Source organism: Triticum urartu, chromosome 2A (genome assembly GCF_056163025.1).
Source record: "Triticum urartu cultivar PI428250 chromosome 2A, HENAU_Tu73, whole genome shotgun sequence".
Taxonomy (NCBI): Eukaryota; Viridiplantae; Streptophyta; class Magnoliopsida; order Poales; family Poaceae; genus Triticum; species Triticum urartu.
In genome coordinates, this window is record NC_141874.1 from 197,179,223 (window position 1) to 197,246,581 (window position 67,359).

Here is a 67,359-nt window from a genome sequence, read left to right on the forward strand (position 1 = left end):
TGCCACATCAGAAGGTATTTAGGCTATGGGTGAGTTAGGGGCCATGGAGCGAGCCGATAGGAGGGTCGAGTATGGTGCATACATGTCAACGTTGGTAGTCAGAACTTGATGCTGAGTGCGGATGGGAATGATGGGGTGAGGATGGGCATGCTTTAGTCCAGCAATTTATCATTGCCAAATGGTTCAATCCCGGTGATGTCATTGCTGGATATGCAAGGTCTCATTGGGCAAGGTATTCGAAGTTCTTAAGTGCCTAGGAACCTCGCTGTGCTTTTGTATTGACGTGATTAGCAAGTGTATTTACCGAAGCATAGATGTAATGTGGGTTATGTGTAGCACCGAATCTGAGATGGCTGCAATCTAGTCGGTTCTGGCATTGGAGAGTTAAGAGTGAATCAGACTTAATCAGATGGCATCAACACTGTTAATCATTGGAAGGTCTGCCGAGCGTTTGAGACGAGAAGCATGGTGCCAATACATACTTTTGGTTCTTAACCCAGATGATCTCATTTAAAGTTGTTGGCGTTTGTTATAATCATTCTTGATGAGCTGCACAACGCTTCATGTATTGCACTACTAATGTGTTTATTTGGTGGTCAAACTCCTGTTCCACTCCTATATAGATGCTATGAAAATAATTTGTTTTGTTTACTGAAATCTGAATATAAGTGAATCTATCTTAAATGAGTACAATGATTATAATTTGTCTTATGTTAACACGATGATTATAATTTTGAAGTGTCGGTGTGACAGGGTTGAGGAATTGTGAGTCGGATGTGCCATTAATGGCAGCATGCTTGGATTGGGGAGTGGAGATAGTAAGGAAAAATCAGAAATCATGATATATGTTTGACATGATTAGTGTATTATGCACCGTTGCAACGCACGGACAAGGAGCACATGAAAGTAGATGTTTTGCTGAAATGCATGGTTGGTGGAGAAACATATTTAGAGGAAAGCGGAAGATTGACAAGAACTATTTGTCACAATATAGCGCTAAGCATGTGACCGCATGGGACATGTGGTCAGCAAAATCAAAATCCATATAGTGCTAAGCATGTGATGTACACATTGCATACAATTATTTTTTGATATATGTTCCCATAGAAAAGTTTGTTGTTCCATAGCAATGGAAGGGCATTTAGCCAGATTTAGCTTTCTTGGATCAGGAATAGATCAAGAAGGTGACATGGTCGGGGTTTTTTGTACCGTTTTAGACAACAAAACAATTGACAAGGTGATGGATTGAGAGGATGAATGATGTATAGACAGAGAAGGTGATGTATGATTAATTCAGAGGAAAAGAGCAGTTATAGAGTGTGTGGCGTTTGTAAGAGAGAAGATGCATGCGTAATTGGGGGGATTTATTTGTTGGCCCGTGGCAACGCACGGGCAATCTACTAGTGTACAACATAAGGGGTGTACACGCACGGGCAGTCTACTAGTGTATAACATAAGGGGTGTATAGACAATATTAGGTTCAAAGAATTGTTAGCCTCAAACTGTCAGGCATGACTATAAGAGGATTATACGAATTGTAAGATGGATCTACATGTATAAATGATATTGTGGAATTTGAGAGTACAATGGGCACAAGTTTGCATAAATTATCAGTATAAACAACTTTGGAGAGATCCATTTTCACTTGGTTGAATAATTAAGAGAAGTATAAGTTAAATTCAATCTCTAAAAATCCGGAATGTAGCCAGTTCCTTATACGAAAAACCATGGATTCTCGAGACACAACAAAAAAGGAAAATCATGGTGTTTTAAATTATTTTGTAACATCTCGGTTGAATTTTTATGACGATGCTCCTTAATTATTTACATTGATTGACGTACAACAATATGAGTGCTTCCCTCTAGAGGAACATCAAGCTATAACACTATGCGCAAGATCGAGAGCATCAACACCTGAAGGAGAAATGGAGGAAGAGATATATGTATTATCCCCGTTACAACGCATGGGCTCTTTTGCTCCAAAGTTATTAAATTCTCAAATAATATGCTCCAAAGTCGAAGGCACCTGGTGTCGAACTCCTCAGGACGCCCATCCCACTCCACCCATAGCATTCCCATCATCTGCTAAATGGACCAAATTAAATGAAGTCCGGAATTGCTTGCTTGCTGCTATAATTGTTATTCTAGGCTGGTTTGCTTGCTTCTGCTATTACTTAAGATTATTGATATTGGTAATTTTTTCAGTTCAGGAACATAAATTTACTCAGAATCATACCTCCCCCATACCATCAACTCACGTTGCAATCCTTAGATAATCCATCTTTTTTCTCATGAGCGACCTTGTCCCATGACACAATTTCTCAACTCAGACAACCGTGGTTCATAGGAATTGGTATTTTCTTCCGTTGCAACGCAATGGCATTTGTGCTAGCTAATTTCCTAAAAAAAATTGCTATTGTTTTTTATTTATAGCTAAAAAATTGCTACTATTTTTTATTTATAGCTATTTTATCTTTCTCTTTCCCTATCCCTATATATATATATATATATATATATACATACATATATATATATATATATATATATTAGTGTTACTATTCATCATCCAGGATGCAGAATAAATTATTCTTCACCCGAGGTAATCTTACGATCACTTCCTAAATAAATTACGTTTACAATATAAATAGTTACATGTATATTGATTCAATATGTAAATTTTGGTATAAAAAATAAAAAAATAGATTATAAGACCAGAAAAATCACATTTTATGTACGTTTTACACTATATTCTTACATTCGTAATTTTACTTGGTATAAAATATTTTTACGGCGAGTACATATTTTCTTACGTTCTCTTTTTATGTATGAAATAAGACAAAATTTACAAAACGTAAAAATACGTTGCATTGATATCAAATTAGAGAGGGGGGTGAAGAATAAATATTCCTCACCCAGGGTGCAGAATAAATTATTCTTCACCCGAGGTAATCTTACGATCATTTGATAATTAAATTACGTTTGGAATTTAAATAGTTATATTTCTATTGATTCACTATGTAAAATTTGGCATAAGAAAATAAAAATATAGGTCATAAGACAAGAAAAATTGCAATTTATGTGTATTTTGCACTATGTTTTTATGTTTATAATTTTACATAACATAAAATATTTTTTACGACGACTATATATTTTCTTACGGTCTCTTTTCACGTCGGAAATAAGACAAAACTTACGGAACGTAAAATTATGGTACATTGATGATAATATAGAGGAGGTGAAGAATAATTATTCCTCACCCAGGGTGACAAATAGTCAATCCCTATATAATAATAATAATAATAATAATAATAATAATAATAATAATAATAATAATAATAATAATAATAATAATAATCTCTCCCTAATAATAAAGCACAGATTGAGTCTCTGGATTCACCGTCGTGGAGTTTTTATAAAAAAAAAGTCCCTTTGCTTTTCAAAATTAGAACCCGCAATCCATCACTAATCTGATAGAAAAATGATTCGCTGGAAAAAAATATCACGTCCGCATCTGGCTCCTCGCCTCGACCCTGGCCAGGCCAGCCAAATCCCGCCGGCTGCCCCGCGCTCAGGATGAGATATGGGTCTTTATCACCAATTGAAAATGCTGAAGCAGACGACCCCTACTCGGGAGGTGAAGCTCACGAACGAAAAATCAAAGCTCCTCTGCAGAGGGGAGGACCGTCATGGCCGGGGGAGTGAGGGGGGGATTCACGGCGTGGGGGAGCAGCGGAGATCCGGCGGTGTCGCGGGGGGAGGGGATCCCGCCGGTGGCGCTATGGTCCGGGGTGGAGCGGCAGGAGGGGGGATCCCGGTGGTGCAGAGATCAGGCGGCGGCGCCTGGTGAGGGGATCCCGGCGGCAGTGGGCGCGCAGCGGCAGTGGTGGTGTGTCCAAGGAGAAAGCTCGGATGTGGATAAACTTGCGAGAGAGAAAAAGAGAGCGGCGTTGCGGAAGAAAAACTTGAGGAAAGCTGCAGGTGCGACCGGCGGATGAGTCCATACGGGGCTGGAGGAACTTGCGACGCGTCTTCTAGACCAGCCAGCATGCTAACATTCTTAGTTTCAAAAAAAATCATGCTAACATTCTTTTTTGTGACACACACGTGTTGCTGGCTAGCGTGCACGCATGTTGTTGGTTTTTTTCGTTTGCATGCACGCACGTTGACAGGTTCTTCTTTTTCTGTTTTCAATAGTTTGTATTTATTTTGTGACATTAATTCTTTTTTTGCGGGATTAATTGCTTGGATCCTTCACGCATCAATAAAAATCTTCAAGTCGATAACATATTCATATATTGGGGTTTGTTTTAAGGTTGAATTTGACTCATCTCGAAAAGAAAAAAGTTAAATTTGACTATATTTATGTCAGTGACGAACACCACACATACATGTGTGCACACTACAAGGACGAGAAATCTGAAAAGGAAATAAACACCATACATACATAGACAAGGATTAGGTAATGTTGGATTACCATATATACACAGATTATTATGCATTTCTATGGTATATGTTCATTCATATGCAGGTTAATCTAAACATGTCGTTCAGTATCCCATTACTCATGTTGAGGATTTATACCGTTATGTTTCACCTTTGGTTTATACTGAAGAGGTGGAGTAATGGACTGATTTTTTTTCACTCACTTCATAAGGCAGCATTACAGTAGAGATATGTTGTACTTCTCAGCATTATGTTTTTCCCTTAGTCTAAATAGTTACTGTTACTAATTATTATGTTCTTTCCTCAGTCTAATTAGTTAGTGTTAGTTGCCTAAATTAGAAGGGCCGCGGTAGCAAATTTTTACTTACTAAGCAAATATATTCTCTGGGTTTTTGGTCATTTTAAATTTGCTAATGCATTTTTTTATCCACTCAATTTTGGTGGTTTCTCGAACCCGTTGCAACGCACGGGCTCTTTTGCTAGTAGTAGTAATAATAATAATCTATCTATCCCTCATAATAAAGCACAGATTGACTCCGTGGGTTCACCGTCACAATACGCTTTCTTTCCGTGAATTTACGCTTTTAATTTGAATTTAAAACATATATGTGAGATGGTACTATTCCCTTAAAGTTCGGTTCGGGTCCATCCACATAAACTTCGAGCCTTTCGGCCCAAACCTCCCGCCGCACAGATTGCTAGCCCAACAGCACGTCATACGCATCCGCCCCCTCTGCTCGATCTCACCCTGTGCGTTCGGTTTATTCGGTTTACATGGTTCAATTTATACGGTTTTTCAGTTTGTACGGTATTAATACTTCGGTAAATATGGTATGAAACTAAAATACGGTTCGGTTTCAATATATACCAAATTATTTCGGTATGGTTTCGGTATATACCATAAAAACCAAAGTTGACGCGAATTTGGAAATGACGTAATAATAATTAGCAAATTTATGACTCAAAACACATACTACTATTCTACACAAATAGTATATGACTATATATATAAGTATATATGCGTGCATTGATTCATCTGTTGATGGTTATGGACGTGCTTATCATTTTAAAAATAGAAAAATGACTATGTTACAAGAAAAAATTACGTGCTTAGTAGTGCATTTGACTCATGTACTTGTTCATCTTAAGAAATATAAATTTATTTTTTACTTCGGTTTATTCGGTTAACCGTTCGGTTTTCCGGTATATACCATAAAAAACCAAGTTCAAATCGGTATGAAAAGTTCATACCATACCGAAACTAGAAACCATAAAAATCATAAAATTGGTTCGGTTCGGTTTATTTTCGGTATGGTTTTTCGGTTCGGTTTTTAAATGCACAGATTGAGCTCGATCCCCGTGTGCGCCGCCAGGGAGATGGTTGCACATACGCCCATCTGGTCTCCTCCTCTTCTCACTACCGACCCCTGTTCTTCCTACTCCTCCTCCTCCTCCTCCTCCTCCTCTCTCTCTCTATGCTCGATCTCGATCCCCACAAGGGAGAGATGCGCGGGAGCTCGAGGGCGAGAGGAAGACGGAGACGGCGCGGGGCAGCGGCCTGCAGGTGGGGAGAGCTGGAGGTACGCTGGCCCAGGCATGCTCAACACGAGGCGAGCGAGCTGCTCTGCTCGTTACTTAAGAATAGACGCAGCAGCAGGTCCATGGCGATGTAGAAGACGGTGAAACAAGAGGTTCTGGCGACGGGGCGGCGGGAACCAGACGTAACGGGGTGGATCCAGTCGGCCAGCGTCGGTTACGGGCAACGGCGGCGGTGGACGAAGCTCGGGCGCGGGGCTCAGCCATCCATGGTGTACTGCCTGTGGTGTAGAGAGAGAGAGAGAGAGAGAAAGAGAGAGAGAGAGGGGGGGGACACAGGCTTCGATCCAATCTATCCCCATACGGTAAGATTCTCAGTCATCAATTCCTGCTGAGGACCAACTAATTGTTGATGAGATGCATGTGCAAGGCGTGAACTGTAGCACCACGGTATATATTTTCTTAAGTATATGTGATTTGTGCATAATACAATGAGTTTATATGTACTTGGAAGCAGTGTCTTCTTTTTTCGTCAACGGTACAGTACACTGCATGTGCAACAATAGTGGCCGAGAGGGTTATTTGCATTGTTGGTCCTCGTGGAATCAATAGACCACATCTCTTTATTTGTATACTCTCCTGCTTTTTGTAGTGTGTTATTGGTTGCTAGACACAAAGGCATACACAAATCTTTGCTCGTGCCATTATTTATTTAGGAAGCACCTAGCAGTGTAATCTCATGTATCAAGTAAGATACTGCTATTTGATGCAAAGAGTTGTCTGATATGTTTCCTCTTTTTTTGACATAATTATCCAGTGGTATATTTCCCCTTCGATATTTTTATTGGATGTTTATTATTTTTGACATAAGTATACTCTCTTTTGGCCTAATTAGACTATGGTGTCAATTTTTAATGACAATGCTAGGAGTGAATATGGACTCTGGACTTCTTGCGCTTTTAGTGTGTTTGTTCTTCCCTAGCCTAGGTAGAGTAAGAAGAAGGTTTGTATTCCCTAGTTAAGGAATCTTTGTTTGGCAAAAAAATCCCTTAATTTCGGGCTGTTTTTTCATCTCTTGCGCGTTCAATTATTGTTTGGGTGATCTTTTCTACCTGGTTGCGAAATTTATTCGTGGTTGACGAATGTCGTGCAGGTCGAAGGGGGTTGTCTGAACCCGGCGTTAGCATTAAAAATCACCTCATCTCCACTGGCGAACCTAGGCGCAACACATCCTCCACATCACTGGTGGTGTATCATTCCCTTGTGTCTCAACAGTTTTTTAGATATCCGACAATGTGTGCCTTTTAGTTATCCGACGTCGATGTTATATCATTCAAACTCAAAGTTCAGCTTGCAAGCTCTTATGTTATTATCTTACCAGTGTTTTGTTTCAAATGCTTTGCCTTAATTCAGACCTTTGATGCTACGATCATATCATGGAGATAGTCTTTGTTAGTTTTTATTGTAATACTGCTCGGATGGTTGACAACTTTCTTTATGGGATGATAAATGTTCTTTAATCTTTTGTTTTGTCAGTCCTGTTTGAGTGGTAAATTATTCTTCAAGTTTTTAAGAACAAATTTATGGAGCACAATATCAACCATATGAAATCGTGGCCCATGCTTATTTTATTAAGCTAGGGAATTCAACTTTTATCTTCCGTTGCAACACACGGGCATGTGAGTTTGTCTACAACTGCTTGATTTTTCTTTTCGGTTCCTTCTTATTGCATAAGAAGTTACTGAATAACTGGCTCTTCTTTCAATCTCCTTAGCTTACATGCCAGATCACACGCAAGCCAATACACGATGGAACATCCAGTGGAGAAGAAGGTGGTGATCAGTTGGTTTTGTGGAGCAACTCTTCATGTTCAGTTCCTCAATAAATTTTCTACAGTGATCTAGGGACCATTGTGTCAGCGGACAGCATGGGCCAGTGATTCTCCAGGGCTTGGCGATGCCTCTCACCTGTTCATCTCCATAGTCATGCCCAATCCTCTAGCTGTCAGTCACCAGGCTCTTCATCGACCACGGTATGACCCCATGAACTACCAGCATAGATAACCAATCTAACTTCCAAGATAACATGTCTACGTGTTATTAGTTAGTCTTCTCTATAATATGCACACGTGTCTACTTTAAGGTTTTTGTTTTCTCGAAATTTGGTTGTTCTAGGACAGGTTTGATCCTTTGTTAACCATTTAACATATACGAGCAAGGCTTATCTTAGTTTTTTCGAAGAACAAAATTACTTTACTTAATTACTTGGTTGAATACCAACAACATGTGCAGATATGTTTGAGCAGACTCATGTACGTGTGTTCCTGGTCTGCAGGTGAAAGGTTTGAGTCATTTCCTGCTTCTAGGAAATATTGCTTTCTAGAAGTGTACGGTGTAATCTAAGCAAATACAAGTATCCATAACCTGGCATGTACAAGGCATTGAATCCAAATGAATATGTTATATGCTGACATATTGTAGTTTAGGATGTAACGGTTTGGCATAGGACTTTCTCAGTTTTGGTTTTATGTAGTTGTGTTAACGGGTTTTGCACAGACATAATGGCTTAGCTCTGAATTTGGGTCCTCGGGATCAAAATATTACTGTTATAAACAGTCTAATCATTTTCCTTCTACGAGTAAGGTTCTTTGGTTATCATCAGTAGAAGTGGAGTTGGATTCGTTGATAGATGTTAAATGCTGGTCAAGGATTGTTCTCTCTTAATGATGGTTGATTGATCTTGCGGTGGCCGTTCTATCGTGCTTCACATGGATGCATCTTACAAGTTTTGCCGCCTCACTCTGTAGCCTTCAAGTTGCGGTTGTATGAAGGATGATCATGTATCTCATTTTTGGAAGGCAAACATGTCTCATTTCCTTGCTTTGTGTCACATTGCAGTAATAATTTAATTATTGGAAAAAAAATAATATATGTTAAAATTATTCATCTCTGACATCAAGCAAAAACTTTCTTGAAATCGTTTGAAGGCTACATGAAATAGCTTCAGAGTGGTCATAATAAACATGTACCTATTTGGAGATCTTATATTAAGAAGTAGTCCTACTCGATATATTCAGTGGTGTGTTTGCAAAATCATTTGGTATGTCATGCTATGTTACATCTACTTCTCATGATTTTTGGCTTACATAATTATTACTCCCTCTGTCCCAAATTAAGTGGCTCAGCTTTGTACTATGCTAAGAAGCAGCAAACACCATATATATTGCCATTTGAGAAAAATATAACACCACAATATTTAACTGCTCATTTTTTTTACTTGTATAAAGGAACTATCTTAGATACATATATGATCCATAAAGTTCAAAATAAGATTAGTATGAAGTCGAGTAGGACTAAACATCGTCTCATATTTGCACGATATATGATGTTTTCTCCTGTTGCAACGCACGGGCCCTTTTGCTAGTTTATTTCTATCCCTAATCTTTTTTTCTAATCTAATCTAATAATAAAGCACGGATTGACTCCTTGCATTCACCATCACAATACGTTTCTTCCCATAAATTTACGCTTTCAGTTTTAATTTAAAACATATATGCAAGGTGGTACTAAAGTTTCGCTCCCGGACTTCGGACTTGGGCCTGCAGGCTGTCCGTTCACCTCGCCCGCCAGTTTGGTCCGGCTTCCTACCTCGTCACATGGGCCAGAATTTGCTCCTTATGCATTAATAGTCCCACCTTGCTCCTTAAAATCAAATCCTACCATGTTACGTTCGTTTGCAAGAATCAAACAGCCAAGGCAACAACCAAAAAAGGACGAGATATGTGCCCAGCTCGGAAGAAAGAACGAACCGAGGAAGGAAACCGAAAGAAAGACCCTGTGAGGCCCCATTCATCCTCTACGCCCTGGATGAAGGAGTAGAGAGTTCGGACAGAGAGAGCCCGAGGTAGTATCAACACCCACATGACGACACTGCAGGGCAGGAGGTGGGCTAGAAGGGCTAAGCGGCAGGCGATCCGGCCGCAGGGCGGATAGATCACAGATCGAGGCGGCGGAGGAGCACACAAGCGCTTGGTGGTCTGGGCGGCGGACCCGGGCTTCTCCGACGTGGATCCGGCGGCAGGTCGGACAGATCGAGGCGGAGGAGCATGAGGCCCACAGATAGGTGGCCGGAGGCGGCGAGCTATAAGATGGGGTGTCGCGGTTGTCTGTTTCCATGGAGCTAGACTGGAGCGAGTGGAGGATGTGGGTGGTGGGGGTGGGGTTCATGGAGATAAAACAGAGACACATAAGAGATAACATAAATATAAATTGCGGTTGAGGCCACGTAGTACTCGGTCTTGAATCTTCACATTTTTGACTGACCGTAATTTCTAGATAGATAGACAGTACCAAGGAGGTGAAAACTTAACCCGTCCCCATCTTTAGAAACGCATCGCTTCCTACCAGGTCCTGTGGATGGATTACCTTGCTTTGGCTGCTTAATAGTAGATTTTCTATATTGGCCGAGCGGAAGTACTTCTCGTGGAAACAAATCCTGCCGACTGAGTTTCAGACTTCGGAGTTCAAATATTTGAGTAAAATGATCCACTGATGATGACCCGATGATGTCTGAAACTCTGAATGCTGTCCTATAGACGTGCACTCGTGTTGCTTAGTCACATTTTGTTCTGCTCGTAGCATCTATCAGTCGGACATGGCAAATCCGGCTTCCTGTACGTCCGCGGACAGTTCCCGTCGGTCCCTCATATATTATGTTGCACATCCATATACTTCAAATGCCGATCCTCAAATCCATGCATGTGGATCATACGATATAGATTCTGTGAATTCAACAGTTCGAAACAAAGCAAAGCAAATCATAGTTCAACAAACCGAATATGCCAAAATAAAAATCAATGTCCGAGCGTGATGGATGGCGCGCTTGTCGGATCACTAGCCGGGCGCCATTGCTCCAAGCCCAGGCGGACTGCGTCCTGCTCTGCCTTGCAAGACGGATCCAAGGAAGGGACGTCGAGGGATGAGGCGGACTGCGTCATTCGCGGCGGTCTGAAATGGGCTGGACGACACTGCAGGGCAGGAGATGGACGGCCCCTTCGCGGGGGAGAAGGACCGGTTGTGATGATGGGGAGCAAAAGTGGCGGACGACGAGGGCTCGGGCACGGAAAAAGTTGGAGGGCGACGGGAGAGAAGGGATATCGAGTCCGTGTGTCTCCTTTTTTTTAAAGTACATAGAGGGAGAGAGAGAGTACATGTCGTCTCTATTTGTGTCGGTCAATCCTTCTGCTTGGGGCCAGCTTTTTGAATATGTTCTAAAAATTTAAAAAAACACATTTTCAAAATTTATCCGTATTTTCGTGAAGAAGAAAAAAATAAAATAGATTAAAAGACTATTACATGCACAACTACTCTTTCATCAGATGAAAGTGTGGAGCTCAATTGGGTCTTGACAAACATCATTAGGGTGGCTTCTTCACATCTCTGTTCAAAATGCTATGCCGGTGTAAACTTATTTCATAAGTGTTGTGTAATTTCTGGAGCATGTTCAAATTTTTTCACCCGTTGCAACGCACGGACATTTGTACTAGTCTATCCCTAATAATAAAACACGGATTGACTCCGTCGGTTTACCGTCACAATACGCTTTCTTTCCGTGAATTTACGCTTTCAATTTGAATTTAAAACATATATGCGAGGTGGTACTATTCCCTTAAAGTTCGTTTCGGGTCCATCCACATAAACTTTGAGCCTTTCGGCCCAAACCTCCCGCCACACAGATTGCTAGCCCAACAGCACGTCATACGCATCCGCCCCCTCTGCTCGATCCCCGTGTGCGCCGCCAGGGAGATGGTTGCACATACGCCCATCTGGTCTCCTCCTCTTCTCACTACCGACCCATGTTCCTCCTACTCCTCCTCCTCTCTCTCTCTCTATGCTCGATCTCGATCCCCACAAGGGGGAGATGCGCGGGAGCTCGAGGGCGAGAGGAAGACGGAGACGGCGCGGGGCAGCGGCCTGCAGGTGGGGAGAGCTGGAGGTGCGCTGGCCCAGGCGTGCTCAACACGAGGCGAGCGAGCTGCTCTGCTCGTTACTTAAGAATAGACGCAGCAGCAGGTCCATGGCGATGTAGAAGACGGTGAAACAAGAGGTTCTGGCGACGGGGCGGCGGGAACCAGACGAAACGGGGTGGTTCCAGTCCGCCAGCGTCGGTTACGGGCAACGGCGGCGGTGGATGGAGCTCGGGCGCGGGGCTCAGCCATCCACGGTGTATGCCTGTGGTGTAGAGAGAGAGAGGGGTTAGAGAGAGGGGGGAAAACACAGGCTTCGATCCAATCTATCCCCGTACGGTAAGATTCTCAGTCATCAATTCCTGCTGAGGACCAACTAATTGTTGATGAGATGCATGTGCAAGGCGTGAACTGTAGCACCACGGCATATATCTTCTTAAGTATAAGTGATTTATGCATAACACAATGAGTTTATATGTACTTGGAAGCAGTGTATTCTTTTTTCGTCAACGGTACAGTACACTGCATGTACAACAATAGTGGCCGAGAGGGTTATTTGCATTGTTGGTCCTCGTGGAATCAATAGACCGCAGCTCTTTATTTGTATACTCTCCTGCTTTTTGTAGTGTGTTATTGGTTGCTAGACACAAAGGCATACACAAATCTTTGCTCGTGCCATTATTTATTTAGGAAGCACCTAGCAGTGTAATCTCATGTATCAAGTAAGATCCTGCTATTTGATGCAAAGAGTTGTCTGATATGTTTCCTCTTTTTTTGACATAATTATCCAGTGATATATTTCCCCTTCGATATTTTTATTGGATGTTTATTATTTTTGACATAAGTATACTCTCTTTTGGCCTAATTAGACTATGGTGTTAATTTTTAATGACAATGCTAGGAGTGAATATGGACTCTGGACTTCTTGCGCTTTTAGTGTGTTTGTTCTTCCCTAGCCTAGGTAGAGTAAGAAGAAGGTTTGTATTCCCCAGTTAAGGAATCTTTGTTTGGCAAAAAAATCCCTTAATTTCGGGCTGTTTTTTCATCTCTTGCGCGTTCAATTATTGTTTGGGTGATCTTTTCTACCTGGTTGCGAAATTTATTCGTGGTTGACGAATGTCGTGCAGGTCGAAGGGGGTTGTCTGAACCCGGCGTTAGCATTAAAAATCACCTCATCTCCACTGGCGAACCTAGGCGCAACACATCCTTCACATCACTGGTGGTGTATCATTCCCCTGTGTCTCAACAGTTTTTTAGATATCCGACAAAGTGTGCCTTTTAGTTATCCGACGTCGATGTTATATCATTCAAACTCAAAGTTCAGGTTGCAAGCTCTTATGTTATTATCTTACCAGTGTTTTGTTTCAAATGCTTTGCCTTAATTCAGACCTTTGATGCTACAATCATATCATGGAGATAGTCTTTGTTAGTTTTTATTGTAATACTGCTCGGATGGTTGACAACTTTCTTTATGGGATGATAAATGTTCTTTAATCTTTTGTTTTGTCAGTCCTGTTTGAGTGGTAAATTATTCTTCAAGTTTGTAAGAACAAATTTATGGAGCACAATATCAACCATATGAAATCGTGGCCCATGCTTATTTTATTAAGCTAGGGAATTCAACTTTTATCTTCCGTTGCAACACACGGGCATGTGAGTTTGTCTACAACTGCTTGATTTTTCTTTTCGGTTCCTTCTTATTGCATAAGAAGTTACTGAATAACTGGCTCTTCTTTCAATCTCCTTAGCTTACATGCCAGATCACACGCAAGCCAATACACGATGGAACATCCAGTGGAGAAGAAGGTGGTGATCAGTTGGTTTTGTGGAGCAACTCTTCATGTTCAGTTCCTCAATACAGTTTCTACAGTGATCTAGGGACCATTGTGTCAGCGGACAGCATGGGCCAGTGATTCTCCAGGGCTTGGCGATGCCTCTCACCTGTTCATCTCCATAGTCATGCCCAATCCTCTAGCTGTCAGTCACCAGGCTCTTCATCGACCACGGTATGACCCCATGAACTACCAGCATAGATAACCAATCTAACTTCCAAGATAACATGTCTATGTGTTATTAGTTAGTCTTCTCTATAATATGCACGCGTGTCTTCTTTAAGGTTTTTGTTTTCTCGAAATTTGGTCGTTCTAGGACAGGTTTGATCCTCTGTTAACCATTTAACATATACGAGCAAAGCTTATCTTAGTTTTTTCGAAGAACAAAATTACTTTACTTAATTACTTGGTTGAATACCAACAACATGTGTAGATATGTTTGAGCAGAGTCATGTATGTGTGTTCCTGGTCTGCAGGTGAAAGGTTTGAGTCATTTCCTGCTTCTAGGAAATATTGCTTTCTAGAAGTGTACGGCGTAATCTAAGCAAATACAAGTATCCATAACCTGGCATGTACAAGGCATTGAATCCAAATGAATATGTTATATGCTGACATATTGTAGTTTAGGATGTAACGGTGGCATAGGACTTTCTCAGTTTTAGTTTTATGTTGTTGTGTTAATGGGTTTTGCACAAACATAATGGCTTAGCTCTGAATTTGGGTCCTCGGGATCAAAATATTACTGTTATAAACAGTCTAATCATTTTCCTTCTACGAATAAGGTTCTTTGGTTATCATTAGTAGAAGTGGAGTTGGATTCGTTGATAGATGTTAAATGCTGGTCAAGGATTGTTCTCTCTCAATGATGGTTGATTGATCTTGCGGTGGCCGTTCTATCGTGCTTCACATGGATGCATCTTACAAGTTTTGCCGCCTCACTCTGTAGCCTTCAAGTTGCGGTTGTATGAAGGATGAACATGTATCTCATTTTTGGAAGGCAAACATGTCTCATTTCCTTGCTTTGTGTCACATTGCAGTAATAATTTAATTATTGGAAAAAATAATATATGTTAAAATTATTCATCTCTGACATGAAGCAAAAACTTTCTTGAAATCCTTTGAAGGCTACATGAAATAGCTTCAGAGTGTTCATAATAAACATGTACCTATTTGGAGATCTTATATTAAGAAGTAGTCCTACTTGATATATTCAGTGGTGTGTTTGCAAAATCATTTGGTATGTCATGCTATGCTACATCTACTTCCCATGATTTTCGGCTTACATAGTTATTACTCCCTCTGTCTCAAATTAAGTGGCTCAGCTTTGTACTATGCTGAGAAGCAGCAAACACCATATATATTGCCATTTGAGAAAAATATAACACCACAATATTTAACTGCTCATTTCTTTTTTACTTGTATAAAGGAACTATCTTAGATACATATATGATCCATAAAGTTCAAAATAAGATTAGTATGAAGTCGAGTAGGACTAAACATCGTCTCATATTTGCACGATAACTGATGTTTTCTCCCGTTGCAACGCACGGACCCTTTTGCTAGTAATAATAATAATAACAATAATAATAATAATAATAATAATCTAACCTAATAATAAAGCACGAATTGACTCCGTGGGTTCACCGTCACAATACGCTTCTTCCCGTGATTTTACGCTTTTAGTTTGAATTTTAAACATACTAGCAAAATTGCCCGTGCGTTGCAACGGGTAAAAAAATGTCCCTAATGTCACGGGAGCAAAAACCTGCACCCTGTACTAAAGGGCACAATGTGTAAATGTGAGTCGGACACTGCGTCTTAATGAGACTCATTCATGGGTCAATGCTAATGTGTGTTTCCAAGCACTTGCTGAGAGGCACGATCTTTACATCATAACATGTTTGATAACATAGAAGAGGTCAATGCTAGTATTAAATACGGGGAAAACTTTTTTAAGGATTCTTTTTGTGTTTATAGGAATTAGCAATATATGAAATAAACGGTACACATGTAAATTATCTCCAAACATATCAATATATCACATCGAGATAAAAAGGGCTATTGTTGTGAAAAATGTTTGGAAAACTAAAAAAATGATAGTCACGAGAACTTGCATAGTTAGACACATAATATTTCATCACTCACTTGAGGCACTGATAACTTGTAAAGTTTTTGGATGTACCAAACTCAACCTAATTCAACATTGTAAATGGTATAGTTGATTCTAAACCACCATCATACCACCAATAATTATGTTCCCATATTTTTTTGGAACAACATATTATAAAATATATGTATTGACCGAGAAAATAATAAAAATTAAGGTAAATAGTTTAGTCCATATATATATATGCATGCAAATTTGTGGGGGAAATGTAGTTGTCATTACCCATGCATAACAACAGGAGTCATTTACTATCATGGGTCTTGATTAACATTCAAAATGCATGGAAAATAAATGGGCACAACAGTTAGGCTACAATTTTCCTTGAAAGGAAAGCTAGTGTGGCAGAGAACATTTAGATCAGTGGTCATGTGATGATGTAAAGCAAAAAAAAACATCCACTTAACTATCCTACTATAACAGTTGTTTGACAGCAAATTCCAGGGATACACCGTACAAATAAAAACTTCACATGGCGCTCCTCCGCAAGGTGATGTGAAGCTTGCTCACCATGGTGGAGACCGACGCGAGGCGCCTCTGGTGGAAGAATGCGAAGGCGCTCCGCCTCGGGATCAAGGCTTCGGAGCGCCTCGCGAGGGAGACGAAGAGCGCCAAGGCGAAGGCGGCACACCACACCCAGGAGCAGCAAAGCCGCGCCATCCGCCTTCTGACAGGTTACATCTCCTCCACATCGGAGAACGGCACCACCAACTCGGACGACGATCCTCCAATTTGTTTGTCCGAATCTATCAATATTTGTTTGCCCGATGATCTTGTTTGTGATGTTGGTCTACATGTTTCGTTGTTGCATGGCTTTGATAGATTTGGGTGCGGAGATATGTGTACGACGGTTGCAGACATAGATATATTGGTACTACGCGCGATCAATACCACGCGTGCCCAGACACGTCTGCGGGCGAGTGTTTTCGGATGTGTAGGTGGGATGTACCAAATATTGTAGATGCTCTTAAAAAAATAAACCAGCTGGTAAAAGGGGCGAGCGATCGGCACGTATCCATCGCCTACGACACTGCTCATCCATTCGCCTCCACCGTTTAAAATCTTAAATCCGTTCGGTTCTACCGATATGCATGTTGTATTCTTCTCTCTCTTCATCTTCTCCACCAATATCGTTCTCAATCTCCGTTTCCACACCAGTCTTGATTGCAATTGCGGCATCACAGGTTGATGCCCCGGGTTGTCTGCACGTCCAAGCCCACAATCATGTCCAGCCGAGGAACGCCATGCATGTAGTACAGCCGTCCGTTTATTTAGCCCCTCTGCCAATGGATTCCCTTATGTATCCTCTGTTTGTGTGGCCAACTTGTTGATATTTCAGGCAAGTTACAAGCGTTTATAAATTGGTGGAAATTAGTATAAGAAAGCAAGGTGGGACAATTCAACAAAAAATATGCATGCATCATTATTTTATAAAATAAAATCTGAAACGTGGCTTGTAGCCTATAAGAGGCCCAGTAGTGCATCGTGCCAGGAGAAGGCCTCATACACATTACGTCTGAGAGGCCAGCTTGCGTACGTAATTGAGCACGTACGAAAATAGATTTGCGACGGTCTGGACGAAAATCATATAATGCGTTTGCTGCAGCCTAGCTTGGGCAGACGTACACGCCGGCTGATGGCCCATAAATAAAAGTGAACGATCGTGAGCCTGCGTAAAAAAATAATACCATTTCGGACAAATCATATAAAACACACTGAAAGCATAAAATCACGAGAAGAAGCGTATTGTGACGGTGAACCCACGTAGTCCATCTATACTTTATTATTAGAGAAAGATACGCGAGGTGGTACTAATATTTACCCAGTGCCTCCCGTAAGTAAAAAAAGACCTAACGAGTCTGATCCCCATCTCCCTTTCTCCCTTCTGTCCCCATCGCACCACCAGGCGCACCCACCCACAACCCACCATGGATCCCGCATCCCTTCGGCGCTCCTCTCGTTGACCACCATCGTCGCCTCCCCCAAGGCCACCGGCGCTGATATTCAAACCATGGTCCTTTTTAGTGGAGAGGCGTTGAGGAGATGGCAGTCTCCGTCGCCCTGTCGCGGATCGTCACGGCCGCCAACGCCCAGCACCGCCTCCCTCGCCGCTGATCAACGCCGCCACCATGCCACGCACTGCCACCACCATGCCACGCACTGCCGCCACCCCGCCGTCCTCTCCCTGTGTCAACTTCCGCCACCACCGCGCAGAAACCAATCGCCATCACGCCCCCTCCCCATTTACGCCCAGCCTCCCTCGCCACACGCGGCCTCCTGTGTAGCCAGCATCATGCCCAGCGTCGCCTCCCTCGCCGGCGCGCCTGCAGCCTCCACCATATTATGGAGTCACCGCCGCTGCCACCGCCTTTCCAGGTCGTGCTTCCTGATTGCAACAGTAAAGGGGGATTGAAGCGGCCGTGAGGTCAAGGAGAGGGGAGGTCCAGGCATTGGAGAGGAGGAAGAAGGTGGTGAAGGTTGTTCTGTTGCTGCTGATCCTCCCCAGGCCAGACACGGCCATGTTCTGTTGATACTGATCCTGTATCACAGTGCCCACAATATGTTTGAGGTAATGCCCACCAGGTTGCTTTTTGATTAATTAGTTCAATTATTACATGGACATGTGAAGATACTTTAGTTTGATCGAGTCTAGATAACTGAGTTCAATCGAGTCAAATGTGGAGGAGTAACATCTACGTATAGAAATTTTTTTTTTGACTGTGAATCTACGTATAGAAATTGATAATAAGTAATCCAATGCCCGATTCAGTTCTTAGTTCTTACGTCTACATATGCATGCAATGACTGAATATTATGACGACCAGTTCAGGATTCAGAGGTAGAGGAATAGCCTGCAAGTGTGCACCGTTTCTGATGCTTGCACGGCGAGTGCTCTTCCTGGCCACCGCCTCGGGCACCACCAATGGCATCGGGAAGTATTCATCCGCCAAACCAGCTGTGCAGGCACCCTCCTCCGAAACACTCTCAGCGAGCCCCCTCACCCAATCCAGGATTCCCGGCCATGTACTCCCTCTTCCTCTTCAACCCCCTCCCGTTGGGTCAGGCCTTCCTTCAATTCGGTGGACATTGAGTCGCCGCCTCGGCTCTAGACTCACTGGCGAGTGGACTGGCGAGGGAAGATGACGGGATGGAGATTGATCACTATACGCAAAAGGTGGACCTACTTTGTTTTGTTATTAGTATTACCAACACTAAACTGCATGCATGGGAACTGGGAGTTTGAGACGGGCTTGCAGTAAGTTGTAAGCCGCGACCATACAATTTCAGTATCTATTCATGTGTACGTCGGACCTAGACAAGGTTGGAGGGCAGGTAGAGGACCGGTGGTGCGTTAGGCATGCAGCGTGTGTAACAACAGTCGACCACAGGTGGGCAGCACACTGTCACTAGGGAAGGAGATGGTGGCAGTGTGTTTTGATTAGCAGCAGGTGGCTCCATGGTGGCCAGTGCAGCAGCGAGCTAGCGTGTTGCTGTGGGAAGAGGCAGAAAAATTAATCTGTTTGTGGTTGGACGATGGATTCCCGTTCCCTGGTAGGCAGCTAGCTCTTGAAATAATTTCAGCAAGAACAACATCCTCAATTTGGAGTGGTCTTATTCGCTACTGCATATCTTGGACATTTTCAAATGTAGATCAGATTAACTATATAGTAGACACTGTGCTGTTGGTGTTTAACTGCTCGTGAGATACGCGTCAATATTGCAATCAACTCTGACTGCAATTGTATAGTCTCAAGGGCCTGCATTCTATATTGAAGGTTCAACATTGAAGCTGCTTGCATTGATCCGCAATAGACCTTGACTTCAGCGGAAAAATGAGGTATATTGAGCTTAATGACACATGGTTACATACAGATAGAAGAACCGGTTGTACTATATATGTTTTTGTCCTGAAGTACCGTTTCTACTTCTGATTCATGTAATGAATATTCAGTGTATATAGTTCATTCTCTACACCTTTTTTGAAGAAAACACCTATTTCTTTGTGTTTATATTTAAAACCTATGTTTTTATTTTAAAGAACACATATGAATTTTTGTTGGACATGAAATGAGCTACCATAACTACTATAATCTATGCATATGGTTTCCGTAGATTTTTTTGGTGAAGAGTTGGAATCCCAAAAGACAAGAATGCACTAGATGTCCTTGATTATAGTTATACTTTGTGTAGGTTTCTATATGTTGAATTTCACATGGAGCAACTTGGTCCGCGAGTTCTGTACACACTATTTTCATCAGCTTGTGTGGTAGCAACAATATTTGTGCCACGACATGTAGTCGAAACATAGGGAAAAACTTTGTGGAGAGAGAAGTTTCACTGTTGAAAACACAATAAAGGCACCCTCTACTCTTTCCTCTGACATAAACCATTTCAGATCATCTTTGTCTACCAGTCAGCATCTATAAATAGCACTGGTGATATTATAAGTTGGCAGTATTATATATATTCTTAGTTGAGAACTTGGTAGTTAGGGCATGTGGATTACAAGTACCACACCGAGAATACTTACATGCTCTTGTCATTGCAGGTTTCATGGTGGCAGTGCCTTCTTCTACATGATGGGAATTCAACGGCATTTTTTTTTGTTAAATACTAGCTGGGTGTGTCGTCTATTCACAGATCGTGTAATTTGACCATCTCTTGCAGACAAAACACTCGGGGAAAGTTCCCAGCCGTGCACCTGTGACCGCTGGAGAGGCATACTGTTTTAGGAATGCATGACAGACTGGTAGTGAGGTTTGTGTCTATAGGATGGAATTACTTGATGTGTCAAAATGGTGGTCTTTATTATGCAATTTAAGTGATCTCTTGTTGAACCCCTCCTTTTCAGAAAACTACTCATAATGTTTTGGGATTATTTGATTTTAGTAAGGTGACTTATACACCTAGACGGCAGGAGTATTAATTAATCTTTCAAGTTTGATCTTCTGTCTGCATAGTTTTAATGATATTGAATGCATCAGTTCAAAGCATTTTGTGGTGAAAATCTAGGTCAACAACCATATACTAAATGAACATGCTACTGACTGCATTTCCTGTTAACAGAATTTATTGTTTGATATTTGGGATCCTCAGTTTCTAACAATAATTCAACCTGTGGCAACACACCCGCATATGCACCTTATAGAGATGAAGGCAACCTTATTTGGTTGTCAGACTTGAATATAAGTCGAGCATAGTGGCACGTGAAGCTGGTTTAGTCGATTTTTAAGCCCGTTGCAACGCACGGGTGTTTTTCGGATTAAATGGAAGTGCGGAGCTAAAATAGGTAATGATGAACATTGTTAGGGTCCCTCAAATTTCATCTTAAAAAGAAATACTCAGTTTAACCTTATTTCTGACGTTTACAAAAATTGGTTTATAAAAATATTGCATAATGGCACATGGAGCATGTTATATTTTATTTTTCGCCCAGTGCAACGCACGGGCATTATGAGAGAGTGAAGCATATTTGCTTGAGATTTGAATTATTTTTTGATGTCAGGTTTGTACGCTATACTGTTTGATTAATGAAAACTGATAAGAGTAGTGGCAAACACTTGATTGAGTAAGCTACTGGATTTTACGAGTAATACACAGTAGTTTCTTGCAATATTATCTGCATGACAAGAAACACCCATATTTGATTTTGCTCTGTGATTGGTTCAAATATCACTTTTTGGGCTAAAGCTGATTGGATACGAGTAGTAGTGTCAACAGTAATAACTTGAAACATGATTTTATCATGGCTCTAAATTTTATTGCTGATGATTTCTTTCAGGATATTTGTAGAGGCTATTTGCACCGTAGTTCAAGGCAGATGATAGAGTACAGGCGAGGCAACTCACTTATATTGGTACTCGTTTAAATGGTTATCTATTCTGCCGGCATAGTTACATGCCATATTAATTTCAGAAGAACAATTTCTAATTTAGTGTTGTGCTTGCATGCATTGTTATGTCTAAAAAGAAAATTCCAAACAAAAGCAAATATAAAGTCACAGTTTGTCTTTACACACTGGATAATGAATGTTTCAATCACGCTAAATTGAACCAAGGCTTTTAGAATAAATTGTGACCTCTAAGCTTGTGTGTAGTCAATTACTAAATGTGTAATATTAGCACATATTAGCATGACTATTTCTTAAGTGCAGCCAGCCACCAATTCCATTTGATTTGAATTAATATATTACTTATATACTCATTTAGATATTTATTTATGTCCTCGATGGATTGATTTGAACGCCACAATTTTATTACCCCGTTGCAACGCAGGGGCCCTTTTGCTAGTCTATCCCTAATTATTATATATATATATATATATATATATATATATATATATATATATATATCCCTAATAATAATAAAGCACGGATTGACTCCGTGGGTTCACCGTCACAATACGCTTTCTTTCTGTAAATTTACGCTTTCAGTTTGAATTTAAAACATATATACGAGGTGGTACTAATGTTGCCATTGGTATAGATTTGACAAATTATGATTTTTATCCGTCACGGGCTTTGCCTCACATGGGCCGAGATTGTGAGCTGCGACTTTGCCCTTGCATATGGGCCGAGATTGTAGAGGAGCGGAGCAAAAATTAGTTGATTTTCATGGGAGTCGAACTCAAGACCTGCCATTTAATCTCAACGTGCACAACCAACTGGCTAAAGCCAGGCACGCGTTAGCTTATGAATTTCCTGGGAAATAAGCAGAGCTGCCCCGAGAGTCTAAGAAATAAATGATTTTCTGCAATTAGAAAGACAAGAAAGGAAGGAATAACGCCAAGAAAAAAAAGGCAAATGAAGAAGTTGACTCCACGGGAAGGCAATGATTTAATTAGTGCAGCTTGATTGCTTTCCTACTTAAAAGCGGAGATGCAGATTAAAAAAAGCAAGATGCATGCTGGATAATTATTGTCGCTGATTGCTTTTCTATTTAAAAAGCGGGCATATATATGCATATCATGAAATTAATTAGTAGGAAATCCAACATTAAATTAAATTATTTTATATTTTAACTTTCTGTTATTAATCTGATTTTTAGATAAAATCAAGCTTTTTAATTGTACAATTTTGAACAAAAGTTTCTAAGTTTCATAATTTTCTTCCTTGGTTCCTAATTTTAGCTAATTTTTCCTTTTTTTCCCTTTTAGTAAAACTCTGGCAGACATGACAAGAATTACATTATGTTTAGACTATCAAGAACAATCATTAGAGAGGAAAGTAACCTTTTTTGGTGGGGTGAGTAACCATATTTGTGACTTTTTTAAGATATAGAGTGCACTAGATTTTTTTTCAAATTTTTTTACCTTCTCTATCAATATAGATATAGAATTTGTCACAATTTGGCAGAAGAAGGGGTGCTTTGTGTCGATTTTAAGCAATACCCGGGGTGTGTTGACAATTGAGGAACATTGTTGTGAACCATAGAGTTTGACATTTTGTTTGAAATCTAGGAAGTGCTTTCGACTAAGAAAATATTTTTTAAGGTATGCGCATTGGATCAAAGATAATCAGTTATATTTTTAATTGCATATGATGTGGAAGTATAGGTTTATTTTATAACACATTCAAGTGCAAGTGCAACCGATATATAAGTTATTTTGTGACAATGTGCGTCCATAGATCTTTGTAAACATTAAATTGTTCATGAGCCGTTATATTTTGTCCATAAAATTCTAATTACATTTGAATACATATTGATTTTGTCTTCCGGTGCAACGCACGGGTATATGTGCTAGTAATAATTATAAAGCACGGATTGACTCCATGGGTTCACCGTCACAATACGCTTTCTTTTCCTGACATAATACGCTTTTACGATTTGTATAGACAAAATCGTAATATAAACGAGGTGGTACTAATTTGAGCCCCCACTTTGTTTTTACAAAAAAAACCTCTATTAAACCAAAACTACCAAACGAATCCTCCGCCTCCTCCCCTGCTCTCGCCATCGCCCGCAGAGCTCCACCCAATCCCTCGCTCGCTCGGTGAGATCCAAGGCGGCCGCGTCGGCTGGGAGCGGACCCACGCGGGAGGAGGAGTTCGGCGAGCATGAGCTGGAGGTGGCAGCCATTCTCGCGGACCTGTCGTCCATCGTGCGGGCCAGCAGCAGGAGCAGGCGCGGCCGGAGATCCCCTCGTGGAGCCGGCGCCGGCCGAGGAAGGCCCTAGCGGCTCCGCCGGCCAAGAAGCCCGCGGCCGATAGCCCGGACACCCCGCTCGCCTTCCTCGACGACGACGAGGCGGCGGCAGCGCAGGACAAGGTGAGCCGCCGGGCGCGAGATCTGCACCCGCCCGCCTCCCTCCGCCAATTCGGCCTGCTTCGATTACAATTTCTTGCTGCTCGTTGACGTGTTCCTCCTCTCCCTCTGCCTCCGCTCAGTCGGCGCAGGAGCAGCGCGGCGATTTTGACGAGTAGGAGATGGAGCGCGTCACAAGCACCTTGGCTGCACCCTGAGGTTATCCATCAGGCAAACTGTCATCTCACTGTCGTTCACGATGCTGCTCCCAAGCCTCCCGACGAGATTGTGCGAGTTGCAACTTACATGACGCAGATTCTTTTGCTATACTTCGGAAGCCGGCAATAGCAGCGGCAACGTCGACGCATCCACGGGCTGGACAAAACTTGATTAGCTTATTACTGCATCAATAATTTGTGCCTGTAGGACTCTTTCACAAATCATGTCAATGAGACTAGCAATTTGAAGAGGCTGCTGCACATGATATGAAGATATTGGCATATACAGTCCCAAACATAAGTTTCAAAATAGCAGGTCCGTTGTAGCAGTGAATTTTCCTAATGTACTGTAACCTCATTTGCATCTACCTAACCTTTCATCTTCAATTTTTGTATGCATCCGAGCCCAAGTAGTTAAATAGTACATTAGTGTAGACAAAGAAGAGTTGAGCTTCCAGTACGCCATTATAACCACCTTTCCTAACTAGCTCTCTCTGGTTGGTTGAAGGTGTGGAGTTTAGCCCTGTTCCGCTGTATGGAAAGCCATGACCTACACACAGATGATGCAAGAGGAAACAAGCTAGACTCACAACTTTGGTTTTCAGGCATCTTCACCAACAAATATTACCCTGGTACTGACAGGTTGTTAGTATTATATAAGTATACTTGTTCAGCCTTTCCATGTGCTGGTCTGAATATCTAAACAAGGAAGCAGGCTCAGTTGCTCACCAACCTACTATTGCTGCCAACAAGTAGCCAGAAGCCCATAGAAGACATTTGCATTGATCACAGAAAAATGAAGTATTGAATTTGTAGGACATTGTCATCCTAATCTGGTTCCCACATATTCAAGATGTGAAGATTAGATCTTTGCTCCAACAAAGCCATGACCTTCAATTTTGTTGTTAATTTAACAGCTGTTTTGATTGTGCCGATCGATCGGCTTATAAGAGCCAATTTGGTTTCTTGTGAACTAGAGCATCCTATTTTTCATGATTATATTAAGAGCTTCCTATTTTTCATGATTATATTAAGAACTCACAGATCTCCTTCACAGCCACACCTAACCTGCACATCATCTAGATTCAAGAGAGCCCTACTACTGCATCCAACCTAAAATCAATGTAAAAACAAGGGAAGTTCTAACCCGATATCTCCGTCTCCTGTGAACAAATTTTAAGCCCGATTGATGGCAAGTGCATTGCATGTGTAAGTAATCTGGGTTGAACGTACTTGAGGTCTTCCATCACTTTTATTACTTGAATAGAAATTGTGCACATTGCACGAACTACCCATTAATGGGCAGCTGATATATATGATGCTTGGTTCATAATAGCTACTTCAGGTTATCCCTTCTGCTATATTTTTCATACTCCCTACTTTTGTGAGATCTGAATTGGTAGAGAAAACAGACCGGGATATTCGGTTCCTACCTAGAGATGCAGTGAGGACTTACTGTATTGATTAGTCATTTGAAGAGTTAACTAGAAAGCATTTAGTATGTCTTCAGTTATGTTGTCGTGGGGCTGTGCACACGATTCACAGACAAAAAAACAGCACCGTGCATTGTTTTTTTACATGCATGCAGCATGTGCAACAAATTTGCTACTATGGACTAAAAACAATCACCAACTAGCTAAATCAACGGACACTCTATGGGAAGGAGAACAAGCATACTAAATAACACGAAGCAGAGTAATTCCAAGATATTTTGAGAATTCATTGCAGTGGACTGTGTTGTGTTTCGATTTTTCTTAACCTTGATAATATTGTCTTGGATTTGAAATGATGGTATACATTTATTCTTCTTCTTTTGTATAGTTGTGAAGACCAAACTTAGAAAATTGTACCGGTTGTGATTTCAATCGAGTTTGAGGCTTCTGTCAAATATAATTATGTTCCCTGCTGATTATAATTTTGTTCATGTAGATGCATGAAGTTTCTTGTTCGTTTTATTTGGAAATAATCTCGATTTATTCTACTGTCTTGATCGTAAAGCGACATTTTTCTCCTGACACTGTTCACTGGTCACTGTGGTGAACCGAACAGCAAATCAAGGACTTTAGAGCCCGGCCGCAGACCTCACGGAGCACCAACGATAGCCTCAAGGTGATTCAGCAGAGCAAGGTGATGAGTACTCAGCTGGCTGGCCATATCAATGATCTTATCGGCCGGCAAAGCGGAGACGGACGACCACGGTCCCGACCTTGCCAGCAGGCGGTGAGTCTTCTCCCTCTAAAACCTGATCGTGAATGCCCGACTAAGTCCGCTGAAACCTTTTTTCACTTTGTTGCCGTGGATAGGAGACAATAAATGGGATCAAGGGAAGTTGGTCGGGCTCCAGCGGCACATGCTTACCACTGCTGACTGTTGCCGGGAAAGGTATGTTGGTTTGATTCTTTCAAGATCCCAAACTAAAACAAGTCACCTGTGACATTTGAATGATGCAAAGGTTTGTTGTCTCTTCCCAAGAAATTGTGTGCAGAGAAGCTACCTTGATTTTACATGCTGAACCTATTTTTGCATAATCAAACACTGACGATAAGAGAGATGAATGTGCAGTATGCTAAATTTGGGTATCCAATTGCAAAAGAATTGGATTATTATTTACATTAGAAGCCAGGTTATCACTATGTATTTTAAATTGATCGCTCATGGACCGCTCAATTGGCCATAAACACAACATAATTCGATCCCTCCCTTCAAATTGGCAACTAAAGGGAAGGTGAGTTAAAATGTCTCAGCCCCTGTGACCTGGCTGGTTATGTTTATATTACATCCAATATTATGTGTACTCATTTGATCTAAGGTTATTTTTAATAACTTGTTTTTTTGTCACGAACAAATCGATGAACCGGCGGTCCAACCGGTGACAGACACAACGGTTCAGTTGCCCGTTCGGTTTTAAAAAATATAGTCCGATGGTCATGGTGGAAGAACATGACATGAAGTGCTTTGTATCCCAAGAACGACGAGGAGACATGAGCAGCCGGTGGCAGTGCTTCGCACTTCGAGCAGTAGGGATACTTGATCATAGGGAAAGGGAAGGGAGATGAGTTCGTGCTTGCATGATTTTTAGGGAAAGAGCGTGTGTATTGTACTTCTGTGTGCATGAAGTGTTTTGTTTGGGCCAAGCCCAAATAATGAAAATAAAACACTATCTCTAAAACTATTCAAATCCTTTTGCATTTATTATCTTCTGCAAATTCTAAATAAAATTTTGGTTTAGTTATTAAGCTTTTAAATTGTATACAACAATTTCACCGTTTGTATATACCACTTAGAACACATCCATCACTTCTCTTCCACCCGGTGATAGTGATAAGTCGAAGGAGGTGCCATAGAAGGACATGACTGACTTTCTCAACTCTATACTACATGGTCCAAACATCAACTATTCTTTTTTTTTACCCGATGATAGTGATAAGTCGAAGGAGGTGACATCGAAGGACATGACTATGACTTTCTCAACTCTATACTACATGGTCCAAACACCAACAATTCTTTTTTTTACTGCAGACACAGAGCGTGTATTTTTTTAAGAGAAAGGTTGTATCAAATTGGCTTTTATTTCAAAAAATGTGAACATTTTTAAATATGTTCATCATTTTTATATTCAATATTTCCTAAAAATGTACCAATTTTTTAAAAAATGTTGCATTTAAAAATATTTTCAAAAATTAAATAAATCAAAATTATTTCTAAATGTGTAACAAATGTGAATTGTAAAAAATCCCATTTAAAAATGATTAAAAAATTCAAAAATGTTACTTTTAAAATAAATAAATATTCATGTTCTCTCGAAAAGTAAAAAAACGATTGACAAATTATTCCATGCACAACTACTCTTTAATCAGATGAAGGATGTTAAGGTGGCTTCTTTAAATCCATACTTCATACTCCGAAAAAAAAAATTGAACATAAGAAATGTTGCGCAATCGCACACACAAAGCAAATTTTGCTATTTTTTGACCCGTTGCAACGCACGGACGACAGTGGTGGCAAGCAAGAGAAGTGGAATCATAGACTAGGACGAGTAAGGATTTATTTCTCCCGTTGCAACACACGGGCCCCTTTGCTAGTCTATCCCTAATAATAATAATAATAATAATAATAATAATAATAATAATAATAATAATAAAATATAACAATATAATAATAATAATAATATAATAATAATATATAATTCCTATTAATAATAAAGTACGGATTGACTCCGTGGGTTCATCGTCACAATACGCTTTCTTCATGTGAATTTATGCTTTCAGTTTGGATTCTAAGTTTCTAACCAAGGTGGTACTAATTTTCTGTACTAACTTCTTCAAACCTATTAAAATATTTGTACATAAAGTGGCATCATTACGCTCACCCATCCCGGCTGGGCCATATCAAGCAGCCCATCCGCACTCCAAAATAGGCCCATGCAAGCCTCACATGCTTTGAATCCTACAGGCCCGGTTGTAATACAAAGGAAACGAGGTAAAAAACATGCAGGTTACCAGAGTTCGAACTCAGGACCTGCAGTTTGATAAATATTGTAGCGACCAACCCATCCAGCACACCTTGCATGTTCAATCCAAAGTTTACTTTCCTACTAAATAGTACCGCCTCGCTGCTTTACATCCAACTCACCCAATTTAAATATGTCTTTGAGTTTCTTGGGTATTAGGAAGCAGTGAATCATGAGAAAGATATTACAAAGGAAAGAGAGGCTAATTATTATTGCACGCCCATTTAAAAGAGGATTTCCAACGTGATCAAAATAAGGAAGGAAAAAGTAGCTCAGGGAATAAGGAAGGAAAGAGAGACTAATTGGCATTCTATATATGTGATGGGCTATATTATAAACGAGAAAGAAAATAGAGCCTAATTCGCATTCTATATATGTGGTCGACTATAAACGGATCCAAGGAAACATGCAAAAAAGAAATCAAAGGCATCCACCAGGGCCAACCTTTTACACTCATCCGGCCGTGCTCTTAATAATAGATCGCACACACCAATAGGTAGGGAAATAAAAAAAAGTTGGCATTCCTAAGGAAACGAGCGGCAGGCACTTCTAAAACATAATACTATAAAACAGTAGACATAAAACATATTTTTGTGGGGAATTAATATGCAAATATAGGTACAAGATAATATAGACACTTGATGCATTGCATCTGAAGTTATATCATGTGTTAATTATTTATTTTATAGCCTCTGTAATCATGAAATGAGCCTTGGCAAGCTAGCTGCTGAGACTGCATGCACGCGAGACGGACCCCATCCAAATTCCAGGGGTGCCAAAATCAGAGATTGATATTACTAGGTCAAGACATATTGTTCAAAGAAAAACAACTACTGGTCAAGTGATTAGGTGCTAATGGGCTTTTAAGAGCTAAATAAATGAAAAGGACTCGCCCTAAAATACAGGCCAACCTCACGTCTCTCTCTCTCTCCCTGTATTTTTGTTTCTCATTCACTGCATGGTTCTTAGTAGAGCGACCCCATCCCATGTGATGCCTGCCATTCATGGTCTCCAACCTTTCACCCCTCTAAAGTTTCTACTGTCATAATTTTTGTTCTTTCTGATACATCATTAATTTGGGTAGATTTAAATTTTAAGATAAAATGTGAACTCCCTGAAAAAATATGTAGCACCGCAATAATTTATACAGATATTTTAATTTATATTTTTTAAATATAGGGCCTAATTTTGATTTTGCACAAGACCCCGAATTTTGAAGGTACGACCATTCAGAAGAAAAGTTAGTACATGTCTCCAAACTCCATCGTATGGCAATGTCTTCACTGGACTTTGTTTCAGTTTACAAAAATATATATTTATGAGGTAAAATACCATGTTATTTTTTATAAGCACAAATATAATAAGTGGAGCTTATGGCTACACCGGTGCCAAAAAATTGGTCACTCGCAAAGATTAAAAGATAATGCATTGCCAGTTAAAGTAAATAATTAACACATGCACTTTGATTAATAAATATGGAAAAAATGTACAGTGGATTAAAATTAGTAACAGTAATTCAGCTATATAATAGAAAAATCCAAATGCTCATGTAATGATTTGATTCTTTACTGAGGAAATTTATTAATTTTCTTAATAATCTTAAAGTGATTTTGTTAGCTAGCCTAATTTGTTAGTTACATTAAAAGGTCATAAATTTGATGGTATGTACTATTAATAATCTTTGTGCTTATTTATTAATGATAGGAAGTTATGTTAATAAACATATGGCTAGCAGTATTTGCTTTGCTCTGTACCAAAGCACGGGTGTAGTCTCGGGCACTGTAATCATTGTCGGTGACAGTGGGAAGGAGGACGTCCATTGTCACGGATGGGCGTTATGTTGAGAAAAGGATTTGACCTATGGGGTCTTGAAACAGGAGCGTGCAATTTTTTCTCTCCCGTTGCAACGCACGGGCATTTTTGCTAGTAATAATAAAGCACGGATTGACTCCGTGGGTTCATCGTCATAATACGCTTTCTCCCTGTGATTTTACGCTTTTAGTTTAAATTTAAAACATATTCGAGGTGGTACTAAAGCGTTATTACTAATAAAGAGGTTATTGGTTTTCGTCTGTATAAGTCGCTAAGTTTCTTCCGTCCGGCCCGCTTGACTGGGCCGTGTTGATCGTTCCCTGTCAACCGCGTGATGACTGAACTGGGCCTGGTCAACACTTCCCCTCCTACGCCAGAGAGCTTTCCCCCGCGGGCCGCGCAGGCAACTCCTCCTCCTCCTCTACCTCCGCCTCCCTGCGTCGCTCGCCGGGCCGGAGGACGACGACGAGCCCTTACTGGAAGAGGAGGAGGAGGGCACCGTCGAGCTCGTGCAGCTCGGCGCCAGCCACGGCAAGAACGTCCTCATCCTCACGAGCGACACCGGCGGGGGTCACCGCGCCTCCTCCGAAGCCATCAAGGACGCCTTCGGCGACGACTACCGGTAAGCGAATCATTCCTCTGCGCCGCGAATCATTTCTCTCCTTCTGTCTGTTAATAGATAAACAAATTGTTGGAATCTCCCCCAATCTGTCTGTCAATCCAAGTGGCTGAGCCTGCGCTGATGATGGTTTCGATTTGGGCATGGCAGATCTTCGTCAAGGATCTCTGCAAGGACCACGCCGGCGGGCCGCTCAACAACATGGGGGGCTCTTACAAGTTCATGGTGAAGCACGTACAACTCTGGAAGCTGCCCTTCCACGGCACATCGCCAAGATGGTCTGATTCCGATTATACAGCACTGCGATGCTACCTCTACTGAACACACGTGTAACTACAGTTGAAGGATCACAAATATATGGTCCAGCAATGCACGGTAAATCTGTATCCAGGCAGATTCAGTCCACCTCTTCACCACCGTGACCCACACCTACGACCTGGCTTGGTTGTGGTGCTAATTCAGCAATGCAAGTCTGATCCCTTCAACTCTCAGGTGTCTTATTCCACTACTTCATGATGATGCTTGGGTGCGTACTTGGATGGTTATACTATGTGATTAGATTGATTTTTTAGGATCCCCGACTCCCCGTACATACATTGTTCACCATACAAAGCTAAAATACAACACTTTCAGATGTTGTACAGACTGTACAACACAAGCATGGCAACAAGTGTATTAAGAATAGAGAAATCATTGCAAATTATCTGCTTGATTTTTTTGGATTCCAGCGTGACGGTGTGGCCGTCTGACTGGAATTGAAAATGTTGGTGTTGTTCTGAATTCTGATAATGTTGATTAGCAGGGAGTGGGTTCAGAGTAGGGATGGCGGGAGCGTTTGAGTTGTACTGGCAGTCCGCCATCGGCAGGGCCGTCATGGAGACGCTGGACGAGATGGTCCTTAGCCCCGATCATGCCATCAGCGTCCAAGTACAGTTCGATGAGGTCTGATTGGCGTTTTGCTTGTCTGCGAATCAATCGGCAGGGCCTATAATATCAGCAAATTGTGTGTCGTTGGTTGTTTATTCATCATGGTCTTCTTGTTTCTTTCAGTTCATGAGCACTGGACAACCAGCTCAAGAGCAAGGCCTTCTTCAATGTACCAACCATAATGCCACGTCTCTTTTTTGTTCCACACATTCATCACTACACTGTACATATTCCAAAGGAATAATGCTGAAATAACGTGTTGTTGCGACATGTTAGTGTAACGGTACTAATGCAGATGAATTTTTTGTAGGGAAGATGCAGATGACTTGTGTGCTTGATTATGGTTGGCTTGTGTGCTTAATTATGAAGTTAATTACTCGGCCGCCACAGGGAATTATTCTTTTGGGATCATATTTATTCTCCGCAAAAAGTAATCTCAACTTGCTTAAAGGCCACATTTGGCAGTTGCTTAAACCTTCTGGACAAGACACACAGACATACAACTATGTGACAACTTAATGCCTTTGGGAATTTTGATTGCTTTTCCTAACAAGAAAATATAACAATAGCTGCGAATGTTAATTACTTAGTTTATCAAAGGTAAAATGTCTGCTACATGACAAGTATGTGGATTGATTTTATGTGAACCGACTAATTGGATGGTTTGGTTCCTTGTGCTACGTTTTGAAAAAGAACGTACTTATATGTTCCACTGTATTGATATCATATGGCGAATTACATATTTGTTACTAGCTAAAGCTGAAGAAATGTTTACGCAAAGAACATTCATTTTCACATTGCTTGGCATGAGTCTAGGTCATTCTATTTATTACCATTGCTGAAAGTTGTACTTCTCTGCATGCCGATAGTTTCATTCGAATAGCTCTTCCTAGATTTTTCTTTAGTTCATTCCATCCAGTAGTTTGATAGCTTTGTGATTATTTTGAGAAAAAATGATCTGTCTTGCAGACTAAAAACAATCTCATCCAGTAGTTTGATATTTTGGTCATTATTCCAAACTAATTGATCCATGTAGCAGACCGAAAACAATTAGATGCTGATGCAATCATGGCCTGAGATTATTAACGAGTGAGGACACGCATAGGGTTGCTTCCTACTGGTGCATAACTATTTTCTTTCTACATGTACTATGTTGATTCTTCAGAGATCTCGTCTTCATGAGACTAGCGAAGGGGGTATACGTTAGGAAGAAGGGGAGATGGGGTGAGTTTCTGAAGTTCACCATCCAATCCTAATATCACAAGAGGTGAGCATTACTATTCAAAGGGATGACTAATTAATTAACCTCTTAATCTATTTTTACAGGAATTAATCAGATAGTATATGGGCTGAATAATTTTGAACTAGCTACTATTTCTAAATGGAGTGCCATGTTCAAATAGAGGAAGTGAAGTTGTGGTGGGTTCTGAGCCATGCTTCAGGATAGGGGTGTACCATATTATTTTTCTCCCGTTGCAATGCACGGACTTTTTTGCTAGAAGATCTCTTGCCCTTTTCTTTGTACGTAGTAAATGTACACTCAAGCTTTGTTTAAATAGAAGACATGTGGAATCTTGAACTTGCGCTTTTGTAGGCAAAAACCATCTTTGTTTGGGTCGTAGTTACAAATACTCAAATTATAGACCATTTTGTGTAAATTAAGAGTGTGCGGTATTCTTTTCTCCCGTTGCAACGCACGGGTCTTTTGCTAGTCTCTCTCTAATAATAAAGTACGGATTGACTCCGTGGGTTCACCGTCACAATACGCTTCCGTTCAGTCGTAATACGCTTTTACGATTTGTATAGACAAAATCGTTATAAACGAGGTGGTACTAATAGCTCGTCCGACCTGATACGTTTTACATATCGCTCGAGTTTGCACCGCCTGGGCCGAGCTCGTGCGTCACGCACTTATCCTGGCCCAATGCGCCACCTGGGTCGAGCTCGTGCGCCACCCACCTATCCTGGCCCATTTAAGACACATCGAAGCAAAAATAGTGCTGGTGCAAAGAATCGAACACACAACCTCATGCTGAATAACTAGCATCACTACCATTGGGCTGGCGGTGGTGGGTTGATGATGAGCAGCGTTGCTGTGCATAAGGGAGCTGTCTCAGGGATTTTGGTCTATTCGCTTGTTTTAATGGTTGCACCGCTGCTGGATCTGCTATGTGGATAAGGAGGCTCTCTAGGTAAGGGTTTTTGATCTATTTGCCTTTTTTTAATGGTTACACCTATCGGAAGCCGTTGAATGCTGCTATGTGTACTATCGATTGCAAAAAAAAGAATACGGAATGAGCACCGATTATATTTACTTGCTGTTATTTGTCGTACTATCATAGTTTAATGTTCATGCCTAACACATCTTATGAACACATTATCATATACAATAATTAAAAGTGAGTGAAATATTAGAATTAAATATTTCTTAACAGAGAAGGTAATTGGAGCACACTAGGGCTTGCTGACAACTAAGATATTCCTCAACTCTGGATGTCACCGATGTCATTGCTGAGATACAGAGAGGATACCGGGAGACGAAGGGATGAAGAGTAGAGGGAATGAGACAACAGAGCATCTTTCTCACGCTGGCTGGGAGGGGGGGGGGAGCACTCCACTCCATTTTACCATCTCTCCCGCAGCTCTGTGTGACATAATCACGCAATATCAAATAAATTTCATCCATTCAAAAAAAAATTGCTCCGTGAAAAAATCCTTCTATTTTTGAAATTAAATCCGTAGACCATAAAAGCATATTTTCGAGAGGATAAACGCGTAGACCATAAGATGTTGGTATTGTAGGGAGGTTTGTCCCAACGAAGAGATCATCATGTCGTGCATGTTGCTCGACCTGGGCCTTTCACAACCTGTGCTCGCCCAACTATCACGAAAATAAGGCAACAATAGCTAAAATAATTAATAAATTACAATGGAATCAAAATATATACTTTTTTAATGGTGCAATTGGTTGGATTTTGAAATGCGTATTTCCTTAAAATTGAAAGACACATTTTTTGTCCCGTTGCAACGCACGGGTATTTGTGCTAGTCTTTCCCTAATTTTTAATAATAAAGTACGGATTGACTCCGCGGGTTCACCGTCACAATACGCTTTTTCTAATGAATTTACGCTTTCAGTTTTTTTCACCTATATTATTTTCTACATCCGAGGTGGTACTATTTTATCTGCGTATCTTTATCAAAATCAAAATAGATTGCATGATGCGTCTTCTGACTCATGTTTGACCCAATCCAAGAGTTGAGCAAAAATCACACCGAGCTAGGATAGGAAATTGTGTCCGGTACAAACTCATAGATCGATGCACGTATCGAACGTCCCTAAAAACAAGGAGCCCGCCGCCCCTCCCAATCATGCCGGCGCCGCTACAGGGGATCTCTGTTCCCGAACTCGACATCTCCATCTATGCCGTGCAGTACCTCGGATCGGAAGCAGTTTCTGGCTCATCAGCTCCGCAGACGATCGTCGACAACGACGGAGAGATCACCCTGCAGTCATGGCCGTCGATTGCAAGAAGCGCATTGACATCACGGCAGCGCCCGTCCGTGCAAGTGACTCGACACCTTAGAGAGCAGAGAGCGGCGAGGTGGGAGCCGACTATGGGTGCTGGAGGAGAGCCGACCATGGGTGCATCGGCGTGTGTCAGCGGCTGCGTGGAGAGTTCCTTGAGGATCCCGAGTATGAATGTGCCAGAAAAGCTCCCGCTTGACGCCGGCAGCGGAACGCCGAGGAGTGTGCCGCCAACTACTGGTGCGTGGTGTACGTACACAAACCTGTGCAGCAGCAGCGCAAAGGGGACGTGAGTTGGTGCCTGGTGTAGGTAGATGAGTTCGGCAACATGATGATGATCATCACACACTTGGGCGCCGCCGGTGAGACGCTCTAGCTCCGTGTTGCTGTCTTTCTGTACGTACTGATCAATGCGTGTGTAAAGACATCACTTTCCATTTTTTTCTCTGTCTACACATGAAATCGCCGCCCTGTTTCCTTCCTTATTCTGCCATGCGACATGTGAAATCCCTCCTCTTTCCATATGAAATCCCTGCCCTCTTTCCTCCCTTATTTTTCTCTCCTTCCTTCTTTATTCTGTCAAGAAACATGAAGTCCCTCCCTCTTGCCTTCTTTATTTTTCCCTCTTTCCTTCCTTATCTTTTATTATGGAAGGACTTATCTATATTGGGTCCCGAGACGGCTCCTTGATATCGAGAAAATTTGAAGATGTATATAAATTATAAAGATTGGGTTTAAGAGAGCGGTATGGGACTATTTAAAAGGTGAATCAACAACCTAAATATAATACACCATGAGTTCTTTTTAAGGAAAATACACCATGAGCTATGTCAGTTGGTAGCGACACTGGTTATCGTATATGCAGTTCAGAGTTTGATTCAGCCCACCATCGAATACTTTTTTGCACCAGGCTGTGGGCCAGCTTCGCCCGTTCGCTTGTGTAGCTTCCTTCGGCAAGGTGGGCCGGAATAATGTGGCCTGGCGGCTGAAAATCCTCTGATGGACTAAGAGAGGTAATCCTTGTTACTCTAACCACAGGATGGGCCAGCTGAGTTGGACGCTCGATCTGTGCACTTTTCTTGCAACCCGTGTTCGAGTCCTCGTAATAGCAACTTTTTTTGTGTGGCCGTTTTTTGTCAGGCTTCATTGGGCCGCATGGGCCAGAACAATTTGACCAGGCATCGGTCAGGAAGGATCGATCGTTCCTGGGAAACCGATCGTGCGTGCTTGAGCAAAAAGAGCTAATATATGGGAACTTTATTTTAGTACCACCTCGCGTATGTGTTTAAAATTCAAACTGAAAGCGTAAATTCACAGAAAGAAGCTATTTTGACGGTGAACCCACGGAGTCAATCCGTGCTTTATTATATAAAATAAATAATATATTATTATTATTATTATTAGGGAAAGATTGAGCCACGCCAAGTTTTTGAGATGGTAATGAAGCCTGCCACATTAAATTTGTCCCTCCCCTTGGTTCTTTGTTATTTATTTTTTTGAATTCCTGAAATTTCTCTGCAAAATAAGTCTTGCTTTGTCAGAAGATTGAACTGTTTCTTTTCAGCTACGATCATCTAATCTCATATATGTGTTCATTTGAACTTATTTACTCTTTTGACTGTTGATTTGTTTGCTTTGCCTGAAGATTGAACTGTTTCTTTTTATTGTTGATTTATGAACTCCAAGTACTGATGTGCATAATTAAGCATCTGTTCATCAGGTGTCATTGTATATGGACAAGTCTGCAGGGGTTTGCCAGTCGGACTTTCATGATTGCAAATTGTCGTTCCTGCAAATTATATGTGATCACGATCTTTTTGTTGAGATGACTGGTATGTATCCCACTCTAAATTCATGGGCTACCAACCTAGGGAACTATAAATATTCCAGTTTGCCAAACTATTTTAATAGACTAGCAGTATTGTTCAGAGACTTTGGTCCTCCTCCACAGCAGGATGCGACCTCCCTGGAGCAGCGGGTCAAGCGCATCGTCGAAGGGGGAGAGGATCTTGTTATCTACAGCAACGTTGAGTGAACCGCCGTCGAACTGAAGCGCGCCTCCTATAGCTGTGACCCTGTGTTGGCCCTGCCCACGTACGTCCGCTAAGACCGGAAACAGAGCAGAAAAGGAGTTCAAATGACCTCTCTCTGTTTTTCCTCCCTCTGGGAGGGCGTTGCAGGAGGAGTTAAGGCATGCGGAGGTTTGAAAATTGCGCAGGAGGCGGCCTAAGGGTGGCACGGCGTACAATCCCTCTACTGTCATTTTATATCTCTGATTTTTTTTTGCTGCATGTGCAGGTGTTTCAGGCAGAAACGGGTAATAGCATCGACTAGGAGGAGCAAGACAAGAAGCAGCGACAGCTACCATTGCTGGCTAAGCTAGCTGCTACGATGCCCGCCTCTCTTTGCAACGGCCAAAGCACACAACAATCCATAGTTTGGTGAATTTTTTCTCCCCACTTTGGTGACTTGGGACGGGTTGTGGGCAACAGCAGTTTAGAAGAATCGGTAGTAGAAACGTGAATGTTAAAGCCAATGGGCAAGAAAACTATAAGGATACTTGATTTGTTTCCATGTCTACCTTTCAGTATTCAGCCTTGCGAGAAAAGGTGCCTCGGGATAGAAGCTTGACATAGGTGTGGCCTTGAATGCTAGGATTTTATGAGTAGCCCGACTCTTCTGTTCTCATTATAGAATCAGAATTCAAAAGATCAATGGAAGTTTGCTTATGAAAGTAAAAGATCAATGTACTAATGCATTTTAAGTTTTCAACAGAAGAGTACTTTCTGATGTTTTAATGACCAAGTATTATTGATCTTGAGGTGTGTTATTGATCTCCGTTACTAAATAGATGGTGTTTTTTGTTACTTTGTGAAGAAGCATTGCATGCAAGACACCATAGAAAAAAACTGCTGCCCCTGATGCTTCATCGCGGAATCGTAGCTTGATGGGGCTTGCTACGCCTCTGGAACACGCAACCGCTAACAAAGAGCAGCTTGAAGGTTTGAACAAATGTACATATTGAAATTTAGAGTTCCAACAGTACATATGTGCAAGAGTGTAATGTTCACTTGGAACTTGCTCGTGGTGGAGACGTTCCACACAAAAAAATGAAGACGACCTGAAACTTCATGAGATAATTTAGTAATTCGGTTTGGTCAATACATTTCTGCATAAACAAAAAAATATCCAATCAAAGCACATTGGCTTATGATGTTTTTTTGTGTGGGAGTTTTATGATGTATTTTTTTGTTAGTACATCGTTTCATCAATGATATTGGAAAATTATGAATTAAATTTTTATTAAACCTACAACTTGAAAATTCTGATTTTATATCATATGTGATGTTGTAATAGGAGAGGATTGGACACTCTTCTATCTGATAATGGATTGTTTCCAAGAATGGATCTTGGTACTTTGGAACAATTTTATACTATTGTTTTGCTATTTGCAAAGTTGTTTGAGTTGTATGCGCAAACATATTTGTTCGAGTGTTAATTAGTTTTATAGGTTTCCAAGCACATGTTTATTTATTTTGCCGCTACTCACGTCGATCCCAAGAAGTCCATCTATGTGTGCATCGGCGATACAGATAGTGCGGAGAAGGAATCATGTGCGAGATCACTGGTCAATCTGGTCCACAACATCAAATGCCGATGTCCATGGCGCAAGACAGTGCTTTTCCGAGCAAACAACCTAGCAAGTGCATCGGTGATTAATGGTTTGTTTGAACAACATATATGCGCGATTATACTCGGCTTATATATTGGGTTAGGGGCAGGTGGTAATATTTTACTCTCGTTGCAACGCATGAGAACTGAAATAGATCATGATTGTTAGGGTACGTCCAAATTTCATGGTCAAAAAAGAAATACTCAATGTAGTCTTATTTTTGAAGTTTTGCAAAAATTGGATTAAAGAAGTGCTGCATAATGGCAAGTGGAGCAGGTTTTAATTTTTCGCCCGGTGCAACGCACGGGCATTTGTACTAGTCTATCCCTCTCTAATAATAAAGCACGGATTGACTCCGTAGGTTCATCGTCACTTTCCCTTAATAAAGTGATAAATAATTACCCACCACTGCCATCGATGGATGGAAAAAACGATTCGCTAAACATCTGAAAAAAGACATTACAAAAATTTGGAAAAAGAAAGAGTGCCCGACCCAACCATTCTTCCCCAATGCGGACGACCCGGCCTCCCTACGCCGCCGATGTCTCCCACCGCGTCAACCTCCCAGCCGCCGCCGCCGCTGCCAAGGAGCGCCCACTCGCCCCCCCCCCCCCCCGGCCGCGGTCCCTGCGAGGTCAATTCCCGTTGCTGAGGTTCCCCGTCGCCATCGGCTGCCCACGTGCCCGGCGGTGGAGATGGCTAAGGACGACAAGGCGGCCACCGTGCTCACGTGGGAGGAGGGAGGCCGCCTCCATTTGGCCGACGCCGTCCGCGTCCATGCAGAGGAGCTGCCGCCATCGGCTGTCGTTTCCCCACGCTGCACAAGATTGGCCATGGCCGCCTCGAGTTCGTCTCGGGAGAAGATGCTCGCCCTCGTTGACCCCTTGCAGTCGTCCGCCTGCTGGGCCGCGCGCGCGCAGAATCAGCTTGGATGGCGGCCATGAGTGCAGTGCGCCGTCGCCTCTGGCTGCGGAGGAAGAGAGCAGTAGATAAACATAGGAGTAACCCATGACTAGGAGGTGCGGGAGGTAGAACAGGGAGGAGGCGAGATGGAGGAGTTGTTCGGGTGGCCCGTCCCCCCATGCATGAGGAAGAAGATAGGAGCTGGGGCTGGGGATGGTCGCCGACGAGCTGTGCCGATTCTTTATGTGGCGCCACCTAGAGGGCTCAGGTGACGTCGTGCAGGTCACAAGGTAGTGGTGCACGGAGGAAAGCCAGCGGCGGCGTGCAGGGGAGCTTCGAGCTGCGGCGCTCAGGGTGGCCTAGCGGCAGCTCACGAGTGACTGGGGCAGCGTCTCTAGGGTACCAGGGGACCACGGCGGCCGAGGCCTGTGATATGGTGATTGAGCATGCGCCGCTCCGACATGTGTAGCTGTCCAGCTTCCCACCCACAGTGTCTTCATCCACATCAACGACATGAAAATTAATTGGAAAAGCAAGAACCCAATTGATTTTTATTGCCTCTCCCCTCCAGATTTTTCTCATATCGTGAGATAGTGGCCGTGGCATGTTGGGGCTGACGCAGCAAACACAGAGGCGGAAGCTCGGAGAAGCTGCGCAGTGCAGGCGGGCAGGCCGGGGCGACGTCGCCGGGGTGGCGTGGACGGAGGTGCTAGATTGGAATGCCGAGGTGATGAGGACAGTGCAGAGAAATAAGAGAACACAAAGACGGGTGCTTGTGCTGAAGATACAGAACAAAATCATGTTTGTGTATGTCTGGCCGACAGATGAATCAATCTCTTTTCAAGTTTCAACCCAACAACCTTCATGTGCGTACATGTGTGTATCAAGGACGCATGGATCCATTGGCCTGAGCACGACACATCACTTCCCTAATTCCATCAGTGTCATTCCTAACAAGGTAAGTATGATTCCCTAATTCTTGAGTTTCTTAGTCGATCTTTGATCTTTGATCCCTAATGTTGTCATATTTTATTGATTCTATAAAAGATCTCAAACAGGGATACATAGCATGATTTAGATGGAACCATTTTTGTGGCTACAATTCCTATAACTTCCCTTGTCAATTTGATAAAATTACATGTGTGGTGGAGGTTCAAGCCTATCACGGTTTACATTGTTAGAATTCTTCAAGTCTGTCTGTCGATCCTCACTATCTTTGAAAACATATTTATATATTTGTGTGCTGGATTTTCTGATGTAGATACTATATAAGAGGAAGCTATACGACAATCCTGCTCAACTTGGTACGGATCAGATCGATTTTATTGTAAATATTTATGCTTGATAGATACAAGCCTCCCTCTTCGGCCTTTCATTTATCCATCCTCTGCAGGTCGCCAGCACTTGTCTATCGTTGCTGCCTTGACTCGCCGCCGACGTCGCCGGTTGGGCCGAAGGGTACAAGATCATCATGTGGCCGAGTGCATGGGCGCCGAATATGCTTGATTGCCATGTCGGAGGCGAAGGTCTTAGAGCTTGGTGGCATGTGTGTGATGTCTAGAGTAAAGAAGATATGTTTATTTGTGAGGAATTTTTGCCGGTAATATCCGTCCAGCCATACATAAAAGTGATATTCTCATTCTTTAACAATGTATACTTGGCCTCTACTCTCCTGTGTGTTGAGAAATGGTTGGGACATCTATTGTTGTTTTTATTTTTCTTCAGTTTAGTTCAGATTTTCATTATTCCAATTTTGATTTTAGTTCAGTTTTGGTCAGGTTTCCATTGTTTTTCAGTTGAATTCAGTTGCCGATTCATCCAACTCATCTCCATTGCCATGCATAGAAAGGCTTAGATTTGATTTTGGGTCAGTTTAGTTCAGATTTTCATTATTTTTCAGCTGGGTTCAGTTTCACATTCATCCAACTCATCTGTGAACATAATGATCAAGTATCTCTCTGGTTGGTGAGGTAACCTGGGCAGTACTGTTTGAGATCGTTGGTGAGGGACTACTATGCGAGCTCGGCCTGAGCAAAGATGTCGGCAGGGTGAGATCAAGAACATGAATTGAATGGTATGGCTCAGTACTATTGGGCTTGGCATTATTTTTCCAGCGAATTGTGTGTTTCTCTGAGATGAATTAGGTGCACCAAATAGGCGAGATTGTATAATGCTCATATGCCAGTCAGTCAATTTTCCTTTCTTTAATGAATTAGAGAACGTTGCTCATATGTTAATCAGCTGCTCGTCCCTAGCATTGCTGTGGTCGGAACTTCAAAATTTTCATCCACTCAATGTTGATTCAGTCAAATATCTCTAGGAAGAAAAATTATTCCGACAATATTCACTCTACTGTGCTTATCGTGGTCCTCTGGAATATATGGAGACGCGGGACTACAAGCTCTTCCCTGATGTTTCTGTGGAATTGCACATTACTGCTAGCAAAATTGCTGATGATCTTATGTTGTGGTCCAACATGTATTCAAATGGAATTAAGAGAGGGCTCTTGATGGATTGGAGCACTATGTTGTATCACCTATCTATGAGATTCTGTTTTTTTCCTTCCTTTTCTTTTCTATTAATCCCAGTGTATAATTTGGCTTTGTATAGTTCTCAATTTTATGAAGTGGTCCAGGCTGGCTTAAGCACACTGTAGTCCCTGAAAAAAAGACGGTGGGTGATGCCTCGCCCTCCCTGAACTGAATATCATGTGCTTCTGTACTACTGGAAGAAGGTAAGTAGTCTTTTATGCGATTCATTTTCCATTTGAATGCACTCCATTCTGAACGGATTAGTTAAAACATCAAACTATCATTCTTTTTGGAGTTCTGATGTGTTATTTTTATAGCCTAACACATGGAACTTTCTATAGACTTCATGGTTTATGCAAATTAGTTAAGCTAGGAATTTTTTGTGAAGCTGGTGTTAACTTGCTTCGCATAGGAAATTCTAATGCGAGCATGAAGAAGGCCTTAGAAAAGGTGCATGTTGTTGCTGAGGTAGAGGAGGGGGCGGCTGCCGTGGTCGGGGAAGGCGCGCCGAAGGCGGATGCTGGTCGAGATGCACGAGATGTTGGCCGAGAAGAAGCATATTCAGCAGTGGTGGTTGATCCATTGTGCGCCACGCAATCAGCTCGCATGGTTCCTGCACAAGGACGTAGGGTTGGCAAATCCATCAACAAATGGGATTATGCGCCTTGAGTGTATTGTATACTTATTTGCAACCTTCCCTTTTTCTGCTGCTGTTTAGGGTTTCTTTCTGATCAAATTCAGTTATCGTTTCAGCCAACAGCCGAGTTATGACACTCATTCCCTGCTACACTGATGGCTAAATATTCTTTACAACATCGCTAGCATCGTCATAAAGATTTCCGGGCCGTTTGCATGCTTATTTTGGTGGAAGAATTTGAAGGAGAGAAACAGTAGGAGTTTCAATGGCAAGGCGAGCGACTTCATCAGATCCTGCAACCTCATAATCAACGAGCTGCACACTTGTCTGCGAGCCTGAATCAAAAGCTTGGGATGGTTGACACCATAGAGAGCATATCTTAGTTTCTTCTCCCCCCTGAAACACTTTTCCTACTTATGTAAAGTTTCTCCGCTCGTTGTGCCAATTGTTTGGTACACTCAGGCCCTGTTTGGTTCATAAGTCCTAGGACTTTTTTTAGTCCCAACTTATAAGTCCAAGTCCCTAAAAAGTCCCTACCTATTTGGTTCCTGGGACTTATAAGTCTCTATAAGACCATATTACAACTATAAGTCCCTATAAGTCCCTCCTTGAGAGTCTTATTTCATAAGTCCCAAATGCCCATTTTAAGTCCCTATAAGTCTCTCCTATTTGGTTTAGATGAGACTTATAGGGACTTATTTAAGTCCCTAGACCAACAAATCCCTGGAAACAAACACCCTCTCAGTATCTGTCAATGGAAGCAACGGTAGCGAGAAGGCTGCAATTTTGACTGGCAAGGCAGAGGAATCCGTTTCCAGCAGGAGATGTTGCTATGAGGAAGAGTACATTATGAAGAAAAATACTCAAAGCTCATCGTAGCAATGAAGTGCATTGAATTTCAATTTTCATTTTTACCGAGATGGAATTGAGTGTTCAATATAAATAGAATTTCAGTTTGATTATTTGCTTCATTGATCAACATACAAAAATGATTTATTGTTCCATATGAGTCATATTAGCTAGACGTATGCCGCATTGTGCCCTAGATTATGCAAATTTTCATTGTGATAGATGGTTCAAAGAACCGTTTGAACCTTGGAAGGGATCCGCTTTACATATGTTTTTCTGGCAGCCCATGGCCATGAACTATTTTATGACATGTTTTCTGTAGAAAACTATTCTAAGACATGTTGTTTACATTAAGGTCATTGATATCATTTTATAAAGTACGTAATTCAAAAAATATCCTTGGGAGTGTTCTGTTCTTATAATTATTGCAGCATTTTTTCTTTAATGTTTCAAATTTCCTGTCCATATCACATATGTCAATGTCTAGCTCATCTTCTCATTAAAATAGTTGAATATGATCTGTTTGGGGTGTAACCAGATCAACATTTAGTTATTATCCAAATATTCCTTCCCTCTCAAACCCTAGCAGCAACGGAAGTCTCACACACTCCCTCCGCTTTTCGTTGCTCAATGCACGGGCACATGCAGATGTGCTCTGCCGTGACCATCATGTCGCCCATCTTTGTGCCTTGGGTTCGGCGGCGGTGACGTCGACGGTGAGGATGGCCCGTATGAGATCGATCAGGATGAGAGCGAAAAAGATGGGAAGAACGTTCGGAGCGAAGCACATGGGATCCCCAAAAAGAAGATTCACTTCGTCCTTTGGTGTTAAGGTGTCGTTTTTGAGGCACTCCAAACACTAACGCCAAATAAAAGGTTGTGTTTAGATATGTAACTTGACCATCCACATAATGTCGTCTTCATTGACTTGCTTGACCATTGGAAATATTAAGCAACCTTCAATCCATAGCTCTTATAATTTTAGGGTTCACTCGATTTATGAAACTTCCAAATCAAAGAACTACAAACGTAAATGATTTATAAGCCCTCTCTATTTCAATCCTTAGCATTTTTTCATGTGAAATTACCCAATGCCAAGAATTCTTTAGAATTTTCCATGAAGAAGGATTCAGCCGGGATATTCTTTTATTCTCGTTGCAATGCATATTCTTTTATTCTCGTTGCAATGCACGGGCATATTTTTGCGTATGGGGATTAAAGTATGATATGTATTTTTTTTAGATCTCGGCATGCACCTACCTATCTTCAAGAATGTTGTCAAGCCACCGATGGGCGTTTGATGGATACATTTATTTTCCCCGTTGCAACGCACGGGCCCTTTTGCTAGTAATATAATAAAGCACGAATTGACTCCGTGGGTTCACCATCACAATACGCTTTTTCCTTCCTGTGAATTTACGCTTTCAGTTTGAATTTAAAACATATCCGCGAGGTGGTACTAATTCAGTGAACCATATGTAGTTTTGTCCGTCGTCAAAACTTTCCGCTGTTGTTTTAAGAGTTGGACTTCTCCCTGATCCGTCTGGCCCCAGCCCACCAAACTCAGCCCAGGCAAAACCGGATCAACAAGGGGGTACCGAAGAGAAGGAAGCAAAGAAGAATTAACCCAGCGCAAATGAAGCGAATGAAGCGAAGAAGCCCAAGCAACTGACCATGATTTACACGTCATCCGGCTGACCTGCTTGCTTGACCGCAGCGGTCCATGCGGGGGGTGGGAGAGGAAAGGAAGACACCAAGGGCGGCGGCGCTGGTGCTCCTCCGGCGACGCGCCGGACTCCGTCGAGACGAGCTGGCGGCTAGGCGCTCGGGCGCGACCGCGTCGTTCCTGCTGGAGAACACGAGGCGGCGGGCCATGCGGAGGGTGGGAGAGGAAAGGAAGGCACAGAGGGCAGCGGCGCTGGTGCTCCCTCCGGCGAGATGAGCTGGCGTCTGCGCGCTCAGGCGCGAACGCGTCCTTCCCTGACGAAGGAATAAGGAGGCGGCAGGCCATGCGGGAGAGAGAGGGAAGGCACCGGGGCGGCGCCGCTGGTGTTCTTCTCCGGCGAGATGAGCTGGCGGCGGGGTTGGGGGCGCTCGGACGCGCGAGCTCAGGCTCCCAGGTACATACCTTGCAGCGCCGAGGCTCGCAGCTACGCAATACATCTCGCAGCACCGACTCACATTGCTACGAGGGGATAAGCTTTGAAGTGGCAGCCGCTTGACAGGGCGATAGATAAATAGAAATATGGTTGCTCGCTTGAACTACACGTGACTGTACGTGGCGTCAACTAGACCCCACCGAGTGAGCATATATTTTTAAATTCTTTTATTTATTGTGGTTAGCTCTAGATTGTCTAATTTCGATCTCAAATGTCTGCGGACACGTCTTTATATTGAGTCTCTATTTGTGCATGCATGCAATCATGTTTCTTACTTTGTTTTTGAATTGTCCGATCAATTACATGTGATTGGTGAGATGAACAGAGGGTAAAGAAAGAGAAAAGATGATCCGGTGTGGACTATATTCTACGTGAATGGCTTCTCAGACATACACGGACATCCCCATATCTTCTTATATTTGATGTGGATATGCTCATTTGTGATTGTCCAGTTATATGAGGACAAAGTGAGGGTCCGGTTTGTTTTTTTCCTCTCTCTTTTCTCTAGACAATGGCTAGACTGTACTTCCGAACAAATGGGGAAGATTTGGGTGGTATGACACCGTTACTAGATGCTGCCGAATATGTCATGGCTTATTGAGTTAGATATGTATGGTATTTGTTTTCTCCCGTCATAACGCATATGCATTTGTGCTAGTCTCTTTTTATTTATTTTTAATAATAAAGCACGCATTGACTCCGTGGGTTCACCGTTACAATACGCTTCTTAACATAAATTTACGTTTTCAATTTAAATTAAAAACATATAAGCGAGGTAGTACTAAAGCATCGATCACTTCTTCCTCCGGATTATTAGTCCGTCATGATTTTCGTATGTCGCACATACCAAATTCCGTAGGCAAGCTGGCCTCTCACGTACGGTGCCACAATGCCATCTCTGCATCGAATCAATGCACTACTGGGCCATCTCTTATGGGCCAAAAGCCATGCTACAGAATTTATTTTCTATGGGCAAGTGGCCTTCATAGAATTCATGGAGGACTTTTTTCTTTGACAATACTATAAACTAGAGAGGATGCATTCATCTTTTTTGTCAAATAGTACCACCTTGCTTTCTTTTACCAATTTTCACCAATTCATAAACGCTGGCAAGTTGCCTGGAATATCAACAAGCAGCTTACACAAATAGAAGGATACATCTGACAATCCATTGACAGAGGGTTTAAATAAATAAAGGGTCTCTACAGAAGAGACATGCATGGACTACGAGCTTAGACTGCATGCTGAGACGTGCATGGCATTCGCCCAGGATTGTGGGCTCTCCATGATGGAATATTTAAACTGAATTCACGATGATGGGCGCGGACGTGTAGAGAATTTAAACAGGATTTCCTTACGGCAAGATATCCGATGATGGGTTGAGACGTGCTTGGCTAAACATAGAGTGTTAGAACCATAAATTTCAGACATCAAGTACGATGACCATGCTTCCCCCGAAAAAAAAGTACGATGAGCATGCTTAACGTGGGCTGGTAGATGGAAGAGCACAGATGTTGGAAAGCCAAAGAATGACGATAAAAAAGCTTCGTGAGAAAAGTAATCACTATTTTTTATCACTTGCAACACAACGAATTTTTTGCTTATTTTCTTGTGTTCTACTCTCGCTCAAAAAAAGAACATACATGCTCTGGCGAGAGTCGAATTGCATGTACATCTTTAATATATACCCCCATGCTTTTTTACCAATGCCTCTCTCTCACATGAGTAAACGCTGTCATCAGCTCCAATTCCCGATGTCCCCCATGCCGCTCTGTATCAGTGTAAATACTTCATTTTCTCCCGTTGCAAATACTCGTGCATTCTCGGTGTGCAGCCCTGCGGCTAACTCTATCTGCTCGGATTTCATGTAAATGCCATCATCAGTCGTAGTTCCAGACAGTTGTTGGACATCCCCATGTATTGACGTAACTACTTCCTTTTCTCCTCTGGCGAATACCAGTGCCTTCTCCGTATGCAGCCCAGTGGCTAACTCTACCTGCTCGGGTTTCTAGCGTGGTGTCGCCCTGGACATCGACACGGCCTTCCCCTGCCGGACTTCCTCGACTCTCTCCACACAGTTTAGATCATGCTTATTGGGCTATGGAGTATTTTTTTTAACATTTTCCTCTTTTGTTTCCAACCGGCCGTGCTGTCTAAATTAAACATAAATAGAAAAAAAGAGAAAAGCGGGGGCGCTAGGATTCAATCCGAGGCCACCGGGATGGGGGCTTGGTCCAGTGACCAACTCGGCTAAGCTCATGTTCATTTCTGGTACGTCATCTTAGTCACAAGTAGCTCAGCTGGACCTCTGTGTTGGCCCGTGTTGCTACTGTTTTTCTAATGGGCCGATAACCACGTTTTGCGAGTGGGCTCTTCTGTAAGCCACGAGAAATAGAAGCGCTGAAAAATAATTTTTGTTGTTGTCGATGGGAATAAGCAATCAGTTAAACATATGGATCGTACGGTATTCGAACCCACAATCTACGTTCCTGTCAAGATGACAACAGCCAACGGAGTATGTATGCTTTTGATACAAATCTGGGTTCGCTATCCAGTAGTCCCATTCGGTTCTTTTCTCAAAGTTCCATCAGTTTATACACGTTTACAAGTTGCCTAGCAGCAAGCCTCCAGAAGCAAAAAACAACAAGAATGAAGGAATGGCACGAGAAAAAGAAGGAGGGACATGCAACAGATGCATTGATTGTGGCTTTAAAATTCGGATTGAGGAAGAAAAAGAGGAGGAACATGCTGACTAATTGTGGTTATATATATGATGGATGCATGCACGGGAAATTGGAGCCGGATGTGTGCATCCCTGCAAGACTAACCGCTCACGCAGGAGCTCCGGGATTGCTTTCCAAGCGTCATACCCGAGTGAGTCGTTTGTTCAAACAAAAGCTTTTTATTTTGTGTTAATATTAACAGAGTTCATTTGATCAAATAATGACATGCGTGTGGGCTTTTTGGTCCTGTACATGAATAAATTCCGCTCTTAGGAGCAAGAAGGAAAGATTTAAAAGAAGAAGTAATCCGCTTGAGCACAAAGGAAAGAAATTAGAAGAGGAAATAAATTTGGCAGGAAAGAAAGTAAAATAATTAAAAGAAAAAGTAATCTGCAATTATGAGCACTTGAGCACAAAGAAAAGAAATTAAAAGAGGAATTAAATTTGACAGAAAGAAAGGAATTAGAAGAACGAATAAATTCCGTGTTCTATCTAATAATGTTGTACTTCACTTCTTGATAATTTTGTGTTCTATCTAGGAGAGATGACCATTAAATAAATAGGCACACGCTAATGTTGTACTTCACTTCTTGATAATGTTGTTTTCAATTACCTGTGGTATATATAAATTATGCCTGGCCATGTTTATATTATAATTTTATATGAATTATTTAGGGTAGTGTGAAAGTCAAGCTTTTTGGCCGGAAGTGTGAAAGTAAAGCTTACAATTGATTGATTCCCACATGTTATACTCCACTTTTTGATAATGTTGTTTTCAATTACCTGTGGTATATATAAATTATGCCTGGCCATGTTTATATTGTAATTTTATATGAATTATTTAGGGTAGTGTGAAAGTCAAGCTTTTTGGCCGGAAGTGTGAAAGTAAAGTTTACAATTGATTGATTCCCACATGTTGTACTCCACTTTTTGATAATGTTGTTTTCAATTTCCTGTGGTATATATAAATTATGCTTGGCCATGTTTATATTATAATTTTATATGAATTATTTAGTGCTATGTGAAAGTCAAGCTTTTTAACCGGAAGTGTGAAACTAAAGTTTACAATTGATTGATTCCCAATCAATGGGAATGAATTTCGTGATTATTAATTATGGCTCTCTTTTGTACTTGATGATTAGAACAATAAGTTTACTCTCACCGGGTTTTTTTAACTATGGTTCGAGGACCATGGTGGAAGAACGCGACATAGTTTACTACCCAAAAAATGTCCAAGCTCGCGGTAGAGATGAAGAAGATCGACATGCACCGCCTGATATGTCAAGACATGATTTGTGTTGAACCACTTAAAGTGAATGCGATGGTTGCAACGCACGAGGAATTACAAGTCAGTGCAGGGAAAGGCTCGATTTTGTTTTCCCCGTTGCAATGCACGGGCATTTGTGCTAGTCTATCCCTAATAATAAAGTACGGATTGACTTCGTGGGTTCACCGTCACAATGCGCTTTCTTCTCATGTCATAATACGCTTTTACGATTTGTATGGACAAAATTATAATATAAACGAGGTGGTACTAATAGCAGCATGATTGTCAGGCTGTCCGTTGGCCAGCTCGGCCCAGCAGTGCAATGCGAGGAGGTACGTGGGCCTGCAGGATGTCCATTGGCCAGCTCGGCCCAGCTCCAGTACAACACTAGGAAGAAAAAAGATACTTGCAAGAGGAATCGAACTCAAAACCTTGCAGGCGATACGTTTGACGCCAACCAACTGAACTATGTCCATCTATGTTGGTTGGATACGGTTGGTCTTATTATCAATTAGTACCACCTCGACTTTTTACAAGCACAACCATCAATTTATATACGCGTTCAAGTTACCTGTCATCAATCATCTTAATAAGTCGGCTTGCAAATTGGTGATCGGAGGATGACGAGTGGGTGCCCAGAAAGGAAGTAATGATGAAGAAAGGAAGGATTCTTGAAAAAGGAAGAAAACATCAAGGATAAATATGATGGGCAATCAAACAAACGGGGCAAGGAGGAATCGGTACTATGTGGGATAATTAAGAGACGGCCTAATTGGATGCTTTAGAAAGATGGGCAATTAAACAAGGCAATTAAGAGATATTCCTTCCTAAGACACGCCTGCATAATATCCGATTCCTAAAATGCACGGTTCAAAAATATGATGGGCAATTAAACAGCGATATTAAAAGAGAGATAAATAAGAAATGGAATTCAAGCTAATTAAGTGTTGGGGCAGATTTTGTGTGCTAGCTGATTATAAGTTATATTTATTTATTTATATGTATATGTATACCTACTAGCAAACATGCTTGTGCGTTGCAACGGTACATACAAAAATTACACGTTGGTCGAATAAGTATGACTCAATACCCTGACATATCAGTATCTTCTATTTTAACAAAGTGGCTCATCATTTTGCCACTTATCTTGCTGATGATGGACGTGATGTCCATGTGATCACAATGCATTCGACATGGTAAATCCCAATGCAATGAGCTTGCCACCGCATGACACACTTGTCATTATGTAGCACAAGAAAATGTTTAAAACTTTAAAAATAAATCTCATCTACCACAAGCTACTCCCAACGCCTAGACATATAAAGACTTTCCAAAAACTGATCAAAACCTAGACATAAAAGACTATTGAAATGGTGAAAAGTTTTTTGAATTGACATACATTTATATGTTGGAATGAGCTTGCCACCACATGACACACTTGTCATTGTGTAGCGCAAGAAAATGTTTAAAACTTTAAAAATAAATCTCATCTACCACAAACTACTCCCAACGCCTAGACATATAAAGACTTTCCAAAAACTGATCAAAACCTAGACATAAAAGACTATTGAAATGGTGAAAAGTTTTTTGAATTGACATACATTTTAAAAAAGCACTTTTTAAAATTCATAAACATTTTTTTTGTTTAGATGAACATTTATTGAACACATGAATAGTTTTTTAACTCCTGAACATTTTTTGAATTAATGATTTTTTTAAATTAGGGCAAAAAATAGAAATTCGTAGAAAAGTTGAATATGTTTTGAGAATTTTCTAAAATTTCATGGATATTTTTTAGATTCGCGAATATGTTTTGTATACATTATCGTTTTTTCAAAATCAAGAACATGGTTTATTTCCTGACATCCAAATTGTGATTTTTTTATAATTTGCCAACATTTTTGTAAAATACCAACATTTTTTGAAACAACAAAAAATTTATGATTTTTCGAACATTTTTAAATTTCGTAGATACTTTATGATTTCTCGACCATTTTTCAAGAGTCGCAACTTTAAAAAAAATTCAATCTCGAATTAATTTAAAGAAGAAGTAAAAAACAGAAATAAGAAAAGAAAAGACAAAAAAATGAAATGAAAAACAACAGCGACGCCACGCCCCGCGGGCCGGCCCATTAAGACATACAGGGGGGGATGAGGTGGGTGAGAAAAAGAAGTGGGGAAAATCGATGGAAGCAGGGTTCGATCCCTGGTCTTCCCAGTGGGATCGACATGCTTCTGCCACTACACCACTGGGGCGTATCTGACCATATACTGGGTATCCTACATATAAAAGACTTACCACGACGGTGAGTTAAAAAAAAGCGAAACGCTTTGTTCACTTATGAATGGCATAGCGGGTAATATATAGCAACTTCGAGGGCAATTTTTTAGACGGACGACCAGAAGCAATACTTGGTTTATTAGTAGATAGAGATTTTATTATTAAAACAAGGTGATATTCTTGGTTCCGTCCTGCATTTGATTCTACCTTACATGAAATACATGCTGTGGTACTAATTTCTATAGCAAAGTTTCGTATCGGCTATTAAAAAGGTTCGTATAAGCTGAGTTGGGCCTGCGTTCCACTGGGGCCTTCACGCATACGTTGTGATCAAGCCCCCCAGGTTGTTTCAGTATTGCTTCTCAAAAAAAAGATTGTTTCAGTTTTTTTTGGTAAGAATCCTACCTTCTCCCGCAAGGGATTGAGCAGGCAATCGAGCTCCTCCCGTTTTCTATGCCCTCCCGTAAGTTGTTTCATTTTTCTTTTTCTAAACAAAAAACCTGTCGTCCGGCTGGGGCTTATGGGCCAGTAGACACGTCTCAGCTTTCAATGAAATCAAAAAAAAAAAACTTCTCAACTAGCGTAGGCCTGTATGTGATGCGTTTTTTTGTCAATAGTCCCACCTTGCTCGGTTAAACTGATTACCATCAGTTTATATACTTTCTCAAATGATTGCCATCAGTAGCCTTGGGAAATAATCAGTGAGCTCATAAAATGGGATTAGCAAAACAGTTTGTGAACTACAATAGAGTTTACTGATCCATACAATGTTTGCTAATTCAGAAAATATTCATGAATTTCAAAAAAAATGTTCGTCTATTCTAGAACTGTTCAACGATTCTAAAGAAAATGCTTAAAAACCATCCGAATATTAAATAATTTTCATGATTTTAAAAAATATTCGCAAATTCATAAAAATGTTCATGAATGATCGAAGGTATGTAGTTAAACAGTAATGCTTCTGAATGTTTGTGACGATATACTCACATGAATTTTAAAGAATTAACTACCGGGGTGGATTGAAATATTATGGTATGTTTTTTAAAATATGCTTCTTGACATTCAGAATAATTCTTTGAATTACCAAGTTTTTTGACAACCACGATATTATTTCGAAAATATGCACATTGCTTTGATTTGTGAATAAATTTAGAAAAAAGAAACATTTTAATGTATTTGTGAACAAATTTTTGAAATCATGCGATGAGATGTAAATAAAATGTGGTCATCGTGATTGAACATTATGATTTTCTTTTCCGTTGCAACGCACGGACCCTTTTGCTAGTCTCTTCCTAATAATAAATTACGGATTGACTCCGTGGATTCATCGTCACAATACGTTTTTTTCTCATGTCATATACGCTTTTATGATTTGTACCGACAAAATCATAATGTAAATGAGGTGGTACTAATATTTACCCACTGCCACCCGTAAATAAAAAAAAAGACCTAGCTGAGTCGATCCCCATCTCCCTCGATCCCGCAGGTCTCGTACGGCGCTCCTATCTCCCTCGATCCCTTCTTTCCCCATCGCGCCACCAGGCGCACACACCCACCCACAACCCACCATCGATCCCGCAGCCCTTCGGCCCTCCTCTCGCTGACCACCACCGTCGCCTCCCCGAAGGCCACCGGCGCCGCAGCTCTGCCACCTCCTCCCTCACCGGCTTCAAGCCCCTTCTCCACCTCCGGTGCGCCGCTTCCCTCGATCATATTCGTGCATCTGAGGACGATGGCGGAAGAAGCGGGTGCCCAGATGAAGATCGTCTGGCTGTGCAGGCGGGCAGACGACGCAACTGAGGTGATGGTGACAATCGGACTCATGAGGAGCAGCGGCGGCGTGGATCTCATCCTGCAGGGGCGGGGGGTGGGGTGGTGTGGGCGCCAAGGAGGCTGGGCAGGAGCCTCCTGCAGTGGAGGACGAGGATGGAGTATGGGAGGGAGCCTCCTGCAGTGTACGTATGGCGATGAAGGGGAGCAGTGCTCGTCCTCAGCGGACCCAGATGACCCTTGCTGGCGGGTGAGATTCCTCTTGAGACCTACGGTGACGGCAAACGGCGGCAGCGGATTTGAAGGTGACGGTAGGAGATCCGTGTGAGCATCCCTCTCCTGCTCTCTAAATCTCTCTCTCAGTGCATTGACATTTGCTTTGTGGTGTGGGAGCTTCAAGACAACAGCTTCAAATCGGCCATTCTATCGCTAATTAGCTGGCCCCAAACAAAAATAGATCGTAGAAATCTCAATCGACCGGCAGTACTAACCCTAGCGGCGCAACAACATACGGTCGGCCGTCGGCAACAGGGCGACGGCCTAGCAGAGGACCGGCAGTAGTGTTGTGCGGCATCGCAGCAGTTCTGCGCTGTTACAACAAGCGGATGAGAAGGGCAGGAATTAGGCAGTAGGCACGCGGCTGTGTACTTTCGGACAAACTAAATCGACGTGTCCAATTAAGCTTTAAATCAACTAATCAACTATTATATGATGTTTTTCAGGACAGAACATGTGCAAGCTCATGGTTTTATGCCAATTCATCCTTCAAGACAAGTATTAGGAGTGTGGTAGCACAACCTAGGCGTGTAGGCGTGTAGCTGCATACATGTGACGGGAAATAGGGAGACAGCTTCGGCTTGGATATGCTATTATGCCTTTGTAAGTTTTACTGATGCAATTTCTTTTTGAAAGATCCCTAAAGTCATTTACCCTTTTGCCACTGAGAATTGTTTACTATTGTGAATTGTACAAGTGGTCTAAATTGTCAATTAATGACATAGACCTAGATACCATAAAACACCGTTGATAAATCGACTGAAATATGAACATTCTTGGCCCAAAGTTACAACATTGCACCAATTAATTGTTAACCTCTTGGTTTTAATGACAATTGTTCTACTAGGAGTTTTTCTTCTGCTAGCATTCCATCAACAATGTCAGTTGTAATTATATATATAAATAAAACCAAGACAATCAGTGTGATTATTCTGCACAATGTGTCCAAATCACTCTTTTTTCCATAACATTAACAATTGTCCTTTGACTGTCTATGTGAACATTCTCTAAAATTTCATTCCAAGTTAAGTCTGGTCTTCTTTGGGTAATTTATATAGCAGAGTCTACAAGAATTGGATGCAGATCCACTATCCCCCCACCCCCACTGTATTTACTGCAATGCATATTTACCTGGAGCTCGCATCTCAGCTGTATGTCAAGTGCCAAGTCAGTTTTCACTAAATACAAATTTTAATATATACTGGTTGTATATTTATGGATTATAGTTGAAATTCTCAAATGGATAAATATTTTTGTAGTTGTAGTCCTATATACAACTACCTAAAACTGAGGTTGGCACATCTTCATTAGAAGCTATGCTCACTAGCTTGATTTCTCCTAGAGATGTAGAATGTTTATTCCCGCAATGTTATTTTGCAATTTCCTTTTTTGATGTAGCTGCTTATCTATCAAGTTTATTTAGCAAAGTGTCTATGAAAGCGTGCAGTTCAAATAATCGGGTTATGTTACTCCTACTAAGTATCCTATAAATGATCTGAATGAACACAAGTGATGGCGTTCGTCGGACACGGTGCCCAAGGCGTAGACTGAACCCTTCTAAGGAGGCATGTGGGGATGCGTGCAAGACATGCCCTCATTCTGTGAAACAAAGTCAAATGCAAATGGGAGTACGAGAGATGGTGTATGTGTTGGAAATATGCCCTAGAGGCAATAATAAATTGGTTATTATTATATTTCCTTATTCATGATAATCGTTTATTATCCATGCTAGAATTGTATTGATAGGAAACTCAGATACATGTGTGGATACATAGACAACACCATGTTCCTAGTAAGCCTCTAGTTGACTAGCTCGTTGATCAATAGATGGTTACGGTTTTCTGACCATGGACATTGGATGTCATTGATAACGGGATCACATCATTAGAAGAATGATGTGATGGACAAGACCCAATCCTAAGCCTAGCACAAGATCATGTAGTTCGTATGCTAAAGCTTTCCTAATGTCAAGTATCATTTCCTTAGACCATGAGATTGTGCAACTCCCGGATACCGTAGGAATACTTTGGGTGTGCCAAACGTCACAACATAACTGGGTGACTATAAAGGTGCACTACGGGTATCTCCGAAAGTGTCTGTTGGGTTGGCACGAATCGAGACTGGGATTTGTCACTCCGTGTGACGGAGAGGTATCTCTGGGCCCACTCGGTAGGACATCATCATAATGTGCACAATGTGATCAAGGAGTTGATCACGGGATGATGTGTTACGGAACGAGTAAAGAGACTTGCCGGTAACGAGATTGAACAAGGTATCGGGATACCGACGATCGAATCTCGGGCAAGTATTGTACCGATAGACAAAAGGAATTGTATACGGGATTGATTAAGTCCTTGACATCGTGGTTCATCCGATGAGATCATCGTGGAGCATGTGGGAGCCAACATGGGTATCCAGATCTCGCTGTTGGTTATTGACCGGAGAACGTCTCGGTCATGTCTGCATGGTTCCCGAACCCGTAGGGTCTACACACTTAAGGTTCGATGACGCTAGGGTTATAGGGAATAGATATACGTGGTTACCGAATGTTGTTCGGAGTCTCGGATGAGATCCCGGACGTCACGAGGAGTTCCGGAATGGTCCGGAGGTAAAGATTTATATATGGAAAGTCCTGTTTTGGTCACCGGAAAAGTTTCGGGTTTTATCGGTAACGTACCGGGACCACCGGGAGGGTCCCGGGGGTCCACCAAGTGGGGCCACATGCCCCGGAGGGCTGCATGGGCCAAGTGTGGGAGGGGACCAGCCCCAGGTGGGCTGGTGCGCCCCCCCACCAAGGCCCAAGGCGCAAGGAAGAGGGGAAGGGGGCAAACCCTAGGGAAGATGGGCCCTAAGGCCCACCCTGGTGCGCCTCCCCTCTCCCCTCCCCTTGGCCGCCCCTAGATGGGATCTAGGGGGCTACCGCCACCCCTAGGGAGGGAACCCTAGGTGAGGGCGCAGCCCCTCCCCTTCCCCTATATATAGTTGAGGTTTGGGCTGCCCAATACACATGAGTTTCTCTCCCTGTTGGTGCAGCCCTACCTCTCTTTTTCCTCATATCTTGCGGTGCTTGGCAAAGCCCTGCTGGAGTACCACGCTCCTCCACCACAACCACCACGCCGTTGTGCTGCTGCTGGATGGAGTCTTCCTCAACCTCTCCCTCTCTCCTTGCTGGATCAAGGCATGGGAGACGTCACCGGGCTGTACGTGTGTTGAACGTGGAGGTGCCGTCCGTTCGGCACTAGGATCTCCGGTGATTTGGATCGCGACGAGTACGACTCCTTCAACCCCGTTCTCTTGAACGCTTTCGCATAGCGATCTACAAGGGTATGTAGATGCACTCTCCTTCCCCTCGTTACTGGTTTCTCCATAGATAGATCTTGGTGACACGTAGGAAATTTTTTGAATTTCTGCTACGTTCCCCAACAATGGTACCAGAGCTAGGTCTATTGCGTAGATTCTATGCACGAGTAAACACAAAGTAGTTGTGGGCGTTGATTTTGTTCAATATGCTTACCGTTACTAGTCCAATCTTGTTTCGACGGTATTGTGGGATGAAGCGGCCCGGACCGACCTTACACGTACTCTTACGTGAGACAGGTTCCACCGACTGACATGCACTAGTTGCATAAGGTGGCTAGCGGGTGCCGGTCTCTCCCACTTTAGTCGGAACGGATTCGATGAAAAGGGTCCTTATGAAGGGTAAATAGCAATTGGCATATCACGTTGTGGTTTTGCGTAGGTAAGAAACGTTCTTGCTAGAAACCCATAGCAGCCACGTAAAACATGCAAACAACAATTAGAGGACGTCTAACTTGTTTTTGCAGGGTATGCTATGTGATATGATATGGCCAAGAAGAATGTGATGAATGATATGTGATGTATGAGATTGATCATGTTCTTGTAATAGGAATCACGACTTGCATGTCGATGAGTATGACAACCGGCAGGAGCCATAGGAGTTGTCTTTATTTATTTATGACCTGCATGTCAACTTAAACGTCATGTAATTACTTTACTTTATTGCTAAAGCGTTAGCCATAGTAGTAGAAGTAATAGATGACGAGACAACTTCAAGAAGACACGATGATGAAGATCATGATGATGGAGATCATGGTGTCATGCCGGTGACAAGATGATCATGGAGCCCCAAGATGGAGATCAAAGGAGCTATATGATATTGGCCATATCATGTCACTATTATTTGATTGCACGTGATGTTTATCATGTTTATGCATCTTGTTTACTTAGAACGACGGTAGTAAATAAGATGATCCCTCATAATAATTTCATGAAAGTGTTCCCCCTAATTGTGCACCGTTGCGACAGTTCGTTGTTTTGAAGCACCACGTGATGATCGGGTGTGATAGATTCTTACGTTCGAACACAACGGGTGTTGACGAGCCTAGCATGTACAGACATGGCCTCGGAACACATGCGAAACACTTAGGTTAACTTGACGAGTCTAGCATGTACAGACATGGCCTCGGAACACAAGAGACCGAAAGGTCGAGCATGAGTCGTATGGTAGATACGATCAACATGAAGATGTTCACCGATGTTGACTAGTCCGTCTCACGTGATGATCGGACACGGCCTAGTTGACTCGGATCATGTAATCACTTAGATGACTAGAGGGATGTCAATCTGAGTGGGAGTTCATAAGATGAACTTAATTATCCTGAACATAGTCAAAAGGTCTTCGCAAATTATGTCGTAGTTCGCGCTTCAGTTCTACTGTTTAGATATGTTCCTAGAGAAAATTTAGTTGAAAGTTGTTAGTAGCAATTATGCGTACTAGGTCCTTAAACTGAGGATTGTCCTTATTACTTCATAGAAGGCTTATGTCCTTAATGCACCGCTCAGTGTGCTGAACCTCGAACGTCGTCTGTGGATGTTGCGCACATCTGACATACACGTTTTGATAACTACGTGATAGTTCAGTTAAACGGTTTAGAGTTGAGGCACCGAAGACGTTTTGAAACGTCGCGAAACATATGAGATGTTTTGAGGGCTGAAATTGGGATTTCAGGCTCGTGCCCACGTCAAGAGGTATAAGACCTCCGACGATTTTCTTAGCCTGCAAACTAAGGGAGAAAAGCTCAATTGTTGAGCTTGTGCTCAGATTGTCTGAGTACAACAATCATTTGAATCAAGTGGGAGTTGATCTTCCAAATGAGATAGTGATGTTTCTCCGAAGTCATTACCACCAAGCTGCTAGAGCTTCGTGATGAACTATAATATATCAGGGACATATATGATGATCCTTGAGATATTCGCGATGTTTGACACCACAAAAGTAGAAATCAAAAGGGAGCATCAATCGTTGATGGTTAGTAAAACCACTAGTTTCAAGAAGGGCAAGGGCAAGAAATGGATACTTCATGGAACAACAAATCAGTTGCTGTTCTAGTGAAGAAACCCAAAGTTGAACCCAAGCCCGAGACTAAGTGCTTCTGTAATAAGGGGAACAGTCACTGAAGCAGAACCACCCTAGATACTTGGTAGATAAGAAGGCTGGCAAGGTCGATAGAAGTATATTGGATATACATTGTGTTAATGTGTACTTTACTAGTACTCCTAGTAGCACCATGATATTAGATACCGGTTCGGTTGCTAAGTGTTAGTAAACTCGAAATAAAAAGCTGCGGAGTAAACGGAGACTAGCTAAAGGTGAGCTGGCGATATGTGTTGGAAGTTTTTCCCAAGCTTGATGTGATCAAGCATCGCACGCTCCCTCTACCATCGAGATTGGTGTTTGCGTTGAGCATAGACATGATTGGATTATGTCTATCGCAATAAAGTTATTCATTTAAGGAGAATAATGGTTACTCTGTTTATTTGAATAATACCTTCAATGGTCTTGCACCTTAAATGAATGGTTTATTGAATCTCGATCGTAGTGATACACATGTTCATGCCAAAAGATATATATGATAGTAATGATAGTACCACCTACTTGTGGCACTGCCACGTAAGTCATATCGGTATAAAATGCATGAAGAAGCTCCATGTTGATGGATCTTTGGGCTCACTCGTTTTGAAAAGTTTGAGACGTGCGAACCATGTCTATTGGTGTATATGCATGAAGAAACTCCATGCAAATGGACCGTTTGGACTCAGTTGATTTTGAATCACTTGAGACATGCAATTCATACCACATGGGCAAGATGACTGAAAGCCTCGTTTTCAGTAAAATGGAACTAGAAAGCAACTTGTTGGAAGTAATACATTTTGATGTGTGCAGTCCAATGAGTGCCGAGGCATGTAGTGGATATCGTTATGTTCTTACTTCACAGATGATTTGAGTAGATGTTGAGTATATTTACTTGATGAATCACGAGTCTGAATTATTGAAAGGTTCAAGTAATTTCAGGGTGAAGTTGAAAGATCGTCGTGACAAGAGGATAAAATATCTAAGATATGATCATAGAGATGAATATCTGAATTACGAGTTTGGCACAGAATTAAGACATTGTGGAAATTGTTTCACAATTAATACAGCCTGGAACACCATAGTGTGATGGTGTGTCCGAACATCATAATCGCACCCTATTGGATATGATGCATACCATGATGTCTCTTATCGAATTACCACGATAGTTTATGGGTTAGGCATTAGAGACAACCACATTCACTTTAAATAGGGCACCACGTAATTCCGATGAGATGACATCGTATGAACTATGGTTTAGAGAAACCTAAGCTGTCATTTCTTAAAAGTTTGGGGCTGCGACGCTTATGTGAAAGGTTTCAGGCTGATAAGCTCGAACCCAAAGCGGATAAATGCATCTTCATAGGACACCCAAAACAGTTGGGTATACCTCCTGTCTCAGATCCGAAAGCAATAAGGGGTTGTTTCTAGAATCGGGTCCTTTCTCGAGGGAAAAGTTTCTCTTGAAAGAATTGAGTGAGAGGATGGTGGAGACTTGATGAGGTTATTGAACCGTCTCCTCAACTAGTGTGTGGCAGGGCACATGGAGTTGTTCCTGTGGCACCTACACCAATTGAAGTGGAAGCTTATGATAGTGATCATGAAACTTCAGATCAAGTCACTACCAAACCTCGTGGGATGACAAGGATGCGTACTACTTCAGAGTGGTACGTAATCCTGTCTTGGAAGTCATGTTGCTAGACAACAATGAACCTACGAGCTATGGAGAAGCGATGGTGGGCCTGGATTCCAAAATGGCTTGAGGCCATATAATCCGAGAGAGGATCCATATATGAAAACAAAGTGTAGACTTTGGAAGAACTACTCGATGGTCGTAAGCCTGTTGAGTACATATGGATTTTAAAAGGAAGATGGACAATGATGGTAAGTATCACCATTAAGAAAGCTCGACTTGTCGTTAAGATGTTTTCCGACAAGTTCAAGGAGTTGACTACGATGAGACTTTCTCACTCGTAGCGATGCTAAGAGTCTGTTGGAATTATATTAGCGATTGCTGCATTATTTATGAAATCTTGCAGATAGGATGTCAAAATATTGTTTCCTCGATGATTTTCTTGAGGAAAGGTTGTATGTGATACAACCGGAAGGTTTTGTCAATCCTGAAAGATGCTAATAAGTATGCAAAGCTCCAGCAATCCTTCTAAGGACTGGAGTAAGCATCTCGGAGTTGGAATGTACGCTTTGATGAGATGATCAAAGATTTTGGGTTTATACAAAGTTTATGAGAAATTTGTATTTCCAAAGAAGTGAGTGGGAGCACTATAGAATTTCTGATGAATATATGTTGTTGACATATTGTTGATCAGAAATGACGTAGAATTTCTGGAAAGCATATAGGGTTATTTGGAAAATGTTTTTCAATGGAAAGCCTGGATTAAGCTACTTGAACATCGAGCATCAAGATCTATAAGGATAGATCAAAACGCTTAATGGTACTTTCAAATGAGCACATACCTTGACATGATCTTGAAGGTGTTCAAGATGGATCAGTCAAAGAAGAAGTTCTTGCCTGAGTTGTAAGGTATGAAGTTAAGACTTAAAGCTCGACCACGGCAGAATAGAGAGAAAGGACGAAGGTCGTCCCCTATGCTTAAGACATAGGCTCTACAGTATGCTATGCTGTGTACCGCACCTGAAATGTGCCTTGCCATGAGTCAGTCAAGGGGTACAAGAGTGATCTAAGAATGGATCACAGGACAGCGGTCAAAGTTATCCTTAGTAACTAGTGGACTAAGGAATTTTCTCGATTATGGAGGTGGTAAAAGAGTTTGTCGTAAAGGGTTACGCCGATGCAAACTTTGACACTAATCCAGATTATTCTGAGTAGTAAACTGGATTCGTATAGTAGAACAGTTATTTGGAATAGCTCCAAATGTAGCGTAGTAGTTGCATCTACAAGATGACATAAGAAATTTGCGAAGTACATACGGATCTGAAAGATTCAGACCCGTTGACTATAACATCTCTCACAAGCATAACATGATCAAACCCAGAACTCATCGAGTGTTAATCACATGGTAATGTGAACTAGATTATTGACTCTAGTAAACTCTTTGGGTGTCAGTCACATGGGGATGTGACCTTGAGTGTTAGTCACATAGCGATGTGAACTGGATTATTGACTCTAGTGCAAGTGGGATACTGTTGGAAATATGCCCTAGAGGCAATAATAAATTGGTTATTATTATATTTCCTTGTTCATGATAATCGTTTATTATCCATGCTAGAATTGTCTTGATAGGAAACTCAGATACATGTGTGGATACATAGACAACACCATGTTCCTAGTAAGCCTCTAGTTGACTAGCTCGTTGATCAATAGATGGTTACGGTTTCCTGACCATGGACATTGGATGTCATTGATAACGGGATCACATCATTAGAAGAATGATGTGATGGACAAGACCCAATCCTAAGCCTAGCACAAGATCATGTAGTTCGTATGCTAAAGCTTTCCTAATGTCAAGTATCATTTCCTTAGACCATGAGATTGTGCAACTCCCGGATACCGTAGGAATACTTTGGGTGTGCCAAACGTCACAACATAACTGGGTGACTATAAAGGTGCACTACGGGTATCTCCGAAAGTGTCTGTTGGGTTGGCACGAATCGAGACTGGGATTTGTCACTCCGTGTGACGGAGAGGTATCTCTGGGCCCACTCGGTAGGACATCATCATAATATGCACAATGTGATCAAGGAGTTGATCACGGGATGATGTGTTACGGAACGAGTAAAGAGACTTGCCGGTAACGAGATTGAACAAGGTATCGGGATACCGACGATCGAATCTCGGGCAAGTATTGTACCGATAGACAAAAGGAATTGTATACGGGATTGATTAAGTCCTTGACATCGTGGTTCATCCGATGAGATCATCGTGGAGCATGTGGGAGCGAACATGGGTATCCAGATCCCGCTGTTGGTTATTGACCGGAGAACGTCTCGGTCATGTCTGCATGGTTCCCGAACCCGTAGGGTCTACACACTTAAGGTTCGATGACGCTAGGGTTATAGGGAATAGATATACGTGGTTACCGAATGTTGTTCGGAGTCTCGGATGAGATCCCGGACGTCACGAGGAGTTCCGGAATGGTCCGGAGGTAAAGATTTATATATGGAAAGTCCTGTTTTGGTCACTGAAAAAGTTTCGGGTTTTATCGGTAACGTACCGGGACCACCGGGAGGGTCCCGGGGGTCCACCAAGTGGGGCCACATGCCCCGGAGGGCTGCATGGGCCAAGTGTGGGAAGGGACCAGCCCCAGGTGGGCTGGTGCGCCCCCCACCAAGGCCCAAGGCGCAAGGAAGAGGGGAAGGGGGCAAACCCTAGGGAAGATGGGCCCTAAGGCCCACCCTGGTGCGCCTCCCCCTCTCCCCTCCCCTTGGCCGCCCCTAGATGGGATCTAGGGGGCTGCCGCCACCCCTAGGGAGGGAACCCTAGGTGAGGGCGCAGCCCCTCCCCCCCTATATATAGTTGAGGTTTGGGCTGCCCAATACACATGAGTTTCTCTCCCTGTTGGTGTAGCCCTACCTCTCTTTTTCCTCATATCTTGCGGTGCTTGGCGAAGCCCTGCTGGAGTACCACGCTCCTCCACCACCACCACGCCATTGTGCTGCTGCTGGATGGAGTCTTCCTCAACCTCTCCCTCTCTCCTTGCTGGATCAAGGCATGGGAGACGTCACCGGGCTGTACGTGTGTTGAACGCGGAGGTGCCGTCCGTTCGGCACTAGGATCTCCGGTGATTTGGATCACGACGAGTACGACTCCTTCAACCCCGTTCTCTTGAACGCTTCCGCATAGCGATCTACAAGGGTATGTAGATGCACTCTCCTTCCCCTCGTTGCTGGTTTCTCCATAGATAGATCTTGGTGACACGTAGGAAATTTTTTGAATTTCTGGTACGTTCCCCAACAGTATGGACCAAGTGATGGGAGCATCTCACGGGCGGCGGCCCTCACTTCAAGCTCGATGAACTTAGCTTAAACATGCTCTTGCACTGGCATGGTCGTGATATGTTTGTCATCTGGGCGATTGCCCGTGCTCGTGAGGTTGCTGTGATTTTTCACTGTAGGAATTGATAGCTTGACAGGTTATTTGGCTTAGCCTATGTTGTGTTGTTGCTTGTTTGTCTGATCCCTATCATGCTGATGTTTCATACCATGATAGATGTTTATGGTTGTAATATTATACCATTGATAGCTTTAGAAAAGGTGGTTGCTGATTGAGAAAGTTGAGAGACAACTTACGGACACTATAATAGTTAGGAATTTATTGTTGGGACAAAATTATGTCGTTGTTTATACACATGCATCAACTCTTCATGTAGCTCACTACTTATTCTATGATGAGAATAACAACTGTAGATAGAGTCATTCATCTTGCTTATTTTCTAGATGAATAACTTCATTATGGGTCGTGTCATCCGAGGCAAGTTGATACTACCTACTGTATGCAAATTCCAGATGCATTAGGAGGGGAGTGACGAAGCCGGAGGGGCCGAGGTGCCCTCATCATGGTTGCTTGATGGTGCATCATAGACCAGGCGAAGAATCTCCTGGTGGAGCTTGGCAGAACCGAGGCACTTGGAGGAGAAGACACCATGGAACCCTCGCCCGCTGCTGGTGGGCTTTGGTGAGGACGAGCGCTGGGAAAGGTTGTGCATGACGCCCAGATGTTGCGCCAAGGCCTTCCGCGCCCGCACCCGAGGTAGGTGCTTCACTAACAAGCTGCTACAAGTGTACAAGGCCTTCCGCGTTCAAGCTGAGAAGGCAAGAAGATTTTGTTATTAATAGGGACAAATAGGTGGCTAGCACATCCTTTTTTGTTGGCTGAAGCGTTGGAGTGCTAAAGTTACAGATAAAAATCCATCTTTGGTGCATTTGTTTTTAGATTATTGCTGTTGGAGATGAGCTACAGAGAGGGAGACACACACCCTTCTCTGTACAAAATCCATCTTTGGCGTACTTGGGGAAATTTTGTCCAAGGGCAATTCATAGATTGGAATTAAGATTTGGGGCTATTTTGTTTGACTTGCTTTGTATGGATGTTGCTATGCTTTGTGTATTGTTGTCATTATTGTATAGTGAGAAGATATAGTGAGACAGATGGAGAGAAATTGCTAGCTATTTTTTGTGAAATTGTTGTGTTCTGTTGGCCAAGATTATTCTTTGTTGGTTGCTACAGCAAATTGTTGTGAGGGAAATTGGGCATAATTATGAGCGCGCAACGCTTGAAGGTGTTCGGCGAAGCTTGTGCCACCGGGCAAAAGCTCGCCTTGCTCGACTAGCTGACACTGCCATCAACACATGAGGAGGACACAAAGTCTGGTGTTTCTTCTGTTGCAAAGCACAACATGTGTGCTATTCTCTCAAATAGATAGATGAAGGAATTGCATAGTTAGTTTCACGGCTAACTTTAATGGGTTGCTTTAACCAATTGAGATTTAAAAAAAGTAACGACACTCATCTTAATAACTTTAGCAACAGTACGTACATTAAATTGGACTATAGCCGGTTATCCCTCGCTCCGGTGTTAATCATTAGCGAACCACGGCCCGCAAGTCGAACAATGCATACATCCCCCCCACACACACACAAAATAAGCATGCAATCATTAGACTTCTTGCAGAAAGAACAATTGTTCTTCATGTCAGGGAATTCGACCATATTTTTTTCTAAGAAACTATAGTGTTTGAATTACGAATGTCAGAGTGCAATAAGTTCTTATCCCGTTGCAAATTTTCCTTAGTTTCAAAAAAGGAGAAAAACTCTTCCCAACCAAATAACCAACTATCTGTAAAAACTCCCAAAATATACCCTAAAAAGACTATCCATAAAAAAACTTAACACAATAAATATAGTTGAAAAACGTTCATGCTATTTTTCAACAAAATATGTTTGCACTTTTTTAAAAAGCTTAAAAATTCCCCAAAAAATGTTCCATTTTAAGAAAAATGTTTCCACTTAAAAATGTATAACAAAACATTCTTTTCGAAAAAACATCTGATAGAAAAATGTTCTTTTTAGAGAAATATTCCAACT

At 42.0% G+C, this 67,359-nt stretch overlaps 2 protein-coding genes and 1 long non-coding RNA gene across 41 annotated transcripts in view; all 3 read left to right on the forward strand.

Moving 5' to 3' along the window:
* The window catches only part of LOC125536657 (uncharacterized), a 4,964-nt gene extending 4,313 nt beyond the window's left edge, over positions 1-651 (forward strand). For all 18 annotated transcript variants that reach the window (XR_007295123.2, XR_007295124.2, XR_007295120.2 and 15 more), the window contains one exon: positions 1-651. This exon is cut by the window's left edge and continues 158 nt beyond it. The gene's annotated coding sequence lies outside the window, so the exon portion shown is untranslated.
* A 17,135-nt stretch (positions 652-17,786) lies between these two features.
* Positions 17,787-33,927, forward strand: LOC125536658 (uncharacterized). Of its 20 annotated transcripts, none has more exons than XR_015616082.1 (10): positions 17,787-18,509; positions 18,766-19,778; positions 20,490-20,698; positions 21,723-21,797; positions 24,910-25,033; positions 26,451-26,621; positions 26,705-31,345; positions 31,493-32,284; positions 32,393-33,493; positions 33,596-33,927. XR_015616082.1 is itself a non-coding variant. In XM_087543589.1 (6 exons), exons 2-5 carry the CDS (start codon positions 32,165-32,167, stop codon positions 33,449-33,451), a joined length of 303 nt encoding a protein of 100 aa, XP_087399715.1. In that variant the 5' UTR covers positions 28,540-31,345; positions 31,493-32,164; the 3' UTR covers positions 33,452-33,493; positions 33,596-33,927. The 20 variants fall into 20 exon arrangements, 1 of the variants encoding a protein (XP_087399715.1); XR_015616088.1 differs by having other exon boundaries at positions 19,689-19,778; XR_015616087.1 differs by having other exon boundaries at positions 19,717-19,778.
* Positions 33,928-54,257: 20,330 nt separating this feature from the next.
* On the forward strand, positions 54,258-56,560 carry LOC125536650 (uncharacterized). 3 transcript variants are annotated; one of them, XR_007295110.2, is made up of 3 exons: positions 54,275-54,914; positions 55,313-55,469; positions 56,314-56,560. It is a non-coding gene; the product is annotated as an uncharacterized LOC125536650 (long non-coding RNA). The 3 variants fall into 3 exon arrangements; XR_007295111.2 differs by having other exon boundaries at positions 56,377-56,560; XR_015616089.1 differs by having other exon boundaries at positions 54,258-54,914; positions 55,313-56,560.
* Positions 56,561-67,359: the final 10,799 nt, after the last annotated feature.

Bases quoted from the DNA above. Each gene is read 5' to 3' on its own strand.
- LOC125536658 (XM_087543589.1), top strand. From the start codon at position 32,165: ATGGCGGGAGCGTTTGAGTTGTACTGGCAGTCCGCCATCGGCAGGGCC. The intron at 32,285-32,392 runs GTCTGATTGGCG...TGTTTCTTTCAG, and splicing joins TCCAAGTACAGTTCGATGAG to TTCATGAGCACTGGACAACC. The intron at 32,439-32,579 runs GTACCAACCATA...AATTTTTTGTAG, and splicing joins AGAGCAAGGCCTTCTTCAAT to GGAAGATGCAGATGACTTGT.